The 72,089-nt window shown below is 33.9% G+C and overlaps 2 protein-coding genes and 1 long non-coding RNA gene across 4 annotated transcripts in view; all 3 read right to left on the bottom strand.

Moving 5' to 3' along the window:
* LOC134273828 (proton channel OtopLc-like) overlaps window positions 1–10,056 on the bottom strand; it is a 14,721-nt gene extending 4,665 nt beyond the window's left edge. The window contains exons 1-6 of the mRNA XM_062756038.1: window positions 9,914–10,056; window positions 9,714–9,780; window positions 3,257–3,400; window positions 2,611–2,815; window positions 1,887–2,050; window positions 190–367 (exon numbers count right to left, since the gene is read on the bottom strand). Of these exons, the coding sequence (XP_062612022.1) occupies window positions 190–367; window positions 1,887–2,050; window positions 2,611–2,815; window positions 3,257–3,400; window positions 9,714–9,780; window positions 9,914–10,056 (901 nt within the window). The remainder of the gene's footprint in view (window positions 1–189; window positions 368–1,886; window positions 2,051–2,610; window positions 2,816–3,256; window positions 3,401–9,713; window positions 9,781–9,913) is intronic.
* A 35,873-nt stretch (window positions 10,057–45,929) lies between these two features.
* On the bottom strand, window positions 45,930–52,070 carry LOC134273822 (probable G-protein coupled receptor 139). The gene is made up of 2 exons (XM_062756030.1): window positions 51,799–52,070; window positions 45,930–47,185 (listed from the first exon to the last, which is right to left on the bottom strand). Exon 2 carries the CDS (start codon window positions 47,172–47,174, stop codon window positions 46,041–46,043), a length of 1,134 nt encoding a protein of 377 aa, XP_062612014.1. The 5' UTR covers window positions 47,175–47,185; window positions 51,799–52,070; the 3' UTR covers window positions 45,930–46,040.
* Window positions 52,071–58,853: 6,783 nt separating this feature from the next.
* LOC134273821 (uncharacterized) lies at window positions 58,854–61,181 on the bottom strand. 2 transcript variants are annotated; one of them, XR_009993494.1, is made up of 5 exons: window positions 60,908–61,181; window positions 59,822–60,125; window positions 59,477–59,567; window positions 59,049–59,201; window positions 58,854–58,934 (listed from the first exon to the last, which is right to left on the bottom strand). It is a non-coding gene; the product is annotated as an uncharacterized LOC134273821 (long non-coding RNA). The 2 variants fall into 2 exon arrangements; XR_009993493.1 differs by having other exon boundaries at window positions 59,822–60,024.
* Window positions 61,182–72,089: the final 10,908 nt, after the last annotated feature.

Here is a 72,089-nt window from a genome sequence, read left to right as displayed (position 1 = left end):
AATTGTTTAGAAGATATGACCAAGATTAAGGTTTGGTAAAATTTTGCAAAACTGGTCATACTCGAAGGTCAGGGTCAAAAGGTCAAAATTGATGGTACCCAAAGAAAGGTCTTGTCACAATGAATATACATGTGAAATTTTCGATTACGGGGGCATGAAAACTCTCAACTGAATACCAATAAAACAAACCACTGTCCTCCGTTGTGGTATTTTTAGCGGTCTGTTGGTTAACTTGATGTTCTGCCACATCTTTGCTCAGGGTTTCTAATGTCTCCACCACAACCGTTCTGTACCACTCACAGATGTTAGTAGCTGTCATGTGCATCAAGCCAAACTTAGCAAGATTTTGATGTGTCAGCATCTTCATCTATTGTATTAAGTCAATTATTTCAATCAATAAATATGAAAAGAAAACGTTTAATCAGACTCTTAATAATCATATCTTTTTGAACAATGTCTGATTCAAATTAATTCAGCCTTTTTTAGACTCTAATATGTTATCTTACTCTTAAAATTTGGAACTCGTATACATAAGAATCAGGATCTTTTAATTCTGGCTAATCAACAGAGAACATAATTCCATTATTAATGTTCTCGAGGGAATCCTTCAGTAAAATATTATGTATTTTTTTAATTTAATTTTCCCAATGTTTCTTAAAATTCAATATATGTAGATGTTTATTGCATGCTCTCTTCTAATAGCTTCTCTCAAACAAATTGAGGAATCTTTATATTCCCAGATCTTCCAAGCCAGAACTACATGCAATGCTGAATCATTGACGACTTATTTGTTGATTTAGAGGGAGATACAGTCGGATTACCAGAATCACAGAAATAGAATTTCCTTCAGGAACAAACTTCTATGCCTAACAAGAATGATAAAGATAAGACCTTTATAAAGAACACATTAATATTATAGTTTCCCCATTGATTTATTTCCCTCAAATGATGAATAGATGTCGTTTTACACACATTAACACTGTTTAGTTTAATTTAATGCTTATAGTGATTTCAGTAATATGACATGGGTCTAAATCCTCTTCCCAAAGTTCCCCTTCTTGAATTACTGTTTTTGAAATCATTATTTATTTATTTTGTTTAGAATAGCCAGAGTCCACAACAATGTTATACTTTATAAAACTTTTTTTTTTTAAAAGTACTACATGTAGTATGTTAAAGAATTCATCAATAATTGTTGTTTGCTTTAAACTATACCTACGACTGTTTTTGACAAAACTAATTTGTGGATAGCGGAGGAAAAATTAAAAATGTAAAGAACTTCGCCTATCACTTAGATATTACCTCGGGTGTATTAAACACGAGCATTTATTTCTTATCTAACAGAATAATCAAATAACTGGCGCTCCGGAAAATGCATCGGAGCGAGAGGTATCGTTTCCCTACATGCATATTCTATTCGTTCGGCTTCAGAGAAAACTAATGCACTTTTTTTTAATCTTCCCCACAAATTGATAACTCACACCAATTCACGCGAGTATTTTTGTAAAAACGGAAAATTGATGGTCAATTTCAATAAATCATAAACGTCTCGAAAGTTTATGGAAATGGCAAATTGAATTTAAGGCAGAGTAAATGTGCTCTGCCAAACAGACGAAAAACGTTTTCTGCTTTTCTAGGTTTGTAAATAAGAATTAATCTGCGTTTTTCCTGAATCCGTGATTTTTGAGGAGACTGCTTTATTTGTAGAATGCTGTCATGTAAAATACATGAGGGCCTTTAGGAACTGATTGTTTTCTTTCGGTATTGCGTCGTAATCATCTAAATGAAGTTTCACATTAAGGATCCATCACCCCCCAGATTATTGCCAAGAATCATTCAATCTTTTTGGTGTCTCTGAAATAAAAGAAATGATAGCGAAATCTTACTTCTGCGTTGTTAAACACAAAATAAAGCTGGGAGAAAGCGAACACCATCTTTATGATGTATGTTACTACGGTGACACCTTGGTGACATGATTCTGGTTTACCATAATCTTCAAACTCCTCGGCAATGTAAAGTCCATCTAGAATCATACCACCAATACCAAAACCTTCAAATAACGAAGAGTACTTTAATCTATGTTAAAATTCTTTTTAAATGACATCTTTTTATATAAAAAATGATTTATTTTTTGTGCTTCAAAACATTTTTTAACATTCACCTTTACAATCAAATAGTTTTTAAATTACTGTAGTTTATATTTTTGAAAATAAAAAAAATGTATTATACCACAAATATAGTGTCAACGTTCTTTGTATGGATTTAATATAGATAAAAAATACCCAATACATGCTTTGACTTTAAATTGCTATTTAACATGGGACTAGGGTTAAGACGAGTTAATAACGGTTGAATCATCAAAGATTTTTAATCAATAAAAATGAAATCTGCATGTAATGAAAATATGAAAATGACGGATGACTAGTGTTTTTCTGCTTACAATATTTTTCTTTAAATTCTTTCATTTTAAAAAATCCCATCATCTACTCAGTCAAGAATGAAACTGTAAATGTCATGTTTCAGTTTAAGGTCTTTGATGCTAATCAAGGCTTAAGCTGATGAATAGATGAAAAAATCAAATTGAAATTAGTAAGTTTGCTACAATTCTACCTATTGCTCCAAGACGAAGATAGAATCCTCCGGTATGGTTCATGTTGGAATAGGAAACCATACGCCGAAACGCAGGCCTGTTCTCATGGAAACTCAGTTTGCGCACTGTATATTTGAATTTTTTTCCAGATTCTTTTCGAAGAAGGAATACATAAATAAATAGCAGGAAACAAATGCCTCCGGAATAAATGAATATGTAAAAGAGCTGCAATAAAATGACATTTACTGACAATAATTATACAATCATATACGGTATATATTTAAAGAGTAAAATCAATTTTACACTGTGTCTTTCTTCTTTATTTTTAAATTAACAGTCTAAAGGCAGCGATTGCAGTTATTTTTGGGAGTAGTTTTCCCTACATTAATTCATATATAGATACAGGTACATACATGTACCAATTTGAAATAAAAGTGAATGAATTCGATAATAAAATGCATCAATAATAGGGTGAGCATGCTGCTACATGTTTTGATTTTTGCTTTAATTTTACTTTAGTTCTTCCTGCATTTCAACATAATTTTTGTAATTGAGCAATGTTGTAGCATATTCCCTATATTTGCTATGTATTTCAATAAGACTTTTGCCAATTATTGAATTTTTGAATCACACTGTAAGGTTTAACACCATTTCCATATGAAATACCTCAAAAGATAATGGTCTTTGTGTTTCCAGGAAAGACTCTGTCATCGAGAGCACAGAACCAATTACAACAATAATGGTGGCATACAAAGCGCTCAGTATGGTGGTGAGGCTGTTTCTGAAAGATTCAGCAATACTTTGACATTTCTAACTGAAAATACAAGCACCTTTATTTAAATGGATCCACAAATGTGACACAACAGCCTATTCTGAAAAGCGTACACACACAAATTCTGTAGCAAGTTGAATAATATATCGGTGAAATTTTAAATAGTTATATATAGGTTAATCTGTTCTAAAACGAGCATTTAGATATTAATAGCTAAAACATTGTTTAGCAGAAGTTTCCTATTGCTTTGAAATTGTTCGAAGAATGTATCTATATAATATACCAGTATGTGAAATTTCCACAGATGACTTAAGTGAAAGTCCTTTTTTTCCAATTTAATGGCATAAAAGCAGTTCTACTGGCCGTCAATACCGGAAGACGACAGTATAACGACTCTCATATCCCCATGTGAGGTAACCGATATTTGACCTTTATCGATACTACATGTACTAAGGATAACATCAGAAAACCATAAAGAGGTTGGTAACTAAATTGAAAGTTACCAATAGAAAAACCGAAGTATTTAAAGAACATCACCAGTTTTGATCCCAAGAATTTGCTAGTTTTATTCAAAATGGCCGAAAGGCTCGCTTTGCTTCAGATTGCCTAGACTATATGTAGTATGTAGACGACATGGACTCGAATCCCACCGCAAGACATGGAGACTGGTCCTTCGAATGAAACGAGATCCTATTAACTAAGATGACATGTCACAGGTAGTATTCAATGACCATAAATGCGGAGTTAATGTTTAAAGGACAAGTCTGACCCCTTATTTGATTTAAAAATCAGAACACTGGGAAAATTGTGAAAGTTTGTAGTTAAAAACTTAAAATGATGCCTGCTTTAAAAACCAGCACTAATTCGAATTTCCTCAATTCTGGTAGAATTTCATCATATTTGAAATACTTATCTATTCGGAAAACATAGAGCACAAGCTTGCCTATCTGAAATTTTTACACATACACTGCTTTCGATACTAGTTGATAAAATATATAAATTTGGTAGATAAGCAAGCCTGTACTCTTGTATTCCGAAACGAAAGATGCTGTAAAATCGATGAAAATGTGCATAAAAATTCGAAAATTTTCTGACATATCTAGATCTGTATTTCAAAACTACTAACCATTACTCATTTTGTGGCATGGGTGACAACAGATTTTAATGGTTAAATTGTTGCATCAATCTGAAAGACACCCAAAATCAGAGGCCAAAACGGGCCTTACTCTATCTAAATAAAATGGTCCAAATTTAACCCAATGGTAACAAAAAAATGTTTTCTTAATATTCAAATATGCATTGAAGACGTTAATTATATTTTTGAAATAGCACTTGAAGAACTCACGTAAACTTGTCACGTTATACAATATGCTACATGTCTACTTCTACATTCGAACATGGGTATATATCCTAATACGATTTTTCTCAACTTCTGCCGGAAATATAACATCCTTTAAACGTGTTACAAATCATAAAATATTTTTTCATTAAACCACCAATCCAACATTTACTTTAATTTTAATTGAAGACGACAGTTGTGTTTTTGGAGAACATTGTACAATGTAAATGTCAGGAATACTTTTAAAAATTGGTCAATTTCCGTTGCTGTCTGACAGATGATTAAGAAACGAAGGGCTGAAAGGACGATGAGCTTACATGACCGTCCAACATGTGCACTTTATATACCTTTATATGCCAATAAAAGCACCGGGAGATCAGGGCAGATGGCTCGATCATTTCAAGAAATTTTGTTTGAAATTCAAAGATTATTTGCAATTGTAATTATAAATTAAATAAAACTCTTTCGTATTCCGGTCCCTATAATCAACGCATATAATATAATACCTATTACTGCATCAGGCATTCATATCACATGTTAATTAATAAAGTAATAAGGATCCATATCATTAGTTACAAGGTGTGAAAAATTACCATTTCAACAAAATAGCGGAGTTTCTTTAGAATTATCTCTGATTGTATCTTTCAGCAGTACTCATTTCATATAGACTAAGGCTTCAATATTGTATGCATAGAAGCTAAAACAAAACGTTTCCAGTTTTGAAGTCAACAATCAATTTCTTTTTTTAACACCCTTCTTTAATTATTCACGCATTTTAACGTTTCATATACTTTTCCTATTTCTAACGCAAAATCACGATATACCGTTTCCCCGCAATCAAAATAGCATTTTCACGCACTTTAAAAAGTTCATTTAATCTTAAATTTAATGGCAATTTTCTTCTATTTTACACTTGCAAAAATCTTAAGAAATAAGAAAAGTTATTTTTGTATAAAAATATTACGTCATACTATTATTTGCGCTTTACTTTTATTAGAAAAACGTGTACCACGCTAAAAAGTGCTTGCGGGGAAATGGTAAATTTCTATTTCTATGACGTGAACATTAAGTGTATGTGGCATAACAGTTCGGTAAGTTGTAAAGAGTTAAACAAAAGATATCCTTAATTATTGGCCCATTCTTGATCGTTTCAATGACTTTCCTTTCTTTTAGGGAAATTTGAAGATAATCCCTTAATGAACAAATTTAAAATAGAAGTTTGCACTTTATTGTTATCAAAATATATAATTAATGTTCAAAATATTATGAAGGCGATATCATATTACAGCAAGATATCAAAACAAACACTGGTAAAATATCCGTTAAAGTTTGCTTGCTCCCTATTAAGTAAACAGAAACAAGAAAAATCAATTCCCACCAATCTATTGAAGATCCTTTGAAAGAGATACATGAGACAGATGTAAAATGTCTTAAAGTAGGCTCATCTCAGTAGTATATGCCTCTGCCAACACTTTCATAAGTGTTCTTAAAACAAGAAGGACTTTATACACTTAATACATTTCCTTTCAATGACCGAGTTCATCCATCTGCATCTTTCTTTGTGAACGTTCTTCAGTAAATTGTAAATGGTACAAAAGTCATTCAACCTTTAATTTCTATTACCAGGAATAACAAGATATTTGTGTGAAACACTGATGCCCCTGTATAACAGCTTATGGCCAAGGGTAATGTATTTCAAATAATGGCCAAACTATGAAAAAACATAGTTGATACCCACTGAATTAGCCCACGTTTTGTAGAAACTAAGGTTTATGGGAGAGTTTCGCCTTCTGTGCAACAATCCTGATACTCCCAGTACGATCATTATTTTAACTCCGACAGGCTGTATAAGTTTACGTGACAGGGATTTTTAAAATCTTCAAGTCAACATAGAAGGAAGACGATAGTATCACGACTTTCATATTTCCATGTGAGATAACCGATATTTGACCTTTATCGATACTACATGTACCAAGGATAACAGCAGAAAATCAGGTTGTTAACTAAATTGAAAATTACCAATACAAATCCGACGTATCGCCAGTTTTGATCCCAAGAATTTGTTAGTTTTATTCAAAATGGCCGAAAGGCTCGCACTGCTTCAGATTGTCTAGACTATATGTAGTTTGTAGACGTCATGGTCTCGAATCCCACCGCAAGACATGAAGACTGGTCCTTCGAATAAAACGAGACCCTCTTAACTGAGATGACATGTCACAGGGTAGTATTCAATGACCATAAATACGGAGTTAATGTTTAAAGGACAAGGTAGGGTAACGGCCAAATCTGGCCCCTTATTTGACTTAAAAATCAGAACACTGGGAAAATTGTGAAAGTTTGTAGTTAAAAACTTAAATGATGCTTCCTTTAAAAACCAGCACTAATTCGGATTCAAAGCTTACATGGAAGCCACTAGAGGGTGCAGAAGTAGGACATTTTATCGAATTTCCTCAATTCTGGTAGACTTTCATCATATTTAAAATACTCATCTATTCGGAAAACATAGAGCACAAGCTTGCCTATCTGAGATTTTCACACATAAACTGCATCTGATACTAGTTGATAAAATATATAAATCTGGTAGATAGGCAAGCTTGTACTCTATGCATTCCGAAACGAAAGATGCTGTAAAATCGATGAAAATTTACATAAAAATTCGAAAAATTTCTGACCTCTCTAGATCTGTATTTCAAAACTAGTAACCAATACTCATTTTGTGGCATGGGTGACAACAGTTTAATGGATAAATTGTTGCATCAATCTGAAAGACACCCAAAATCAGGGATCAAAAACCGGTTTTACCCCCATCTAAATAAAACGGCCCAAATTTAACCCAATGGTAACGAAAAATGTTTTCAATATGCATTGAAGACTTTAATTATATTTTTGAAATAGCACTTGAAGAACTCACGTAAACTTGTCACGTTATCCAACATGCTACATGTGTAATTCTACATTCGAATAAGGGTATATATCCTAATACGATTTTTCTCAACTTCTGTCGGAAATATAACATCCTTTAAACGTGTTACAAATCATAAAATATTTTTTCTTTAAACCACCAATCCAACATTTATTTTAATTTTAATTGAAGACGACAGTTGTGTTTTTGGAAAACATTGTACAATGTAAATGTCAGGAATACTTTTAAAAATTGGTTAATTTGCGTTGCTGTCTGACAAATGAATAAGATACGAAGGGCTGAAAGGACGATGAGTTTACATGACCGTCCAACACTTTATATACCTTTATATGCCAATAAAAGCACCGGGAGATCAGGGCAGATGGCTCGATCATTTCAAGAAATTTGGTTTGAAATTCAAAGATTATTTGCAATTGTAATTATAAATAAAACTCCTTCGTATTCCGGTCTTTATAATCAACGCTTATAATATAACACTTTATTAGGTTTTCTTCATATGTTCATTAATAAAGAAACAAGGTTTGGTATCATTAGTTACAAGGTGTGAAAAATTACCATTTCAAGAAAACAGTGGAGTTTCTTTAGAATTAGAATTATCTTTGATTGTATCATTCAGCAGTACTCATTTCATATAGATTTAGGCTTCAATATTGTATGCATAGCAGCTAAAACAAAATGTTTTTGGTTTTGAAGTCAACTATCAATTTCGTTTTTTAACAAACGAAATTTTAATTATTGGCCCATTCTTGATCGCTTCGATGATATTCCTTTCTTTTGGAGAAATTTGAAGATAATCCCTTAATGAACAAATTAAAACTTCAAAAGAAAATTTAGACTTTATTGCTATCAAAATATAATTAATATTCAAAATATAATTATGTAGGCGATATCATATAATAGCCTGGTATCATGATTGATTGATTGTATATTGTTTAACGTTTCATTCGAGAATTTTTCACTCATACAGAGACGTCACCGAATACCGGTGAAGGGCTTCAAATTTAGACCTATACTCGGCACTCAGGACCATTGAGCAGCGAGGGTTCTTTATCGTGCCAACGCCTACCGTGACACGGGACCTACGTTTTTAAGGTCATATCCGAAAGACCCGTGACTTTCACTTCTAGTGCCGAGCGCTTGGCCAAGGAACTGTCACTACCTATGTTTACGTCTTAGGTTTGAGGCGGCGCCGCGAACGAGAATCGAACCCGGGCCTCCCGATCACGAAGCGAACGCTATACTACTAGGCTACCGTGACCGGTTTAGCCCGGTATCAAAACAAACACTGGTAAAATATCCATTAAAGTTTGCTTGATCCCTATTAAGTAAACAGAAACAAGAAAAATCAATTCCCACCAATTTATTAAAGATCCTTTGAAAGAGATACATGAGACGGATGTAAAATGTCTTAAAGTAGGCTCATCTCAGTAGTAGATGCCTCTGCCAACACTTTCATTAGTGTTCTTAAAAACAAGAAGGACTTTATACACTTAATACATTCCCTTTTAATGACCGAGTTCAGCCAAGGCATCTGCATGTTTCTTGGTGAACGTTCTTTAGTAAATTGTGAATCGTACAAAAGTCATTCAACCTTTAATCTCTATTACCAGGAATAACAAGATATTTGTGTGAAACACTGATCATGCCCCTGTATAGCAGCTTATGGCCAAGGGTAATGTATTTCAAATAAAAGCCAAACTATGAAAAAAAATAATTGATACCCACTGAATGAGCCTACGTTTTGTAGAAACTAAGGTTTATGGGAGAGTTTCGCCTTCTGTCCAACAATCCCGATACTCTCAGTACGATCATTATTTTAACTCCGACAGGCTGTATAACTTGACGTGACAGGGATTTCAAAAATCTTGTTTAAAGTCAACATAGTTTAAATTTTATGATCGTTTTATTTGACATTTGACCTTATAAGCAAATAAAACTAATCACCAGGTCGTATTTTGGTTGACTTGTATCATATCAATTGTTAGACCTTTGCTTTTGTACGAAATTTGACTACGAAATGTTCCGTCTACTTGTCATAATCAATAACAGGTCTCTTGGCGGGTGTAATAGGTCAATAGGGGATGCTAACTCCCACTAGCCTCCTGATCCCACCTCTTAAATTTCTGGTGGTTCGAGTTTGTGCCTTGTTTACAGAACTGGATCATTAGTAGTTTTCATGAGATAGATCGATCATGTTCGTAATCTTCACCTTTTTTATCCACATGCTATACCGTAGCCCATCTGATTATTACCATCTCTAATAGTCATGAATAACAGCTTTCGACTTACTTCAACTCGGCATGTAGTCTTTCTGGCACAGCTTTCGACGTGACGTCTGGATCATTATTTTTAGTAGGAACTATGGGTGTGAGCTCGGATATCTGAACCGTGTTTTCATCTTGCCAGCAATTTTCATTGTCCACTAAATTCATTTTCCCTGCATTTACGTTAAATAAGTAATAGAAAATAATCAAATAGCTTGTTAATGTTTAAAATTAGAAATTTGAATTAAAACTTAATATTAAGGGGGCCTACTATAGTTTTATTGTGTGAAAACTACAATAGCAAAACTCTTCATTTTTATACCATATATAACTTACATTAACTTCAGTGTACATGCAAAGTTTGGGGAAAATCTACCGTCCAGGTATTTTTGAGGGACCGTCTCAAAATACACGTACATTTACTATAGGATTATATAAGAAATTGCCAATTTTTAGCACTTGAAAGCAAATTATACAAATACTACAATAGACATTTTGTTCAAACTATAATATTTTATGAGTAATACTGTATGATACAATATATGTAAGAAACACAAAATTCTACCGTCTTGTTAAGAGAGGGGGCATCTCAAAATGCAAAAAATAAGCAAATTTTTATTATTTTTATAGAGTACTACAAAATATGACGTAAACAATGGATTCACAAGAAAACATAGTAAAAATATTGGAGATATTCTAAAATTTCTATGTTTTAAATTTCAAGAGCGTATGTTTATTACTTTTTCTGTAATAATATTTTTATTACCCATTTCTTTAGGAGCTTCAGATTACCATAACGTCAAAAAGACATTGAAGCGACGTCAACCTACCTATCAATTACAAAATCGGTTAAATAATAAGTTATATCAAATTGAAATTGCATTTTTATACCTATAATTTCTTAATTTTGTTTAATTTTAATGATTAAGCGAGAAAAGTTGCATTAAAATAATAAATACCCTTCATTTCACTATGATGCGCGAAATATTGCGCAATGGAAACTATAGTTTGCCCCCTTAAAAACCCTGAAAGGATGGTTGACTCCATTTTCTAGAATTAAATCATGTGTTAGGCAATTGTCTTTTTAGATTTGATATTCACTTTGTCAGTTAAAGATTGTAAGTATTAATATCCCCCTTCACAAATTTACTGACTCTGAGACATAATTGACACAAATATTCTAGTACTATACGACCTACGTTGAGGCGACATCATGTTGGTTTCCCTATCACACAAACTATCTTTACTCCCAAATCCATTGATCTGAGTTATTCCGCTGAATTGAGGACCGGTCGGGGTGTATGACGACATTGACCTGATGTGAGGACCTGTCGGGGTGTATGATGACATTGACCTCATGGATCCCTTGGTTGTCTGTACGTTCCTGTCAGAAGAAATTTTCAAGGGGTGGCCATTCAAGTCTGTCTTCAGAATTGAAATCGCTGTGTCCTCAAAAACTATGAAACAAAAAGAACACACAAATATTGATGCGAAGAAAATTAAACTTATTATTTAAAAAAAGTGTTATTTGACAACATATTGGTAATTTTTTTCCCTATTGCGACGAAGAATGATAGTATTTTTCAAGAGATGGATACCAAATCGTTAGATTTCCCACTCGTTTGTTTCTTATTGTTATAGAATAAAGATTTTAGTAAAGTGTAATCTATAGTATCGTTAAAAATGATAATAAGTGGTGCTTTTCTCTTTATACAAGACGATATCACGTTTGCATACCATAGATATTACCTATTGCTTTGTTTGGTCTTGAAACAAAGCCACTAAGTTCTATCGTAATACTGTTATAAAACTAAATTTTAAAAAACTGGGAAAAATTGGGAGAATCTGTATTACGGGTTTCACTAAAAACTCTCTGACATTTCGATTTATTTTTCCCTCCTGAGGTTTGAACAAGGGAGCAGCTTTGATCATTATATTAACTTAATCCTAAATATTTATTTTGCCATTCAATTTTTATTAGAAACCCTGGAATTTATCAGAAAGTAAATACTTATCCATTGAGATTAGCAAATATAATTCCGTAACTTACAGAAAGCAATAAAGAACATTTAATTTCACGGCTTCGTTCATTCTAGAAAAAAAGTTCCAATCTCATAATAGCTTTTTAATGGAAAAATGATGATAGGTTTTTCTTCATAAATGATTGACTGATTAATTATTGTTTAATGCCGTGTCGACAGTATTTCTGACATATATCAGCGATCTATCAGAAATTAAGTTTATCAGAAATGTTACTTACAAAATAAGGAATATATTTTCCCCTTCAGAAGTAAAACAAGTGTTTCTCATTTAAATAATGTATGAAAACAAACAAAATATTTATGAACGTCAAAATAGAATACCACTTGTCCAGGTATGAACACTACATTTGTCCGAACATTTGCGTTTCAATTTTCATTAAAAATATGTACATTGTAGCACACTTAATTTTAAAATGTTCTTATAAACCATGTTTTTGCAAAAAAGAAGTAATCTAAAAGTACATTTATCAGCTACCTTAAATGTTAAAGACTATGAACATGAATTTCAATATATAACCAAAATACAAATGTACGTGATTTTAGGGGTGTGGGGCACTGAGATCCTGCAATGTCTGAGATTGACCACATCGCAGTAAAAAATCAAAGATGCTTGAATTCCTCATTGACAATATCATATTCTATAGTTTTTTAATGTGCCAGTCCCGATGGGTAATAATTAGTTGTGCTCATTTTTTGCTTAACTTTTTGTTATAGGATATTCCTAGTTTTTTCTATGTATAGCATCCGCGGACGGATTGAGTTTAAGGTTATGAAATTTAAAAAAAAAAAGCAGAACAGAAATTAAAATTAACAAATCCAACCTTCGAAACGCTACTTAATTAGTGTTCTGGGATTGGCAGGAATGTGTGGAGATAACGAACAGCATTCGAGCTCAAAAGTCCATTAAAGATTACATTATAGCGTCTCTTTTTTAAAATTAATGTACCTATTTCGTTTCAGTTAACTAGTTTACTGAAGTAACAATCGAGAAGAATTCTCAATACCTAGAATTGTTTCCCTTTTGAAGTGATTTTGTTCGGATTAGGAAGATCCGTTTTCAAATTTGAGATGGACGCTATATGAAGACCAGAAGTCTCTGATGAGACTGTAGCTCTACTGGTATGTTATGTATAACAAAGGAAAAGTAGCACTTGGATTTGAAACTTTGCAACAAGTAGCAATAAATAGAATTATGTATCTTAGTGTAGACTACTTGTGTGCCAAGTTATATTGAAATCAGACCAAAATTGTAGGAGGAGTAGCGTTTTAAAGGAATTTCGCAGAAGTTTCTATTTTTAGTAACCACGGCAACACCGTTTATCAGAATCAAAAACCGATGGACTAAATCATGTATCTAAGTGTAGTCTACTTGTGTGCCAAGTTATATTGAAATCAGACAAAAACCGTAGGAGGAATAGCGTTTTAAAGGAATTTTACGGAAATTTCTATTTTTAGTAACCATGGCAACACCTTTCATCGAAATAAAAAATCGATCCATTAATTTATGTTTCTTAGTGTAGTCTACTTGTGTGCCAAGTTATATTGAAATCAGACCAAAGCTGTAGAAAAAGTAGCATTTTAAAGAAATTTCACAGAAATTTTTATTTTTAGTAACCATTGCAACACCGTTCATCGAAATAAAAAACGATGCACTAAATTAGGTATCCTAGTGTAGTCTACTTGTGTGCCAAGTTATAACGGTATTGATGTAGGAGGAGTAGCGTTTTAAAGAAATTTTAATATGAAACTCATGTGGAATCATCCTCTGGTAGTGTAGATTTAAACTTGCTTAAAATCATGACCCCCGGGGGTAGGGTGGGGCCACAATTGCCGATCAAAGTTTTACATAGGAATACATAGGGAAAATCTTTAAAAAAAAATCTTCTTCTCAAGATCCACAGGGACAGGAAAGATGAAACTCATGTTGAATCATCCTCAGGTAGTGTAGATTCAAGTTTGTTCAAATCATGACCCCCGGGGGTAGGGTGGGGCCACAGTGGCCGATCAAAGTTTTACATAGAAATACATAGGAAAATCTTTAAAAATCTTCTTCTCAAGTACCGCAAAGCCATGATTAGTGATATTTATATGGAAGCATCCCCATGTAGTGTAGAATTTAATTTGTTCAAATCATAACCCCAAAGGGTAGGGTGAGGTCTCAGTGGTGGATTAAAGTTTTACATAGGAAAATAAAGGGAATCCTAAGAACGGAAAAGCTATTAGTCATATTGACATGTAAGCCTCCTCATGTATTGAAGATTTAAATTTGTTCAAATCATGACTCTTTGGGGTAGGGAGGGAAACAACGCGGAATCAAATTCAAATCATTACGAAGTAATATATACAAACAAAATGTTAATAAAATCTTTAAAAATCTTTTTCTAATGAACAGCGAAGTTATATGCTGTATTGAAATGGAGGCATTCTTAAGTAGTATTAAAATTCATTCTCAAGTGTTATTAAAATTCAAGCACACCCCCCCCCCCGTAAACTTTTCACTTCTGATCTGATTTGTGCTTTTTCCTAACCGATGTGCTCAGGTGAGGGATGTTGCCCCTGGGCCTCTTGTTTGTTCCCTTTTGGTTTTTATGTATGTGTACCATTACTGAACAATGCGAGCTTCAAAATGCGACAAATATTGGCTTGAGATTGTATGTCTGCTGAAAATAGAATAAGAAAAGATTTAGTTAGACTTGGCCATTTTAAAAAAGAATGTCCTTGAAGACTTAGACTGGCATTTCCTGTCTATATCGTACGAAACATGCATATCGCGCATATCAGACAGGCAGGCCAGTCTACTTGAAGGCTTTGATGAGGTTATATCAATGCTAACAAGAATAACTTTGGCTGTGTTTGCTAGAAAAGTTTTATCCTGCCATTTGAAAAGTTAATGCTCGAGACAAACCCATTGGATCCGGAAATGACAATACATCATGAAAAAGTTCCTATAGAGCCTTAGAGAATAAAAGGCCTAGAATCTCTCCTTTTGCCATTAATGGTAAAAATACGATCCATGTAATCTGTTAAAGGCTTTTATTAATGAAAAACATATAATAAAAGTCACTGTGAATATCTCTGTATGAAATTACCCAGTCGTCTTTGACAATGTATCAGGAGTAAAAAGCATAAACCATCGTTCCTTCTACAGAGAGTAGTTTAACCTTGTTATTTGTGAAAAACTGCAGGCTACTAGTAAGCGCGGAAAGGTTTAACTAGTCTAAAATGTATAAATGATCATATGAATAAGATCAACTATTTGATAATAATGGATCCTCGCTAAAATATTATCAGAAGTGAAGGGGAATTAAGTGTACCAGCTACACAACAATTACTTTAAAATTCCAAGGAACTTTCAGCAAATCTGAAATTTAACAAAAAACATTAACATTTAAACGTGCTACTTTACAACACTTAATACAACCATTCCTCACATTTTTGACCTTTTGACAGCTAGATTTTTCAAGAAATGGAACTCGTAAATTTACTTAACCTTGTCATTGGTCATTTGCAAATTTATTTTGTTAAAAACAATCTGATGTTAAATACTGAAACTCTGATTGATTGATTGTTTAACGCCGAGTCAACAATAATTCAATCATATTCTGCAATGAAGTTTATTTGACCTGTTCTGAACGTTTTTGGCGGCCCCCAGCGAGCATACTCTTTTTCGAAATCCAAAGAAACGATCTTTTGAACTCTGAAATTGACAGTTAAAGATGTCTGAGATTCTGGTTGACAATTATATGTATTATATATGTGTGGTTTTTGGAGACCAGATCTTCCAATCTGTCGAATTTCACATGAATTTAGATTGTGCACCGTTATAAACAAATCTTTTTTGTATTCATTTGAAGCGGAAATTTTTCAGAATCTCACAAGAAACCACTCACAGTGGCAGCTTCAATTCGAAATTAATATACCTGGGGTGTATGGACCACGTATTACATGTATCAATTAACAGTTCACTCATATGTTGATTCGTTATATATTCCAGTGACATATACTATTAAGATAATACAGAGTCTGAGACATCTGTCTCATTTTTGGATATGTTTACTTCAAAAGACGTAAATGGTAACCTAACAACAAAACTTCATGCCTTAGGCGATACTTTCAACTTTTCAATTGCAATTTCCCTTACATTATATATGGCAATATACCGTTATCATCTGCATATGAGGTTTATGTCTCTCCGTTGACTTATGTAAGAATAATTTCTAAAACATGTAAAAAAGCTATCGACAAGCAAGATGATGAAACAAGAATGTCATCAATCTCGTTTAAAGTCATATATTTCGTAAGTTCTATGGTCGAAACAATGACCTTTTCAGCAAAATACAATTTATCATTATCTCGAATGCCAACTGACGTTTCATACTAACTGTAAGACCATTATGTAAACACAGAATTATCAACGGATTTTTCTGTTATCCCGATCATGGCAATGAGCACATCGCGGATGTGATCGATCGGCAGGGGAAGCTTACTTCTCCATGGTACCTAATCCCACCTCTGATGTGTTAGAGGTTCGTGTTTGCTTTGCTCCTGGTTTGTATTGTTTGAATGGACGTGTGAACATGAATACCGTTCGATATCTCCTATATTCATCCATCATTTGTGTATTGTAAATCTTAAAGAGTATGAATCAAAGTTTCATGAGGAAAAAGAAAATAATATGAGACTTCCAATTTCTACATACATTTGTATATATAATTTGAAAAGTCCATGCTTAAGGTACTCCGATCCTCAGCCAGGAAGGATAACTCTTTAATGTATAATTAAAATAAAAAATTCTCAAAATGAAGCTTGAAAAATAAATTCTTTTATGGTGTTTGCAATGATAGGAACACCTTTAATCACCATGCATTGTAAAAAGTAAATAAAAGAAACTAAAGTACCTTATATGTAGAAAAATTATGCAGTTTCTTCAATGGCCTAGATACCTATGATTTTTCTTTCTTAAATGTGTTAGTTGACCATTTGAATTGGAAAATGCATAGTAGGTGTTCTTATTCGAATTACCTGAAAATTTTGATTTACTTCCTGTATTTTCCCTATATAATATGATTAACTTTTACGATAAAGTTTGAAGAGATATCGTTGGTAAAAACAAATTAATATGAGAATTCAGAGACATTTTTGTGAGCATTTTCAATTAGTCAATGCCTGATTCTCAGGACCTGATGATCGGAGTACCTTAATACTTACTTGCTTTATTGAGATCCCCCAAACTCCTACAACGCCTACGACCTCCCCAGCTGCTAAGTGTCTCTTGTTCATTCATACCTGCTCACTCACTGTATGCAACCTTTGTGATCAGATCTTAAGAAATGATGGCCAAAAAGAAATTCTTTTTTTTCCTTGGGCGACATAACATGAAACGAGGTTATGTGATTGATTTATGAACCATTCACCAAAACGTAGAAAATGGCCTCTTTCCTAGAAATTAACTTAAAATATGCAGCATGTGTATAAAACTTCAAAATTCAGCTCGTCATTTCTATGCTTACGTGGATATTTAAAGTGTTAATTTGTGGAAAAATGAAATTCAGTTTTGCTTCTTGAAGATTTCATGAAATTTGAACCTCTACTGTGAAGTATATACAATTAAAATAGAATTAAATCGTTTCATGGATATTCTACTTGTCAGAGAGTCATATTGCCATTTAAAATTGAAATTTAATTTAAAATTAATTAGAACTAGAGATGTAGTTGCTTATTAGATCAAAATTGTTAATTTTCACGTAATTATTTAAACTTTTGATATTTAGCAAAAGTATTTCCAAAGTTTCTTTTAATTCACATTAATTAAAGCCATTACGACAAAAAATGTGTCTGAATGTTCAATTGATGAGATATTAATAAATTAAAGTATGAAGTTTCATATTCCATCAGTTCTAAGCTTCAGGAAACTAATCAGACTCATAACTGATCAAGAGAAGAACACAAAGTTTTGAAATTTGAGAAGCTTTTTATACCCATTAAAAATTCATATATATCCCTGGTAGCTATATTTTTAAGTATTGGGATATCACGGAAGTAATTTAAAAAGGAAAGTGTTTTCAATGATGCTTTTCAAAAATAATCAATTTTATATATAAACAGACAAAAGAAAAATCAGCAATTCTAGTTTCAAAAGAATATTTCTCGAAGGATAAAAAAATTAATAATTCTTTATCCAAGACAGTGATAGGATTATGTTCTTTTATTGCTTTGAAGAATGATAAAGTAGCAATTCTATAAATTTATTCACACTCTCAACTAGCAAATTTATAAACATAACAGGAATACTGTTCCCTAAAGCGCGTTAAGGTACTGTCCTCCAAAGAAAATAAAGTTAAATTCCTAGTCCTAGGTAACCTTCATAAACATTTTGGCTTATCAATACTTGCAATCTTATAGTGAACTGAGAAAGGGCACTTCAGAAAGTATTTGATAGAATATACAATGTAGAGACAAATATATTTACGTAAACAGATTTTTTTTAAAGCCTGTAATTTTGACAAGCAAGAATACCACTCTCCGCAATAATATGGTAGGGTTCAATACCTTAAGACAACAAAAAGTGAGGGAAAGGTGTCTTTGAACTAAAATATCAATAAAAATTAACAGTAAAGGTCTCTTTACAAAAGAGAAAGCCGGACACTTCCTTCAATATTGTTATTCATATTTGTAAAATTTTGATTTACAAGCAATATGCATGCCAGTATGGTTCATTAGTGAGAGCAAGTTTTTTGTACACAGACGGACAAAACAAATTTAATGCTGGCGATCTTCCGGGGCGTAATAAAAATATATAGCTTCTTGACACTCAAATAGCAATGCAACTTCAAATAAAATTCCCTAAGGTCTTTTCTAATAGTGATAAATAACAGGTCATTCGGCGTTTGGAAATAGTTCAAATGTTTACACGCAAACATTATCATGTAAGTGTGCTTTCCGTAATAAAAACTGATATCGTCGTTGAAATATATTGTATCGTCTGAATATATAATTTAATTTGATAGTTATTTTAAGATTTTCACGTTTTTACCGTGACACTATGATATCGGTAACTACGAGTATATGAAACTTAGGATATCAGGCAAACAATTGTTGTCATCAGTTATCTTAGAAGGTTTCAAATAAATGTGCTGTAGAGAAGAAAAGAATAATTCACAGCGAAATTGCTAGTTTATGGCCCTAAGAAATCGGTTTACGAAGAAAATATTGAATTATTTTAATAAAATGGACATCAACACATATTATTAAGTATCGAGTCTGCGAAGAGACGATAAATTAGAACAAAGAAAAATTTAATGACCTTTATGCAGCATATTTTTTATTTGAAAAACAAATCCATTCATTTTGAAGGCTTGATTCTTCTAAGAATGATTAAAATTTTCTTGTTTCCTATGCATCAACATGATGAAAAAGAGCAATATCACAGTAGAGATATATACCATTTGAACATGATGAAGGCGTTTGCTTTTAAAGCCTACAGGGCCTTTTGTTTGTAAATTAGCATGGAGACTCCATCTGCCCATCGTAAGACGTTCACACACAAGAAACACTGACCAGAAGACGGCAAACATAAATAAGCAGGATTAGTTTATCGATTTGAAAATCGAGCAACTTCAGGCTAAAACAATACCTTAGGGCCCTTTCACAATTGGCGCACGAGCAGAAGCGACAAAATATTCGTGCGACCGAAAAACTTTGATTTGGGTCGTAAACTGTTGCTGAAATAATCGCATTTGAAAAAGGATTCGTACGAAATTCGCACGATCTAAAGTGACCGTTGTGCATTTAATCTTACGATATATCTTGCGTCTATATGCGACTGTTGTACAATGAAAGCGAGTGTTGTAAGATAATGCGAAAGGATCGCGCGAGTGATCAGGTGATCGGACGATTGAACGTGCACCAGTGCAATTGGACGTAAGACGCTCGTGCAATCATGCGTTTTATGGTACGAATGATCGCGCGAGTGAGAAGGGGAATATATATATATATACTACCCGTTTAAGCAGCATCCATTGTCAATTGTGGTCTGAAACAGAGATGCTTATACAGGGTTTACATATACTAGTGGCAAAGCATGGGAAATTGAAGCTGATAAATCGTGCATAGTAAAACGTTGTAAGATTACACGAGACACGTTGAGCAACAGTCTCATGGTCGCACAACACACGCATATACAGTTGCGATTCATCTTACGACCTTTAAAAATCGTGCATCACTCTTGAGAGTACACAAAACGTTGTAAGACGCTCGTACTAATATTCGTGCGTTGAATTGCGATAAACGTGAACCGCATTTGGTCGCGTCTGAATAGTGTGCATGTCGACTATTTTGAGGAGACTTGATGCGACCACTAAAACGCATGCAACGAATGCGAAACATCGTGCAACGTATGCGAGAGCTCATGCGAAGCTAAAATTTTCCGATCGCCAAGTGTTTTAAAGTGCTCGTGCGCCAATTGTGAAAGGGCCTTTATATATAGCGTTATCTAAATATCTAATATTAAAGGAACGGGCGATTCCTTAACAGTATTACACGTAAGTTAGAGAACTGGGAACAAATTAATATACTAGATTAGCTTGCTCAGTTACTAAATTGTTTAAAATGATTTGATTTGGGGATAAATGCAACACAAGTGATTGAGGAATAAAGCTAAAAAAATGTGCTTGATATGAAATATATGGAGATAACGAGCAATATTCAAGCTTTAACTACATTAAACGATACAAATTTTGGAGGAGATCAAACACGAACCCCTTAAACATCAGAGATGGGATCAGGTGCCATGGAGGAGTGAGCGCCCCCTGCCAACCGGTCACACCCGTCGTGTGCTCATTGTCATGATTGGGAAAGAACAGGAAAATCGGTCGACAACTCAATGTTAAATAATGGCTTAACATTTAGTACATAAAAAGTCAGTCAGTACTTGACAATGATAGATTGTATTGCTGACAGGGTCATTTTATCGATAAAGAACTTATGGAATGCTGACTTTTACGAGACTCTTAATATTAATGTTTTATCATCTTGTTTGTCAATAATGTACCTCGTTACAGAAATTGTTCATACGTAGAGCACGATCTTGCGTATCGAATCAACCGAGATATAAACCCCATATGCAGGTAATGAAGATATACATATATTGCTGCATACATGTAAGTAAGGGAAGTTGACAATTGAAAAGTTTAAGTCATCGCCTTTATCGTGAAGTTTTGTTTCTGAAATTACCATTAACATCTTTTTCTAATGAAATATCCAAATATGAAACATATGTGTCAGATTGTTGTATCTTTTATTTCAAGCTCACGTGGATATATCGTATCGACCTAAGAATGGAAATAACCATAATTAATTGACAATACGTCGTCGATATATCTAAAGCCGAGTTGAAGGCCACAGTGGTATCACTGAACAGGACAATATTGGAATATAAAAATAAAATAAAAGTTGATTTTTGTTATAAACCAATCAAAAAAGAAAAACAAAAACCAGCACACAACAGACATAATTTTGTTAACATCGATGTCTGGTTTTTTTTTTCATTGAAAGTTTCAAAGTTAACGAAGTGGCAGAGTCGCGAGGAAAGGTCTCGATAGAAAACATTTTATAGACGATGCATAAATATTTTACTTTGTTTAACTGATAGATATGCAAATGAGACACAAAAACAACATTTGATACTGTTCTCAAGCGTGCACTCATTTGAAAAGATGAAAATATGCATTTTAACATTAAATAACTCTGAAAGTTGCAAATTAGAATATATATAGACATTGTACTTACACAAGGAAACTTCGAGACATCAATAGATAACTTTAAAAATGCCTTTTGAATCGTCAAGTCCTGCAAATATTATCAATTCGCCCTCAGACTGTGAGAAATCAACACAAAAAGTGTGCGAAACGTGAGGCATTAAAATACATGTATAATGACATCGACATTCATTCATAAGTCTTACTTTTGTCATGGTTTTTCTGGTTCATATTTCAGTGCAGAAGGCATCGAAAGTAATATAATACAAAATATCATGCTGAACTGTTCAAACCAAGCAAAATAAATAAATAAATAAAAATAAAAAAGGACAAAACTACTTCCCGGAATTTCTTGTCTTATTATTTTGCATTTATGAATAGCATTCTCTAACCAGAGTTGTCTTCCGCTGCGCTCACAACACCTCTGTCAACGCTCGTTGTACAAGATTCTTGTACAAATTTTAAACGGTGAAATTTTGAAGTTAAAATAGTAATTAATTATTGTAATTATTGATAAAAATGATAATTCATCATTTAGTTCAAACCTATATTCCCTTAAAACGACTTATTTTCAAAGTTTTAAGGGAACTATTTTGCGCAGTAAAAATTGAAATCTTAATTAAAAAATCCTTTTAAGGTGTAACAAATTAAAATAAATATTGTTTTCCGATAAGAAATATAATTATAAACGACTATTAATACAATTTTTAATCATTTACAATTTTTACAAGAATCTTGTAAAACAAGCGTTGACAGAGGTGTATGTGGGAGCGTAGCGGGAACGACAACTCTGGATAGAGAATGTTATGAATAGTTACATTCTTAGTTTCACTTTCCATGTAACAAAATAGATTAAACTTACGATTTTGTAAATGTTTATGCATGATCTCCAACACTCATCCTGAAATCCTCTAAGTTCTGTAAAGGAAACAACGCTTTAAAGATTTCATTGTTGTCTTTAAGTTCATGTTTTTAACCGAAGAATTTAACAAATTAAAAATTTATGCTGATTGTAAAACCAAAACCAAAAATCAAAAACAAAACTATAAAACAAAAACAAAAACAAAAAAACCCCGAGTGTTTGAAAATGCTGTTAATGTTTATGTTGATAAGTACGGAAGCCCGTTGGTGCCACGTAAGAAAAATATTTTATCTGGCGGCCGCCAAATAAAATAATTTTCCTACGTCATGTACGTGCCACCAACGAGCTTCCGTAGTTAAGTACGTGAAAATGATATAAATGTATACCAGTTTCGGAATTATTATGTGTACAAGATGATACTTTTATTCGCAAGACTACCATAAAATTCTGTATAATTGGTAGAACATCAACCTAAGATATCATGAAGCGTCAAAAGATGTAAAGATGCTCTATAATCTCCAATCCTATGTTATTTGTATTACACACTGCATTGTAATAAAATCCATGTATTATTTTTACAATGGCGTAAAAAGTCTAGACCAATGCGTGCACGTGTCACGTTTTTTTTACACAGTGCCATCATATTCACTGTTAAGGAAATCGAGTAAGGTAATATACCTCTGTATACTCTACTATATATTATACCTGATATAGCTAGGGAATGGCTATCACAGAAAAACTCAAAGACTTTACCAATATTATGTAATAATTTAATGAAACAACCATACGAACAACTAAGTGGGCAGATCATATATACTAGAGAGGTACAATAATACATGTGTATATATAATAATGTATAATAATTTAACCATAAATGGAACTGAATTAGTGACTTTCTCATTTTTGGTGATGAAATGTAAGTGTTTATTGCAAGATGTCAAGTTTTTCCGCCGATTAATAGGTGCAAACGAATGTCTATTTTTACAAAATGTAAATCTTTTAACATTTTAAGTAGAGTTACGACCGCCTTTTTAATCTAAAAACAGCCATTCTTGCACCCGTGTGACCTACTTATTATTAAAATAAACGTATCATTAATTGACAACTGACAATCACGCTAAATTCTACCCATATAACTATGACGGAGGCTTAAAGAAATAAAAATAAAATAGTCTTGCATGTTCTGATTTTTAAAAACTAAAGAAATGATATATTTTGAGTTTTTGCAGGACCTTATGAATATTAATGAGAAATAAATCACGGAGCAACCTCATGAATAAACTTGCACATCATTTCTCTATATGTGGTCTCATCCGAAGGACCGGTCTCCACGTCCCACAGTGGCATTCGAATACGCGACGTAAGGACCAATGCCTTACTTCGCGACTCTAGCCACTGTGCCACGCGGGCGACTACTTTCATTAGATGTTCGTGGATATATATTTTTAGCATTACCTAATGTGTTTGATTAAATGAAGAATAGCTCAGTTTGACTTTCAAAAAGCGTGTTGTGTCAGTTTCTGTCTGTCTGTCTGTAAACAATTTTTCAAAACGCTACTACTCCTACAGTTTTGGTTTGATTTTCATATAACTTGGCACACAAGTAGACTACACTAAGATACATAAAATAGTGCTTCAGATTTTGATTTCAATGAACGATGTTGCCATGATTACTAAAAATAGAAATGTCTGTGAAACTCCTTTAAAACGCTACTCCTCCTACAGTTTTGATCTGATTTCAATATAACTTGGCACACAAGTAGACTACACTAAGATACATAGAAAAGTGCATCGGTTTTTGATTTCGGTGAACATTTGCCATGGTTACTAAAAATAGAATTTTCTGTGAAATTCCTTTAAAACGCTACTCCTACAGTTTTGGTTAGATTTCAATATAACTTGGCACACAAGTAGACTACACTAAGTTACATAAAAAAAGTGCATCGGTTTTTGATTTCGAAGAACGATGTTGCCATGGTTACTAAAAATAGAAATGTCTGTGAAATTCCTTTAAAATGCTACTCCTTCTACAGTTTTGGTCTGATTTCAATATTACTTGGCACACAAATAGACTACACTAAGATACATAAAATAGTGCATCGGATTTTGATTTCGATGAACAGTGTTGCCATTGTTACTAAAAATAGAAATGTCTGTGAAATTCCTTTAAAACGCTACTCCTTCTATAGTTTTGGTCTGATGGCAATGACTTCTTTTCTAATCCTTTGTTATAAGTACAAACCAGTAGAGCTACAGTCTCGACAGAGACTTCTGGTTCTTTAATAGCATTACCTAATGAGTTTGATTAATTAAAAACTATTAGGCACCACATCCCTACTGAAAAAAAAGGACTTACAATTTTTTATGTCTTATGATTGAACATCAACAGATTTAGTTTGTCAAAATAACACTGATTCTATTCACAAACACGCTTAAGTTGATATTACAGGGATGCCGGGGTCTTTGCTGACAACATTAATATAGTATATGATTCTATGAAGAATAGCTCAGTTTGACTTTCAAAAAGCGCTTATTGTGTCAGAATTTCTTCTCTCTGCACGGAAAGAAAAAAACGCGTTTGTCCTCAACTTTACATTCAGACATTACGACTTTACAAGGTTTTATCAATATAAACAGTTGGTTACTTCCATTAATACATGTGCATCGACTCGTCAAGGTACTAAATCGATACAGCGCTCGCTCTGTATTCGGCAGGTTGTGCGGTCGAACCCCGGCCAGGGATTCCCAAGTAGATAATATGTAGGTTGCAATTGTTCCTTTGCTAAGCGTTCGGAACATTTGAGACACAATGTTACTGGAGGCGTTTGTACGATACAGAACCCTCTTGTTAAATGGTCCTGAGTTAAAAGTAAAAGTCATTTTGAAGCCCTTTATCGGTATATGGTGACCTCTCTATATGATTGAAAAACGTCTCGAAAGAGACGTAAAACAACGTATAATCAAACAATCGAAATACGATAGTGATGTCAAACTATACGATACCGCAGAGCCCCATTTATTCAATATTCAAGGATGTTTATTGACGTTATACTTATAAGGCCGAGTAACAACTAAATTGTAAGGCAAAAGAGCTTTTCTTTCGTAACTCTCCTTATTTATAAGTAATAATCTGTTATCATCTGCATGCATATTAAGTTATAGTGTCTATACGATATTCAACAAAATGCTTAATTTTATCAATTTTTAAACTCGACAGACTACTGACAGATAAATTGATGTTTCAGGGATCTCAACAACCTTCTTAAAGGTCAGCATTTCGTAAAAACCATGATTGTTATAGCATATTTATATTTGTCTATATCCAATTAATTTCTAGTTAATAGATTTAATATTTTGTCTCTGACGTTATTTTAACCGTCCTAAGTCATATTTTATGATTGTTTTATTCTTGTATCTGATAAAAAGCTTATTATCTAAGACCATTTATTTTGACAAAAACAATTGACACGAAATTAATAAACTACCCTCGTATAGATGTCTTTTTGGGTTTTTTAATTTTCCATAACGGTAATAAGCTTGGAATTCACTTGAATCTCGGCAAACATTTAACATAAAACATTAATGAAGTTCGATGAACATACGGGTTACTAATGAAAATACGTTTAGCACAATGTAATTCTATCAGAGTTTGGTTTCCTTAAGATTGAATATTAAACAATGGACAGAAATATAATCTAATCCTTTTTGCAACGTTCCCACTCAGTTTTTTTTATTTGTGTTTTTGATCTGCAGTTGATTATATCTTTGGTTTAACATTCAAATCTTAACATTAATAATTCTAATGAATTCATTACAGGATGTGAAAATATTGAAGAAAACAAACAGTGATTCTAATAAAATCTTTGAACAATTCAAATCTTTGCAAAGGGCATAACTCATGGAACCCTGGGAACTCCTAAGGTTGGATCAGGTGCCTTGGGTGAGTAAGCATCCTCTATTGATCGATCAGTCACAACCGCTGTGTGCCTTATGAGTTGATCAAAGGTACATTTCGTTGTCAAATAGTATAAAAAAATAAAGGTCTAGCATTAAGTACGAGACCAGTCAACCGAAAACACCCATCTTTTCATTAAGACGTTTTGGAATAAATTCTGCTTCATAAAAAAAATAAAAACAGCTTAGCTAAACTCCCGCATCAGAGTACTCACCCCCCTAAAACAGTAGGTTTATATGAGAAGATGTCCGTAAACTATGTTTCGATTTCACTAGCATAGTAATTTTCGTAAAAAAAAACGAAAAAGAGAGAGAGAGAGAGAGAGAGAGAGCTTCAGTTGTAACTAGTGTTAATTGTAACGGGGACTGTTACAGATGTTCCCCAAACGCTCCCCAAATCCCTTTTTGAGAGAGAGAGAGAGAGAGAGAGAGATATAATATAAAAGTTTTAATGATATCAACTATATATCATTTAACCTTTAACCTATCATATGCAAGATGATCATGACATGTTGGCTAAAGAATTCCTGAGAATCAAAAGAGAATAATACAGATATAAATGTTACTATTTTTCAAGTATTGTAGTCATTTTACGCATGCACACTTGCTGGCATGTCTATGCACTCAATTTTGATATTAGCATAGTGTAGGAATCTATTATATCTATTCATATTCTAATTTCCAGCCTGATTTATTGAGAATTAAGAAAGTTATAGGCATTTAAAGTTTAAGCCAATCAGATTGCAGGATGCATGCATGCTTTCATGATAATTGCTATATATCATGTTGTAGAACCTAATGTTTGACTATATTTAAAATTTCAAAGTATTTTGTCAGAAAACAAGAAAGATATTGATACTTTAGTTTCAGCCAATCAGAGCAAAGCACACGTGCATGCGCGTGATTTCATGATAATTTGACCCAGGGATGGGGTAATTGAATAAAGTAATTGTAATTGAGTGTAATTAATTACATTTTTCAGAGTTATTGGAAGTAATTTGTATTTGAGCAAGCCTTCAATTACAAGTAATTGAATGTATTTAAATACATTTCAAAAAAGGTCATGTATTTTCAATTACTTTTCAATTACATTTCAATTACTTTTTTCAAAATGAAAGTTTATATTTAAAAGGATGTCTTATACTGATACATAGTTTTATACTGGTGGGTTTATATGATTTATTTTTTATAAATCTCATTCTCCCTATTCCCACTTGCAAATAACAATCATTATGATTGTTTAGATAGTTTATTTGTTTTACAGCAATTAGACTAACTACATCCCCTTTTAGATTTACCTGTATTCTATTCATTTTAAGATAGAAAATAATGGAATTGTGATAGATATTATTTATTTCCTTCAAAAATATGGATTTAAAAAAGTAACAAAAAAGATCTTGCCATACACCATACTGGTGTAGCATGGGGTTGTGTTTGTACAATAATTAATTATCTCATAATGTTTAATTTGTTTATACAGTGTGTCACACTCATTATAAGGTAGAGGTCTAATTTTGACCAGGTGTGAACCCCTATCATACCCAAGAACAAAAACAATGAGTGAAAGTTCGAATTCGATAGCTGTAGAAAGAATTTTATTTAAAAAAACTTTATTTCTTTTTATAAAAATAAAACTCGAAGTAATTGATATGTATTTAATTACATTTGTCAAAGTAATTGAAAGTAATTAATTACATTTGAAAAAATCAATGTAATTGTAATTGCAAGTAATTGACAAAATTATCAATGTATTTGAAAGTAATTAATTACATTTCAAAGTAATTGACCCCAAGCCTGATTTGACCATGTCTTGTTGCCTATACTACTATTATATACTTATATTATTATTTTTAAAACATTCCATCAAAAAATAGAAAAGTTACGGCTACATCTATTATATTGGTCATTTCACGTGTTGCACGTGCGCGCTCTTGCGAGCACGTGCGCGCAAAATGTCTACCTACCCTAAAAAGGTTTTACTTACATGGGATGAACAATTTACAAGATCATTCGCGGGCAAATAAGTGCTCAGGAAGAAGAAAAATAATAAGAAGAAGAAACAGAGTAAAAACAATATGTTCCCCAACTTCGTTTGGGGAACATAAATAAGGGGTCGTTCAATAGATATAATGAACATTATATATGGTATTTATATTTGTCATGCCTTTTCATGGTAATCGCCCATAGTTTATCTTTTTAAAATTGGGTTGTGAAGCCATCTGAAATTCTAGAATGTTTCTTCAAAAGTAAGATCCGACATAAACAAAAATTCTTAGCTTATATTGTGTTTGCGTGTTATCAATTTCATTAAAAATGCCAATTAATTACATCTGCCAACCGGAACCGCCACCGTAACACCCCCTCCTCTTTCGAGGGAAAAAAGTATTAGATTTTGTTTTAACATAGATGAATCAAAACAAATCACACTGCATAAACCGAACTTTCATTACATATAGAGATATTTCACCTTGATTTTTCACCCTTTCAAAATTCAATTTCAAAGACAAAGACAATATATACGCTGTCTTCTTTGAATTTTATCCCTAGTTTAGCCGTTTTGCGACAATGGCAGCAAAGGGCAAAAATTTCCAATCAAAGTAAACGAAGTGATAAAAAAATGTACTCACCTGGGCCATGAAATATTTTTGTAGTCTTCGTTGAAGTTTGATAACTTTACACATTTTAACCTTTCTACATGAGCAGCGGAGGATTTCACCAAAATAAATCTAAGCATGACTCGTAAAAGATAATGAAGTTACCTTCGTTTGCCATGTGTCTCCTTGTATTTCTGCAGACTCTATAAAATTCTTAGCTTTGTTCACGATTCAATTTCACAGGGTTTGTATTTGGATAAGTTGAATGGAAATGTTCATGCATGTACATGTAGTAATATTCCGCTCTCTCTGCATATGGAGTTTGTCTCCCTTATTGTTAATTTGCTACTCAAGAGTATGTTCAGAGTTAATTTTAAAACCGAGCAGACTACGCTCACCTAAGTTGATGTTGCAGGGATTTTATCAACCCCGACAAAACGTCAAATGTAAGAATTTGGTAAAACCTGTACTATCGCTGATTACTTTGGTGTTTTCAGGGTCGCCCATGTGGCGCATTGGTTAGAACGTCTGCTCTCGAGTCGCGAGCAAGAAGCTGATTCTCATGCACGGATTCGAATCTTGCGGGACGTGGAAACCGGTCGAAAAAAAAATCCCTCGCCGCTTAACGGCCCTCAGTGCCATGTATAGGTATAAATTTGAATGCCTTTCAAACGATATATTGTGGCTAAATTTCTTCCTTGAATGGAAACAGAAGTCTCTGTTTCAGAGAGAAATGATCAGCGGAAATGATAAAAATAACGAAGAAGTAAACATTGGATTGACATTAATGTACTCATAAGTCTGTTTATAAGGAAAAAATCTTACTGCCTTGATTTGCATTTGATCTGAAAAAAAACAAAACAATATGTCATCATTACAGAATTTTTCCGAAACTTTATCATATCAGCAATAAAAAAAGGTCTAATAATAATTTCTTGATTATCAAATCAATTTGTGAAGTCTTAGTGTATGTGGCGCATTGGTTACTTGTGTGCCAAGTTATATTGAAATCAGACCAAAACTGTAGGAGGAGTAGCATTTTGAAACAATTTAACAGAAATTTCTACTTTAGAGTAAGCTCTACGGTTTGTACATAGCAAAGGAAGAGAAAACTGCTAGTACTTAAGCAGTTAAATCAAAAACAGCAATAAATAGATATACAGAATTATGTATCTTAGTGTAGTCTACTTGTGTGCCAAGTTATATTGAAATCAGACCAAAACTGTAGGAGGAGTAGCATTTTGAAACAATTTAACAGAAATTTCTACTTTTAGTAACCACGGCAACACCGTTCATCGAAATCAAAAACCGATACACAGAATTATGTATCTTAGTGTAGTCTACTTGTGTGCCAAGTTATATTGAAATCTGACCAAAACTGTAGGAGGAGTAGCATTTTGAAAGAATTTCTCAGAAATTTCGGCAACACCGTTCATCCAAATCAAAAACCGATATATAGAATTATGTATCTTAGTGCAGTCTACTTGTGTGCCAAATTATATTGCAATTAGACCAAAACTGTAGAAGGAGTAGCATTTCGAAAAATTCTTTACAGACAGACAGACGGACGGACGCCGGACGCATTACTATCGCATAAGCTCTTCTGGTCTCTGACCAGTAGAGCTAAAAATTCTGGAGGGACGTTAAAGAAGCCTATGAAAACGCCGATTTTTTTTAAAATATGAAACCAAATGATTAAATGATTCGAAAAACAAGTTGCTTGATGAAAAAAACGTTCCAAAAACTTTCATTTTTATAAGTAAGTCGTTGTAGTTGCAAAAGAATTAAGCGAGATCTGTCATTAAGAATTCATTTTATTATTGAATATTGATGAAGGATGTGCGTAAATAGTATATACATGACCGCGGGAAATCATAGACCACGAGGTACGTTGCATTTTGACAAAGATTATGAATGAAACGTTAATATATGTGATTAAAAGCAGATAATAAATACTGGTTGTTTAAAGAGATAAGCATCTTTAAGCGTACGACGATTGCCATCAATGTCAACCGTAATTAGTAACCCTAACGACCTACCTCGTATGCTTTACGCCATTTTGTTTATCATTCTAAAATTAGCGACGATGTCATGGGATGCTTAAATTTCAATAGAGCCACTATTCTCCTGGCAGGAAAATAATCATATTTTGTCATCTTTAAAACGCGTTTATTTTCAATTGTGTAATTTATTTACAGTATATTTTTAACTTTATTTGGTTAACCAAATTAATAATTCTCCATCTTTATTTTTAACTGACAAAAGTTAAAGCGTGTATACCCTTTAGCCACAAACAAATGAAGCCTTCTGTTGTTTTCCATGTTTGCAACAAATGTTGTAAATGCTGTTTTGCAGAAGTAATTGTATTTATGTATGTATCTAAGCCAATAAAATTTCGCCTGCATAAACAAAATAAAAAACAAAATATCTACAATACAAGAGGCCCATTGACCACATCGCTCATCTGAGTAACATTGGTGATGCAGTTCTTTACCCGATTTTCATCTAGTTATGCCTTTTGTGGCCCCCTAACCCAACCCCCCCCCCCATGTCATGATTTTAATACTTTAGAATCTACACTACCTCAGGAGAAGAGTTGAAAATGTCAAAAGTTTACAGAAGGACGGACAGACGGACGGAGATTGGGTGATCAGAAGAGTTTTATATATTTCTATGTAAAACTTGGATTTCCTATTGTGCTCCCGCCCTATTCCCGAGAGTCTTGATTTTAACAATTTAGAATCTACACTACCCCGGGATGCTTCCATATAAGTTCCAGCTTTTCTGGCTCAGTGGTTCTTGAGAAGAAGATTTTTAATGACCCCACCTATTTTTGTCTTTTCTTCATTATCTCCCTTTGTAAGGGGGACCTGGCCCTTCATTTTAACAATTTAAACTTCCCTTAACTCAAGGAAGCTTTGTACTAAGTTTGGTTAAAATTGGTGCAGTGGTTCTTGAGAAGAAGTTGAAAATGTCGAAAGTTTACAGAAGGACGGACAGACGGACGGAGATCGGGTGATCAGAAAAGCTGAGCTAAAACATATACATTACAACTTAAATATATTGCTCCACCCACCCCACCCCCTCCACATAAAAACAAACAAAAAATGTTCTAAAGGTTTTATTTAAACTTGAAATGCTTATCTTTTTATACAACCGAGGCGGGTTTCTTTTTATCAAGCCTTCATGTTTCCTGTTTGTATCAGAATGTTTTTCCCGCGTTAGTCATTATGACGACAGATGTAACGGACGTTCTAGACTTGTCTCGCGAGTTTCATTGACTGTTAGTTTGACGTTCACAGTTGGATGTAAATAATTTAATATTAGATCTCAGTATGAAATAATTTGTTGGACTAATCATCAACCAATTGTATTGAAGGAAATCAAAACTGACGTCCAAGTAGACTGATTTTTTTAAGGATTGGGCAGCGTATATTATACTCAAAGTTTAACTTTACTATCATGAATTTTTAAATAAAAAATACACACAATTTAATTCGAACTCATATATCGTATTATTCATACTATAAAGAAAATAAATAAAAAATTAAGATGAAAATAAGTTTTATTTTTCTTATCTACGTGAGTTTTTATTAATAATTTCGAAAAAAAAATTAGCTCAAAAAGGTATCCCCTTTAAACTTTTGATATCTCCTTTAACATGTTTATACCAGATGACCTGTTTTGATCCCAAAGATATCTTTCTTTGCGAAAATAAGTGAAATATATTGATATTATGTAGAAAAAAAATCCCTTTTAGAATGTGAAAAAAAACATCTCACTGTGTGCATAAAAGACCCATGTGTTCGAATGATATCTATTTACCTCTCATATAGCCTAAGATATGTCTTGTTAAAAAACACATTTTTTTCTTCGAGATATCTCTTAATTTTAGATATTTAAGAGAATACTTAGATGTCGCTTTGTTGAAAGATATCTCCTGGAGGAAATAGCTATCCAAAGCTTCTGGATTTTCAAATTGCATGCTAAAAGTCAATAAAAAGAATCGTAGAAGCCGACAGTATTATAAAATGCAAACTCCATTAGGCCAGAGTTTTTTTAATTTTCTGTTTAACGGTAATTTATAAGAAAGAGTTGGGTCGAGGGAACGAAATAAAAATAAAAGATCAAAATTTGTAGAGTCGGGACTATAATAAAAATAAAACCCCAAAATGGTACATTTTTTTATTTATATAAAATGTTGAAAAACGAAAGACAACACAATACAATCTTGTTTACCATGTATTTGGATTTCAAATACATTGTATAGATAAAAAGATACAACTCCTAACTATATGTATGAGTTATCGTACTGTGGTTATAGCACATTTAATCTAGTATGACAGCAAATTATTGTATACATGCAGCAGCAGCTTTTTACGAGCGTCTTGCTGATTACGATATCGTAACCAGTTTAAAGAACTAGTTTATTGCACTTCGCGGGTTCTATCAACAAGCAAGAATGTCATTTCAAGACATATATAGACGGTAATGACGGGATAGTGATTTTAAATCCAATTATGTTAAATACAAAAACGATCCTGAAATTGGAGTTAAAGCATCAACAACCTAAGTACACCAGATGCACATTCAACTGTGGAACGTGTGTCCAAATGGTTGGGGGTAAGTTTTGAGACGTTGATATAAACTTTCTCTTACAATTATTCAATGATTGACATTTTTATATGGTGTCTAACTATATCAGGGACATAAAATGATGAATAAAATATTTTAGATACGAGTCCATTCTACATGGTTGAATAAAATGAGACTAGAATTCCTACAGAATAACAAGAGGTGCCTCTGAGTCTGAGTTGGTATAGAATACTGACAAGTGAAGTGACAGCTATATTGGAGTAGCACACTTTATCCCGTGGAAAGGTAGGGATAGAAAGAAGTGGACAATTTAATGTTTTAGTGCAAAACGGACAAAGAATGAAATTATTATTTTTTATTATCTAAGAAAAAACTATTAAAATGTTTTGTATCATTCTTTTTAGAAAAGAAAATAATCTCATGTAAATACGTTATTTTTATCTCCTACTTTATATCATGTACTTGATTATCTAATGAAGTATCTCAAAGGAAAAATGCATTTTTTTTTTTTGCAGTTTGATTTTTTGGCAGAAACCCAACCATTTCCGAAGAGTTCAGAAGACTTCCAAGATGACTTTGCTGTTGTTCATCAACTAAGTTCAGCTGACAAATTTCCATTCTGAACCTCAAAAATGTGTTGATCCCTTTATACTAGGATAGCATTGTCAAGTTAGCTATCAACCCCATTGCTATTTCATCAAACTTCTGTTAAATCATAATATACATGTAGCTTGAAACATTTCTTATCATTTATACTTTAATCAATTTTATACAGTAGGACATGTCCACTTGAAGACATGTATAAAATTTTAAGCACTGTGGATTTTTCTGTCATCCGCGTGTATCCAACATTATTGCTGCTGCATGTATACAATAATTTGCTGTCATACTAGATTAAATGTGCTATAACCACAGTACGATAACTCATACATATAGTTAGGAGTTGTATCTTTTTATCTATACAATGTATTTGAAATCCAAATACATGGTAAACAAGATTGTATTGTGTTGTCTTTCGTTTTTCAACATTTTATATAAATAAAAAAATGTACCATTTTGGGGTTTTATTTTTATTATAGTCCCGACTCTACAAATTTTGATCTTTTATTTTTATTTCGTTCCCTCGACCCAACTCTTTCTTATAAATTACCGTTAAACAGAAAATTAAAAAAAACTCTGGCCTAATGGAGTTTGCATTTTATAATACTGTCGGCTTCTACGATTCTTTTTATTGACTTTTAGCATGCAATTTGAAAATCCAGAAGCTTTGGATAATTCATTTTCGGACGCCTTTTAAGATGACAGGGATTTTAAAATTAAGGAAAAAAACGAAGGAATGTCACTTTAAATCAATCAGATAAAATCTTGAAAAGCTTGATACATCTGCACCAAAGCTTTACATTTCAATACTTATTTTAAAGCCTTATTAATTCCGTGTAAATTGCACAAGGTAAAATAGCTTAAGATTGTATGAAAAATTCAAAACTGAAATTCTCAAATAAAAGGATTGCTTGATTGATAATATATTGTTTAACGCCCCTCTCGAGAATTTTTCACTAAAACATGTATGGAGACGCCAACGCTTGCCGATGGAGAGCTGCAAAGAATGGAGGCGTACAAGGTGAGGACAATCCCCCGCTCTGAGAAAAGGCATTTCTCAATTCTAAAAGTTGTATTTTTCACTATTATATTGTTTATATCATCTTTTACACATTTAATTCTGTATTTCATTGTTTTAATATTCTATTAATAATTTATTTTTCACTCATGGTTTTAAGATATGTGAAAACATAAAAGAAAAAGCTTCACGTATGATTCGAACTGTCTCCATAGCGCAATGTTTGGTCCAAGACCGACCGCTTTAACCACTACGCTACGAAGTATATGCATTATCGACGTCGGTCAGTGTGATTTAAATGAACAGACTTGTTGAAGCGTACATTTTTCAGAAAATTTCGATTTTCATATAGAGTGGGTTCAGATTCCATTTTTTGGACAAATGAAATGGATTTTACATTTACGTTTCCATCATTTAAGCGTTAACGAAAAATGGAGAATTGACCCATTCATGTTCAAAATTCATTTTTTATAGCTCTAATAAACCCATTTTCCACTAAATATGCTTATCTGTCAACTTTGAAATAAATATTATCAAATAATAAGTCGTTCAGTAAAATAAAATGATAAAATATTATGAAGATGACATTACTGAGAACATTATTTTAGAAAAATAAAACTTTTCGGTGAATTTTGAAAATTGAGAAACATTTTGTCTCAGTGCGGGGGATTGTCCACGCCTTATACGCCCTTTTTCTTTATCCTATAATGGGCACTTACTGCAAATTAATGAGCAATGAGGGATCTTTTTCTTTCCAGCACCTACTGTGACACGCAACATCGATTTATACGGTCTCATCCGAATCACCGTTCCCACAGTGGGATTCGATACCGTGAGGTAAGGTTCAACTCCTTATTTCGCGACTCGATAGCAGACGCTTTAACCACAGCGCCACGCGGCTGCCACAGGAATATTCATCGTGAAGGAGAAAAGCCAAGTCATTCAGTTTTACAATTTTTTTGATAAAAATTTTCATATAATTTATCTGATGACGGCATATTTTTCATTCTTGATCGGATTACACCAAGTTAATTCATAAAATTTGATTTTTACGAAACAGAAATTAAAAAAAGCTAAGTCATTCTTAAGAAAAAAAAAATCTCTGTAGGGAATAAAAAGCTTATGAGAAGCGAGGGAGGTTCTGAGCCGCTTACGCTTATCGACTCCAACACAAATTTAAGCTGAGCACAACTCGTAAATAGGCTTACACCATTTTCAATATAACACTATCTACAATATCAAGTGCGAACATCGGGGCATACTCTTCGAATTCATTACACCTCACTTCTTTATTGTCACGGATATCGACGTTGACTGGCGACCCGTGTTTGTGCTGGTTATCTTAAATTACATATGTGTACATTTAATTACAGTTACGCATATTAATGTTTTGTTTTTTATCTGTATGTTGTTTAACGTCCCTCTTGAGAATTTTTCACTCATATGGAGACGCCATCACTTGCCACTGGAGAGCTGCAAATTTTTGTTCTATACTCAGCACTCAGCGCCATTGAGCACGGAGGGATCTTTTTCATACCAGTACCTACTGCGACATGGAACCTAGGTTTACACGGTCTCATCCGAAGGACCTGAAGTCGACGTTAGGATCAACTTCTTACTTCGCTACTCTAAAGCAGACACGCTAACCACTGCGCCACGTGGGCTACTATTTGTATTGTATACTGCACCGAGCGGTGCAACTGTTTAAATATCTTTGGTATCTTATAGTACTTTTCGGCATACGTCCGTGTAAAACGGTGACAATTCATTACACTGGGCAGTTACTAAGTGATCGGCTCTATTTATAGACACCCGCAGATATAGCGCGAGATAGAAAAAATATGGCGGACAAATTTTAATCGTGTTCAGCTTTAAGCATTCATTTCGTTTTTCTTTTCTGTGGATTCCAGTTTTGTACGTTAACCTATCTTTATTCTCTTTACTTTCTATAAATATGAGGAACAGGAACTTGTCAGTCACTCAGACAAACCTTAAGGACGATGACCAAAAGCTAAATGAAAATAAGATCGCGTCACCATAAAAAGACCATAAATCGGAAAATTAAACAAAACTTCGTATTCCTTATAAAAATATGTGTTAGATAAGAACTGCATAGCTATTAAAATGAGACAAGCTTTAAATTTGCTTGACATATTTGTTTTGTAGATAACTCTTTCTTCCGTTGTTATAAAATGTGAATGATTTATAAACAATAAAATTTCTTTGGTTGTACGTGTAGCTGCAACGTTAATTCACGTTCTCACAAAGAAAGACATTTTATTGTTTATATTTACATCTGTATAATAACATTCAAAGTAAAATTCAATATATATTAAGATCAAGATCTAGTAAATAACTTGAGACTAATGTTTTGGTGCTAGATCCATTATGACGTCATAATCAATTTCAACTTTCTTTTTCCCGTACTTTATGGCTCTAGCAGAATTACGTAGAAAATAGGGTATTTTCATGTCATTCAATTTGAAATCATATGAAAAGCAAACCGGATACCTATATTAAATTTGATATTGATCTACAGGAGAGGCCATGAACATACTAATCACTGTTTTCTGAGAGACTGTAGGCAATCTGGATACATTTCCTTTGCCGAAAACGAAAAAAACTCCCATATTCATGACTGGTTTTCTTAATTTTTCATTGAAAATGACAGTTTAAAATACAATTTTTCATCTTGTTTACCTACAAATTATGCCCCAAAACACCTTATTTGACTAAGCTAAAGTTGTAAAGCATCAATAAAGGAATTTATTTCTCAAGTTTGATAAATCTGTAGGCACCTTTCACTTACTAGATCTTGACCTTAATAAATATTGTACTATAGGCGTATATGTCCTTGTATGCAATAAATACTGATGGAACAGCCATTGTTCTAGAAATCAATGCCGGTGGCTTGTTTAGTGTCGTTGATGGACTCAGTCTGATGAATTGTAATGGTCTTGAGATAAGAAATAAAGGAAATAATATTCAGTAGATGTAAATATAACACAAAGAATACACGATTTTTTGAGGAAATCCGATGAAAAGGGAACAAAGAGGGAAATATTTACATTCACTGAATATTATTCCCTTTATTTCTTATAAAAACATTGCCGGCCTTATAGTGGAGTGACAATACCATCAAAAATTTGAATTTAATGTACCACCCTACCCTACGGCTGATTTGTACTTTTTTGGTCAGATATATTATCGAGCAATAATTTTTGCCCGGTCGTAGAAAATTCTATGGTCAAAATTTAAAATAAAAGGAGATCAAAGATCAATGAATGAAATCTGACCATAATATTGTACATATAAAGAAAAGTTTAAGGAATTCGTGAAAATAATGTATATTTGTATAGGAATTTTATTAATTCGGTGAATATATTGATTTCATGGAAAAGGAACGAAAAAAATGAATGAGAATGCCCGTTTGTCTGTCTGTAAAATGAAGGGTTTGTCTTATAGTATTTTATTTAAACTTAAAAGGTTTTATGCTTATGTACGTTATTCTTTACGTACAATCACGTAATATTTAGTACACAAAGTAAAGAAAAATTTAAACAAGAAAAACAACACCCATCACCCCTAACCCCCCCCCTCTCCCAAACAAAAAAAAAACCACCAACCCCTAAAAAAACGAAATTTGACCATAAATTTTGCATTTTTTTTTTAAATGTAATATTTTTATTAAGCCTTTTTCATCTGATTCATTATTTTTTAAAGAAATTGTTCGACGCTTTTTTAGTAAAAATTCTTCTAGAGTTCACCCTTGCTCTCACCCTGAATTTCGGTACTCCGGTCTCATCCAAAGGACAGACAACGGAATATTTAAAATTTTAATATGATTCATTTCTCTGTCTAAAAAGGTCAATTTTTTATCAATGAATGTTGTCTCTGATTTGAAAATTTACGTTTAATTTTGTGAAATTTTGAATAAGCGTTTACTCATAAATGAAGCAGGTTATAAGTAATATTGTAGAGAATTGGGGGTTTTGAAAGATTTAGAACACTTATTGGTGTTGCAATTCTTTGAAAAGGGGTGAAGAGTTAAATTAATGACGAAATACATTTGCTAGAGCTGTAATTTCTATTCACTGGTTTTCATGTACACGTTCATGTATATCTTTATTGTTAACTTTTTAAGAATATGTTTCATTTGAAAACTATAAAAGTAAAAACTTTGTAAAAGAGCTACACTGTAAAAGTAACGATAGTCAATCCATACAAAGATACTTCAGGTGGGTAGATAATACCTGGTAAATGTTGATCACGTGGCAATATTCACACTAAATGCATGTCGTGCGTGGCTTTTTTCATCTACTGACTGGAAATATCTTTGAATTTTGAAAAAAGGCTGATTGCCTAAATGCTCAATAGTCTTTGTCATTTCATCAGAAGTCCTAAAAAGAATGTTGAAAACCCCATGTTGTTTCAGTGGTTGGTTAAAGATACCGTATATAGTTCTATGTCTTCTGTCTCCATTGCAATTAAAATTTGAAAATTAACATTAGACATTAGTTCTTAAAGCAAAACTGACAATTCTTTCTCAAAAGGAAATATATCGAAAAAGCTTTCTTATGACAGAACAAACCATGAGTTTTCCAAGCAAAAACTTTAGTGGATTGCTTTTACGGTTCCGTTTGCTTCATATCTTCCTTTCTGGTACGTTTTTTCAAACGAAAACTTAAGTACTGTAAGCAAAATATGATCCTAAAGAGTTCAATTTTTAGCGGTATGTACAGTACACGTAAATCAGGAAATGCGTAAACAAGATATGTATCCCTTAGTTTGAATAGTGACAAAGTCCATCTTTTTGCTATAGAAAACACTAAATATATTTCCGAAGGAAACATGAAATAGTTTCTGTAAGATGATGGACAGTCTTTAAGATGAAATACTAAAATCGTTTTTCTCTTTCTGTTTCATACTTGCGTTAATCTGTATTGCTTATGAAGTAGAAATGCAATATCCAATCATGCAAGATGCCTTGTTGAAACAATAATGCAAAGGAAAAGTGACATGTTTGTCATTTACGTATTTTTTTAAATTGAAAAAAAGGAAAATTACTTTCAAATGCTCATTAATCTAAATTCAAACTGAATATTAGCGTTATCTTATTAATAATAGAAGCCATTTTAATATAATTAACAATATTTTGATCGATGGAGTCACTGTCATAGACATAATGGGATTTTATAATCCGTTCCCAGTTACACAAAACATTTTAGATCAAGTAGAATATAAGACTTTGTGTGAGGATGCCTTAAAAAATGCCGTTTATTTGATCAGAAATCATTGTCTTATAAATCTTTCTAACGCTTAAGTAAACATTCGATATTAATATTGCATGAAAAAATAGTATTGAATATGTTTTGTTGAAATAAACGCAGTTTCTATAACAAAACATGTTTTTTTAAGGGGGGGGGGGGCAAATAATATCCCTGATTAATCTTGCATTGTAAATTTAGATACCTTTAGCTATCCTATCACACACAAATTAGTATTTTTATAATTAATAATTAATCTTTGAAAAACAGTATTATCAGCAAGTAAAATAAACGACCTAAATACCCCCCCCCCTCTTTTCACTTTCATCGCAAGTTTTAAAAAAAATTGACTTGAGAAAATTCTACGACCGGGCGAAAATGTATGAGGAGGGATGTCTCTTTTATAAAATATAACTTTCAGCCGTAGGGTATGCCGGTCCATTAAACTCGAAAACTAAGCATCTTTTTCTAGGATTGTCACTCCACTATTAAGGTTCATGAACCCTCTGCTCACTCATATAAAATGTTTCTTTAACTCTTATGATTTTCCAAAGGAAATGAATATGCTTAGTAAAATACGAACAATTATAGCATGGCTTCTGGGGCAAAATTGGACAACTAAGACATTTCAACTTGACAAATTTATAACGGAATAATAGAAATTTATGTCATTTAGAGTTATCTCTCTTATCAGAGTAACCATGTACCTTAATCAGTCAGTTAACTCTAAAGCAAAACACTTTCAGAGATTTCTAAAACAACGGCTGTTCCATCAATAATTTACTATGCATACAATGACGGACAAATCTATTATACAGTGTGAAACATATTAAGCAATAAAATGTCTTTAATTGTTTGTTTGTTAGTACAGGAATTAACCTCGTAGCTATTGCAGAAAAAAAATCACATAACCTGCGTTTTTTCTCTGCAACAGCTGCGACATTAATTTCCGTACTAACACCCAGAGATAACATTTTATTTTTTTAAATATAATCGCTTAAGTCGCCTGATTCTTGGAAAACTTGATTGTAAGCAATCAAACATTTGAATTCAACATTTGTGCTCTTTTACATTATATACCCGGTATCATTTCTAATATAAAATAGAAAAAAATGTCATAATAAAAGAAAAGTGTGTTATAATTTATATGAAACAAGAGATGTTTGTAAAATACTTATGCCTCCTCCCCCAAATTGGAACGTTTCCAAGTCCATGGGGCATATCTTTGTCAAAAATAGAGCGATCGTGCCCAGAACAGATATTGACCTAAATATTTATCTGATAAATATGTACTGTAAACCAACTTTTATTCGCGACGACTTTAATTCGCGATTTACCGAGGTTAAACTAGTTCGCGACGATTAATTTTCGCGATCAAGCCTTTTTTATCTGTTGTTAATAGAGAAAGAGACATTAAGGACTGGATCGCGGCGAGAAATATTCGCGATGAAGAGGCTGTCGCGAACTTCGCGAAAATTTCTCGCACGCGAATAAAAGTTGGTTTACAGTATACCAAATTTCATTTCAATATGTGCAACCTCTGCGAAAAAAAGAACGGAAACTGCATTTAATTGGAATTTTTCTAAGTCCAAGGGGCATAAGCTCTGTCAAAAATGGCGCAAATATACAAAACTTGACCTAGATATTCATCTGATAAATCTCTATACCATATTTCATTTCAGTATGTGCAACTGTTGTCAAGAAAATGAACGGAAACTAAGTTGACCGACAGACCGACCGACAGGCAGCAGCAAAGCAATATGCACTCCCTTCTTCAAAGGAGGGCGTAATTAATATACAACCTAAAATAAAGGCCAAGATCATGGCTATAAGACAAAAGTGAATTTCTTACCATTCACTTTTAATATTTTTCTCACTGGTCCCTTCAACCAAGGACCCGTGTCGCAATAATTTTACTGGCCTGAAAACAGTGCCGAGGACAGGTCTAAGCTTGTAGTACCAAGCCAGAAAGCAGTGGCGTTTCATTAAAATATGTGAAAATTTCAAGAATAAGAAGGCTAACAATGCTATGCTTCTGCATTTCTTATTTAAATTAGCAATTGCTACCTTCTATATACATTTGGATTCTTACTTAAATTGAAAAAGAAATATTGATCATGTTATATTGACATATTTTGTAGAATATTGCAGTATTACACCGAATGAGGAAAAATTGAATGCATGAATTTCTTTCATTTATGACCCAAAATAATACTAAATGCAAATCTTGATCATTCCGTCCTCATGATTGGATTAACATGCTTTTCTGAGATTTGCAACGTGTCGTTTGTGCAAGAACCATTTTAATTACCTCAAAATCAAAACGAAAAGAACAACGACCGGTCAAGGCAATTGAGAAAGAAAGACAAACATTTGGAGAAGACATTTAGAAGGCTTCAATCTAGGCCGATTGGATTCCACTCAACAATGCAGTCAATTCATATTAACTATAGGACAAGTCTAAGCAGCTTCTGGCAATAAATGAATTATGTAGAACATCAATAATATCTAATTCTACTCGTAGTGACAAGAATTTTCTCCTTCAACGTGCGCATACTTTAGGGTGTTATAACGAGAGGACATCTTGTCATCATCACCGGAAATTGTCACGTTTTGACCTCAGATAAACATAATCATTACAAGGGGAAATAAGGTAAAAGTTTCCGGCTACAATAAAAGGTTGATGAAATAGCACTTTACGAATTTGGTTGGGTTAGAACTAACACAATTATTATTATTATTATACCCCCGCTCCGAAGGAGAGGGGGGTATACTGTTTCACCCTTGTGTGTGTCTGTCTGTCTGTGTGTCCGTAACAAATTTCGTCGCAGTTTTCTCAACAACTACTCATCGTAGATGCTTGAAATTTTAATACAAACTTTTCTCAGGCATATTATATGGTGGGATACATTTTTGTTTAAATCCGATGCCAACTTCCTGTTTGTCTGTGTGTCCGTCCGTTTCATACATAACAAATTTTCGTCGCAGTTTTCTCAGCAACTTCTCATCGCAGATGCTTGAAATTTTAACAAAATCTTCTCTGAGGCATTCCATACATTGGGATACATTTTTGTTCAAATCCGATGTCAACTTCCTGTTTGTCTGTGCGTCTGTCCGTATCATACATAACAAATTTTCGTCGCAGTTTTCTCATTAACTATTCATAGCAGATGCTTGAAATTTTAGTACACTCTTTGTTGAGGCATGCCTTATGGTCGGATTAATTTTAATATGAATCTGTTGTCAATTTCAAATTTTTCTGTGCATCTGCCTGTTGAACATGATAGTGTTTATTTACATCAGAGCAGGGTGTTACTAGTGAGCATTGGCTCACACATTTCTTGTTACTCCTGAACAATCCAACTGCTAAACTAAAGATGTATTTAACAACGCAAGGTAGTAAAATGAATACTAGTGACGCGTGTTTCGGACAAAATTACTCGTATTTTTTATGTAGTTGTCAAGATTCACCAGAAACATCTAGTCAGTTCTTGTTATCTTCCATTTGAACTGATTTCACAGAACTCGTAATTTGGGTGTCCTTTCTCATTCAACATGCTTCAATGCATAACAGACAGATTGCTTTACGTAGATAACGAAGAAAACAATACATCAGAAGGAACAGAGATAGCTGATAAACTACTTATTTAGGAATTCTGTAAATTGTAATCTGCAAACATGGTCATCATTTTTTTTCATTTTCGTATTATTGTGGTTCCCAAAAGAATGTTCTACCGAAATGTTTTCAGACTCATTAATTAAAGTAGGCAAGAACCAACAAATATGAGTCGCCCAGAGATTTTTAAAAGAGAGCGTTTACTCGGAGAAAGAAGTCTATCCTTACGTCGTTGTTTCAAATACCCCTGCAAGGCGTAGCAAGTGGTGGCGTCTCCATATGAGAAATTTTCGAGAGGGACGTTAAACAAACGAAAAACAACTCCATATCTCACAGTCCTCCCCTGACTTCTTAAACTTCACAATGATGGTTTACAGCTCATTCATAATTACATGTGTATGTACAAACATGCAAATGGTTTCACTGATGTATGTCAATGAGTAAAAAAATTGAGAAACATTTCTTTATTTTTTATGCTTTTAAGGTTAATTCCGATTCAGTATGGCATAAATTCATTCCTTGCCCTATGTGCCCACGGGCATAACAAGGACTAGGTAGGTAGGGTAGATATAAATTCATTAGGCCTATAGCAAACATATTCTTGTCAAAAGAAGTGGACTTTCAGTTTTGATTTCGAGTGAATGACTACAGGATGAAATATGGAGATAAAAATGTCCTTACTCTGCGACTCATGAGCAGACGCCCTAACCACTTCATCAAGCAGACAGCTGTGGATTTAGGGTGGGGCCTTATTCATATTATGGACATGGAAACTTTTAAAACTTTCCTCCTACTAGATTTTAAGCAGACATACATGTACTAATTCCATGATTGTGATTAGCAAGGGCGCCTATTCCAAAATTTTGAGATATATGGCTTAGTTCTAGATCTTGGGTTCTTGTTGTAGGGCAAAGCTCTATTGATTTCACACGTGTAGTGAAAATTATTCTTCGATCTCCTTACCAATAGTCTATCCCCTTGTCCTTCCGTCGAGTGTCTTCCTTTGTGCGACAGAAAGCAAACTTTAATGTATGAATACCGGTGGAAGAAGTATATGTACCATTATTGTCCGGAACGCCGAGTGCAACGTTGGGGAAAATGTTTCATTTTCTCTTGTTAATAACAAAATATCTTTTAGGTTTACAAAATAGGAAAGACAGTCAATTTTAATGATCCTTTTAAGTTGTTCATCGAAAAACATCAAATTTTATATCGATGCATAACACTGTTTCCTTTCCGCAGGTAGGGGTGGACTAGGGTTTTTTGCTTGGGGTTTTCATGCTATTTTTATTGCTTATTTACATGAAGCTTTCCTGTGAGTGTCATATACATACTTACGTTTTAACTTGATATGTTTTTGCATTAAGCATTGTTGTGTCCAGGAAAACAACCCCCCTGCTGCGATTTTGTGTGAAAAAAAGTTGAATGATTCTTGGTATGTTTCATTGAGTGGAGATCAAGATCATTCACTCGAAACAAAAATAGGTAAAATAAGTTGCATTGAAAGAAAAAACAAAACATTCATTAGAATTTTTATAATCCTTTTCAACATAAAACAGTAATAAATGTTCGAAAATCTTTTAATGTAAAGATAAATAAACTAGGCATTATAAAAATTAGACAAGACTCTGTTGCAGGTCACGATTTGGTGGACAAAGAGCATCATTCGTATTTGTTTGGGGGATGTCTCTCAAGCATCAATTTTGTGAGAACTGCCTGCAATTATATCATGTACATTGCACACAACTAACTTACTATGTATAAACAAAGAGAAAAACAGAAACGTTTATTCTGTTAATAAGGACTACATACAAAAAATAAGTAAAAAGGTTGTGCACAGTCTATAAGTTAAACCCATGACTGATTTGTATGCGAATGTGAGTTGTATCTTGTTAAAACACTGTGGGATCTGAGGAGTCCATCAGATTTCCTGCAGAACAGGGCTTTCAAACCCCGTCTGAAGTAAGCCCCTGTCAAACTGTACAAGAAAAAATTAATACAGTAATTTGCGTAAAAAATAGTACGTGTTATATATAGAATTCCTCGCCAATAGTCTACTTTGTAAGAAGATTCATTGATTTGGTTTGAAATGTGTTTGGAGTGGAAAAAATTCCGGATCCACATGATAAGGAATGGAATGTTGAATACTACGAAGCAAAATGATATCACAAACAGAATTGAAGTAAATTCCAAACGCACTAAGGCTTCTTCTGACAGAATTCTTGTCTTTTTCTGTTTCCGTTTTCTGGCAAAGAGTTTGTTGATGATGAGAAAATTCATCACAGAGATGATTGTGAAAGGTATAATTGTGATTAATAGACCGTACACACTGTCAAGGATGAAGGATTCAAGGTTGTACTTAGGATACGTGGTACAATATTTATTTCCATTTCCACTTATAAAAACTCCAGTCATAAATGGTTTATACAGAACAAGTGTTAGTGACGTAACAAATATGCAGATTACTATTCTACGGGCACTACTTACAGTGCATATATCAATCCGCCGAAGTGGATGACAAACACCAATGTACCTCTCCACCGTGAAAGCAACCACTAGCCAAACTGACGACATTCGTGACACGTACGAAGTGTACATTTGAAACTGACACAGATAATCCGTATCCACAAAGCTAACTTTCCACTCAGGCTGCAAGTAAACTAATCCTCTACGAAACCATTCAACCATGACATAACACAACAGAGTAACAAGATCTGTTGCAGACAAGGCAGCGAGATACACACTTGCAGATAGGTTTCGCATTCCTTTAGACATAAACACATTAAAGGACAGAGAATTTCCTATGAAGCCAACAATGAGAATCACCGGTGTGAAATAGGCGTAAAATGTCCTCCCTGTTTTGTAGATGCTTGGATACTCATCCTGCTCTTGTGGTGGCCAGCTCAAAGTGAAGTTAAAGGAAAAGTTGCTTTGTTGCATATGTTGTAGTACAGCATCGTATATGCTCTGAGTAGTTTTCATGGCAAATGAATCTGAAAAGAATTATTAGCCATTAAATTTAAAATCTGATCATACATGACATGTCTTACATACATTACGAACAGACAAATTGCAAATGAATACACTTTTTTACCTGATATTTCCAAATGAAAGACGTACGGTAAAGATTTTTAGAATAAACTTATAAATATGTAAATTGAAAATATAAGCAAAATCAGTATAAAATGTAAAAAAAAAAAAAAAAAAAAAAAAAAAAAACAAGGGATTTTCTTGATGTTGTTGCACAATTCACATAGGGATTTTAAATCGAACTTCTCCTAAACATGCAGGCTCAAGATTATGTATTTGTTATGTTCTTGAAGCAAGAAGGAAGAATTATGACTTTATTGACAAACTGTTTTAATATTTTATTAATAAAACCAGAAAATAAATCAAGAAATAAACACAACCCTCTATTGTGATAATGATTATGTTTAACCAGATGAATGTTACAGTCTGCAGGAAAACAAATATGTTCCTGTGAACAACAGGTTTGTCAGTCTCCTACTGCAAGCAACGATCCCCTAGGGATGAAGGGCTAGGTGCAAATTGTATTCACGAAAATAAATACGTGTTTAAAAGAACTGTTTTTAAACAAACTGTTGAAAAAAACCAAACAAGGTAGATCTAGATTCAGATGACCTTTTGTTGTTTTGATTGGAATGAAATATGAAGATAACGGACCGTAATGATGCTGAAATACATTACAGTACTAGTGTTGGTTAGCTATAGAATATATTAAGGAACAAATATATATATATATAATATTAATACAGGAAAACTACATTTAGGACATTGAAGAATTATTTTTTTTTTTACCTTAAATAAAATATTTATTGGGTGTCGTTACCAATCTTATGCAAACAATTCTAATTTAATAAAGCTTATGCCAGAAAGTAACGGTCTTGAAAATATGCCAATTATATTTAGTAAAAACAGGAAATTAAATAAAATTGGTAAGACGAAATCGAAAACCTAAATTGAGTAAAATATTACTAAAGATCATGATAGAGTTACAGTAATACATGTACCTGACTGCAAACCAGTTGTTATTGAAAACATCAAGAAATATAGCATATGGTATTGTAAATGACAACGCAAAATTGATTCAATTTAAATAAAAACAGCTGCTGTACAATTTATGCCAGTAATCAACATCTGATTGTTATTGAAGTCACCAGGAAGTACATTGCACTTGGAATAGTAATCTAAAGTTAGACTGCTATATGAGATAGCATCGAGCTATTTGATATTCTTTTTCCATTAATGTTATCAAAAGATTTTATTATTCTGTAAAATGATGATGATTGTTTAGTAACAAACACATTTATGAAACAGAATGGCGATTTTTTTTTAACCTGTCGAACGGAAAGAAATTCACATTCTCAATTCTTTTAATAGGTATTCTTTGTTATTCTCTGTAACCCTTTGAAAATATTAAGTACTTTTGAAAAAAATCATTAAATAACAATTAAATCAAAGTTAATGTTCAAAAGTATTGGCGATAATTTATGTTTATCATATACTTAGTAGTAAATACACCAATTCTGCACGGTGTGATACGGGTGACGTCACAATACCTCATATCACGGACCGGTCCGAAAAGCCATATCACGTATCGGACCAGCGGGCCGAAAATCCATATCAAACCGGAAGTGACGTTTGTATTAAGTTTACAAGTCAATTTTCTTGTTTTTATTTTAATATTCATAATAATATCTTTCTTTAATGACATTTATGATCTTAAATTTTCTCAGTTACCTAAAATAGGCTTTATTAGATTTAAAGAGAAATGTCACAAACAAGCACGAAATATTCATCAATGACCATATGTGAACTTGCATATTAGTGTTTTAAATATATGATAAATAGAATACTACATACTAAAATCCATATCATATGTCACATCAGCCCTCGGACCCCATATCAGCCCTCGGGCCTCCGGCCCTCGGGCTGATATGGGGCCACTCGGGCTGATATGACATATGATATGGATTTTAGTATGTAATATTCTCTATGTATAAAACTAACTGGGTAAGTCATTGGTGAAATACTACTATGTGAGGTGAAAATTGATCAGGTAGATAAAGCAATCCCTAGTTTGTTTATACATGTATGTAGTTTAACGTCTCTCTCGAGATTTTCCCACTCATTTGGAGACGCTTCAACTTGGCGGTGGAGAGCTACAAATTTTTGTCCTACACATGGAGTGAGGGAATTTTTTTCGTGCCAGCAACTACTGCGACACAGGGACTCAGTTTTCACGGTCTCAACGGATGGACCGGTCTCGACATTCCGTAGTGAGATTCGAAACCGGAAAGTAAGGATCAACACCTTACTTCACGACTATAGAGCAGATACTTTAACCACTGCGCCACGCGGGCGACCATTTCATTTTTTTCTGTAAAAAAGACTAATAACTGGTAAGGAACAAGTCAGCCAAAATACAACCAAATGACCGTATAGGTTATATATCCTAACAATGTAATTACAACAACATTATCATTTACGAAATTCTGACTTAAAGCGAGATTTGCTGAAATCCCTGAAAGAGCAACCTACTTGTCAGTAGCCTGCCTCAGTTTAAAAACTTATCGTTATCGGAGCATGCTATTGAGGATCGAGTTGTGAGATTAAACAACATTTGCAGGTAAAAAGAGGAATATTATAAATGCACATAAATAAAAAGTAATGACAATAGGAAAATTGAAGTCATCACGTAAGTCATACAATAGGGTTTAAAAGGGGCTTAATCGTTACAGATTTATATTGATTGAAGGTTTCTTTGAAATCGATCACTGCTTGTTATGTTCACCTTTTTCAATTTATAAATTTATCAACTAGTAATTGCGTCGTCAGACGCTGTAGTCACGCTACCTGTCATGAAAACTCGTTAATCAGCACAAGTAATTATGAACGGATATTTGTTCTGGGCTATCTTTTCATCGGTGTTACGTTAGTCCTGATATATTTACAAGGAATTATTACAATGATTATGTTCTGTTTGTGACCTGCACCGGGGGAAGTTATATTTACATTCACACTGTGAGGTGCAGTTCAGGTCCAGTCCATAAATTTCGGTTGGGGGTGTGAAAGCGTTTTCTGAGGCAGATGTCTGGTGTAATGCTTCCAGTAAATTGGTTCTAGAACGAGGCCCCCCTTGTAGTACCGTGGGAGTTATGTTACCCTTGAAACTCCCTTTAAAAGGGCAATTTTACCTTCATTAAAAACCTTCATAGGTGAAGTTACACCTCTTCCCTCAAACATACTTTAGCTATACAGAATTTCTAATCAGTGAATTTATTTGCTCCAGATTGAACTGTGATTTTAGTCAATCTACTTGTATTTTATTTGCAAGCGTCTTTCACTAAGTTATACACGAATTGTCTTTCACCACGCCCCCTTATTTTTCCTTCAATGTGTGTCATCTCACTTATTGATTCAATGGTTGTCTTCTCATTTTTTCCTACTAATCATTAGCACTCTATATACCGGTATGATTTTAAAAATATTAGTCGAAAACGCATGATTACTTGATCAAAATGAGTTTGCTGCAAAAATAATAGTTGCAGAAAATAATACACTCCTGTAGTATTTTAGAATCTTTAAATTTCATCAAAACTGAAACCTTCAATTTTTTCAAACATTTTAAGCATAATATTTGTCAGATATTTTCATTTTTTAAAGTACCATGTCTTGTAAATTATTCAAAAACATTCAAATGATTAAAACATTCGAAATGAATTAAATTCTAATATTCATGATTTAAATTAGCTGCACAACTAGGCCGAAAAAAAAAACCCACGACAGATCAGAGAGCTGAACATGCACGATGGGCTACTTATCGACCTGTGTTGTGGAAATAAATAAATAAAGAAATCACTTCTCCTTTGATACTTGCTTAAAACATACAATCATTGTAATGTTGTTTTTACAAAGGATATCATTCTCATTAATTATCTAGAACAACTTTCAACGTATTGTAATATGTCCATTTAAAAAATAAAAATCAAGACAGTATGTCCTTTGTTTATATACACATGGAACCTTTCTATTTGGAAAAGGGGAGGGTAGTAAATCCTTATTATAAAGTATACATTCAGCCTAAGAAGATCTTTCGAAAGAAATTTATCTCCATAGCTAATGTATAGTTTAATAATGGAAATTTTGATTACGATAGGTATTTATAAATGAATGTTGAACCTGGTGATATTTTTTGAAATTACTGAACAGTTAACTATCTTTTCGGTATATTGTGGTATAAAATATTGAAATAGAAGAGGAATTTCATCTATAAAGGAGAAAGCAGTAGGCAAATTAAGTAAAATAACATTAACATATCTAAACGTATTGGATATTTTTCTAGTGAGAATAATACCAAGTGTAGATATATAGCTCTACACACTCTCTCCCTCTGTTAAATTCTGATCATTTAAAAAAAATCCCACGTTAAACAAAAGTCTATAGACAGTTCCCCCAATTTTACGTGCCAGGTTTTCCTGACACGTAAAATATCAAAATCGTGAAAAAAAAGCATGGAAAACGTCATATATTTCGGACTAGAAAAACAGATGTTGATGAATAAAAAGAAAATTTGAAGGCTTACCTCTTCACTTTAAGAATTTACAAATCCAAATGCCAGCAATATTTTGCAACATGCCATAATAACTCAATAACTGACAGGTATGAAAGCGTCTGTGAGATGTAATGAAATAATTGGTCTTGCCGATAAATTGCCTTTTTTACTCCTTTACCACATGTTGTTGAAGCACATCTTGTATGAAATGAGTCTTTTTTCTCAAAAAATGTTATTTTCCATTATTTTTTTTAGTTTAGTAGTGTTGCTAAATTCTCATGATTTTGCCGCCATAAACAACTTTTCACTTTATACAGTAAAAAATATCATTGTACACGTTGTCCTTTCTCAAACCTAAACATACAATGGAAAAAGAAATAAATCGAATTTTTATATACGCTGTGCGGTTTGCCGCGCAGTCTTATCCAATAGAAATTTGTAATCGTTTTTTATATATAAAGATCTGTGAAATAAAACGTCAAAAATCTACACTGATATATAGCTTATCAATACTTATCAGTATTACATGTCATCCAGGCGTTGTGAAAGTTAGTTATGAAGATATATTAGAATACGTTAAAACACAGAGAGAAAATAAACGTCTCCATTACAATCAGTGATATCAAAGGCCTTCTCGTTTCCTTAGAAGTAGGCAAAAAACGGATATCCTTTATAATAATAGGTATCGATGGTTGAGTTCTGGAGGTGTTAGATTATGAAAAAATATTCATCATATCTCATTAATCATCCTTCCTTATGATTCGATATGGCAAGGCATAACGCAAAAAATAAAGGCGAGTGTTTATTCGGCTTCAAGTCATACCGAGTTTCTTTCACGAGCTTCAGTCTGTTTTGTTATGTATCAGATGGTCCATTCCTTATTTCCTTATTTCTTCCTGTTGTGGACATTTGTTTTTGTTCCTGAGACAGACTTAGCTGTCTGACAGAGGGAATGATGATGAGCTGGGAAGACAGCAATACAAATGAAACGTGCAGACCGCGTACGTCCATGTTCTTTTGAAAAACAAATCTAGTTTATTAAAGCATATTTCTCAAATATATGTTCGTTATCATCAAAAAGGCACTTTTGCCTAAATATATTTTCAATTGTATGTGGTCGCCCGCGTAGCGCAGTGGTAAAAGTGTCTCCTCTAGATTTGCTGGGTAAGGAGTTGATCCTTATGTAAGTTGAGACCGTATAAACCAATTTATCCTGCAACTAACCCTTGCATTGACCCAGTAAAAGAACCTAATAAACCAAACCTGAGCTTTATTCGGTCAATATCCTAATAAAGCCTCGTGCATGTATTCCGATGTTCAAAAAGAAATGCGAGGTCATGCATGCCATAGTGTCTTTAGTTTCAGCGGAAGAGATGTACCTAAATCAGTTAGAAAAAAAGCTCGTTATGGAGGTTAGATGTAAGAAAGATGCTGGATAATAAAAAACAAAATAGATTGATACTGTTTTGAAATGTAAGCGATGACTGGGCTCGGCTCGAAAACGTGACGGGAGGCTCGGCAAGCCTCGCCCTCATTTCATTTACACGTGCAACAAAATTATCGAGTTGTTTTTTTACAGAGTTCTCCAAAACATTGAAAATAATGCACGTTGTTCATTCATATTAACAGCTATCATTTCATAAGTTCTGTAGTCGATGCAATGACCTTGTCAGCTAATACAATCTATCAAAGAGAAAATATTGAGTTTTTCACATAGAGTTTAAAAAAAAAAGTAACGCACATTGTTCATTCGTACAAGTCTTCTATGGTCGATACGATGACCTTGTCAGCAAATATAATGCTGACTGATGTTTTTTTTCATAATTATTGTAAGGTTATTATTAAACACTGAAAAAATTGACAGATTATTCCGTTCATTCCCGATTATGACAAAGAGCTTACAACGGGTGTGACCATAAGCATGGGATGCTTACTCTTCCATGGGACCTGATCCCATCTCTGCTGTTTTTTAGATGATCTGCGTTTCCTCTAGTCCTGATTATGGTGGCATATTTTTGCCATACGCATAACATTTCGTTAACATGGCATCATGTCAAATAAAGATAAACATCTCGTCAAGTCATAACTTTCTTGTTTGTCGACAAACGCCGACTTTATATCTTGTCCAGTCAAGATAAAAAATCGTATTTTTGCGATATCAATCTGATTCATGAAGCCAGATAAGTTATCTCGTCATGTCAAGTTAGCGATTGCAACAAATTTGATATATTATCTTGACTGGACAAGATGTAAAGTCGATGTTTGTCAACAAACCAGAAAATATCTGACGAGATACTGTAGTTTTCTTGATTTGACAAAAACCTATGTGGATGGCATAAATATGCCACCATACCTGATATGTATGGATTCCATCTTCATTAATGTTTGTAATCTCCATTTAATTCATTTGTATATTAAGACATTTAATTTTAATTTCGTCCACATGCATGAAAAATGAGTTATAACTGTAATAAATCAATAACCAAAACCCCAAATCAGTGCCATTAATAGGTTCTGTCTATTGCTCTTTTGTTCTTGTTTGTCATTGAATTACATCAATTAAAATTGATTAATGGATGAAAAGTTTATACCTGAGGATTTTTTTCATTATATAAGAATTATCTGGAGAGATGGGGGTTCGTTATTCAGCTGGTATGCGGTGCATATAACTTTAAAAGGGAAAAAATCGAGTCTGGGGCACGGAAAGGAGCAAATTAAGTTGCAAGCCTTGCTTCTTTTTAGTATACAGTGGGATATGTCATTTTCAAAGCGTGCATAAAATCGAATTTCTGTGACATTCTAGTGGCAGAAAGATTTACAAAAAACTAAAAATTAACAGTGCGCACTGAAAAAAAATATTACGAGTATACTTCGAATTTCCTCGACAATACATTATATAAAGAATATACAGTATCCTTGACGCAAGCGGCTTTGGCCAGCACCTACTGCGACACCTCTGTTTATACTGTCTCATCCTAAGGTCCGGTCTCAGTGGAATTAGAATCCGCGACGTATGGATCAATTCCTTACCTCATGACTCTAGAGCAGACGCTCTAACCAATGTGCCACGTGGGCGACCACTTTGAAATGTAATTAATTACTTTCAAACACATTTGATAATTTTTTCAATAAATTGCAATTACAATTACATTATTTTTTTTTCAATGTAATTCATTATTTTTAATTACTTTGAAAAATGTAATTAAATTCATTTAAATTACTTAAGGAATGAGAACAATTACATGAAATTTAAGGAGATAATAAACAGTATTCAAGCTCGAAAATCAAATGAACAATAGAAAAATAATAAAGCAAAAAACAGACCTCCAAAACATCAGAGGTGGGACCAAGTGCCATAGAGTAGTGAGCATCCCCTTCCAACCGGTTAAACCCGCCATGTATACAAATTACAAAGCAGCAAGATACACAAGGACATTTTTTATTTACAGTTTCGAGTTCATTTTTAGCATCATCAGATTTTCCTGGTACAGCTAAATACCTATGGGCTTACTTTGACAGAGAAGGGAACTTCATACAATTTTTGACACCAGTATGCCAGTGGACTTTCAGATCTTCTATGTAGATACCAATCTCGGTGACAGGCCCAAATACATTTCTTTTCCGCTTCAAATAGTGCGGAAGGGGTATGGGGGTAAAAAACTAGGTACTGTGAGCAATGAGCTCACTAAATGATACCCCCGCCTCCCATATGAATATAATGGGAGTGTACATGTACATGTTTTGTTGTGGGAAACCCAAAATGTGTCAGATCAAAGAGTAAAATAGGAAGTGCACAATGACAATATGTAAAATAAATTCTGTGAAAGTTTCATCAAATTTCATTCAGTTGTATGAGAGGAGTTGCGGATAAGAGATGGGTACCCCAAAGCGTAACAAACAGACGGACGGACATATCGAGTACTAAATACCCTCCCGCTTTTCAAGCGAGAATATAAAAATTAACCTTTTTTACACCCTCACTTGAAAAATGGGAGGGTATATAGTGATCGGGATGTCCGTCCGTCCTTTACGCTTTGGGATACCCATCTCTTCTCAGCAACTCCTCCTATTCCACTGAATGAAATTTAATACTTTTACAGAACCTTTGTTACATAATGCTATTGTGCACAGCTTATTATCCCCTCGCGCAACTAGTTGCGGAGGGGATAAAGCATCGCGAATGTGCGTATGTATGTGTGTGTGTTAGTGTGTTCGTTACCGTGTGGGCAAGATTGACAGAGAACCTTTGCATTAACAACTCTCAGCGTTTACATACTTGTGTGGCAGTATGAAAGGACGAAGCCTATTAATTTTCAAGTCCACTGATGAATTATTTCTTCAGATATCGCGTTTTTACCACAGGTACTTGTGGACAGGACCCCCCCCCCCCCCCCCCCAATATACACCCCTGGTCAAAATATTTTTTTTTTCTTTTTTTCTCAAGAATTATGTTTCTAGTACTTATTTACAATGTATTCCATATGAAAAACCCAAAAAATAACATAGATTTAACGATTTACGAAAAAAGTCATACCAGGGTATTATAAAATAGAGAAGGTAAGTCACTTCGGGTTGTTAATTCGGACCCCTCTTGAATATCGGGCCTAAAATATCATATACCTATTACATGTCACCAAAATGTCTAGTCATGCCTTAATTCGGTAGAGGTTTTTGTCGTAAATCGTGCCATTTTATCAACCAAACATTATTCTGTTATCCCTTTATTAACCGTCAAACGCCAAAAATCCAGAAATGTCAAAGCAGAAATTACGGAAGTGACGAAAAAACGACACCTCGTAGTAATTTCCTACAGGAACGATAACTCCACTTCTGTACTCGGAGAGTTCCGAATGTAATAGAACCAACGGAAAGAGCCGAAATTTGCGAAAAAAAGTACGGGAAATATTTCGGCGGTTGTTTTAAAGCGCAAAAAATAAGGAAAGAGATGAAATTAAGCAAAGGTATTCAAAATGAGTGAAAAAAATATTTCTTCTTTATACATCTGGTTACTAGAAAATTTTGAAGCTTCCACAGGCACTGAATACGTTGATTTACAGGACATTATAACAAAATTCAAGGCTACAGTGACTGGTCTTGCAGTAGGAAATATAATAAAGAGGTTATTTGAAAATGTCACAATAATACAAGTTCGCTCAAAAGATGACTGGTCAAAATTGACAAAGAGATATTTGGGAATCTCGTGGAGAAAATCCCCACTGTCTGATGTTCCTTTCAGTGAAATAAGTTCAATTATCCCAGAAGATTTTTTTTTGCTTTCAAAGACTGCAGACTGTATTAAATTAGGTCATTTTACTGGTGACATAATAAACAATAACAAAGTAATGATTGAAATTTCTCTGAAAAGTGATAAAATTTGGCATATGAATATTCGTGGAAGAACTATTAAACCAGCAAGTCTTGGCATCAATGAACAAAATGAACATTACAGTTTCAGCACAATATTCCAAATTATAAGACACCTTTCTTTTTGCAAAGGGGCTGAGAAAATTGGGGAAAATAAAAAGAAAACTACCTTTTTTGAAGAGCACTTGTCCAAAGTTGGTGATGAAAATTTCAGCAGTATTTGCTTCCGCTCAAAAAACTGTATAAATGTTTTACCAATTCAAGCTGCGACAAATATGTCATTTATCTGTACCTTTTGTAAAAAACTCCAGAGATCAACTAAATATCAATCTGATAAAAATGAAGAACAGTCTGAATCAAATGTTGAAAAAAAATCATTCTTCAAAAATACAAATAATTGCAGATGCAATCCAAGTGAACTCTGTGTGGAAAGTGATGATTTGCATAATACAGTTACATTGTGTGAAGCAGACAATAAAGACATGTCTGAACTGTTGAGCAAAATTTTTCCTGATTGTACTAACAAAATGAAAACATTTTTAAAGTCACAAAAAATAGCACTTGATAGACATCCCAATGGGAGAAGGTGGAATAGGGATGTAGTTCGGTTATGTTTAAATTTGTGGTGTAGAAGCCCTCGTGGTTACACAGATTTAAGAAATAGCAAGTTTTTGGTTCTTCCCTCTCAAAAACTCCTACAAAGAGTTAAAAATGAAGTTCATCAAGAGGCAGGATTCTCTAAAGAAGTGCTTCATTGGATGAGGAATGAAGCCCAGCTGAAGAAAATTCCACCAGAGGGGTTAGAGGGCGGCCTAATATTTGACGAAATGTCTGTTCAATCAGATCTACAATTCAAGAAAAAAGATGGTGAAATTCAATTAATTGGATTCTCAGAATGCACTCCTGAGTCCATTGTTTTTAACCAGATCTCGTCAAGTAAAAGACAGTTACCTTTAGCAACACATGCCCTCCAACTCCTGTTTTTGGGGTTTACAGGGTTCAGATTCCCATTTGCCCATTTTCCCTCAACTACAGCCTCAGGACATGAACTTTACTTGTTGCTTTGGGAATCCGTGAATATGTTATCAAGTTTTGGTTTTAAAATACAGTATATAAGTACCGATGGGGCTCAGTCCAACAGAGACTTATTCAATCTTTTACTACCAGAATTTAGCACAATGAACCCAGTAACCTGCTCATTCAAAAACATATATTGTCTAGATAACCCCCAAATTTTTTTCATAATGGACATCTCCCATGTGATAAAAAAAATTCGCAATAACATATTGAAAAGTGGTACTGATGCTAGCTGCAAGAGACATTTAATGCTCGGTGATAAGTACATTGAGTGGAATCATTTTAGGAAAGCTTATATATGGGACATATCATCTTATGCATTTCCAGTACACCATAAATTATCCCAAGAACACTTGTTTATGACACCTGAGGCCAAAATGAGGAATCACTTAGCTGAGGATGTACTAGATGGGAATATGCTACATCTCATGGAACTTTATCAAGATAGTCTTGGTTCAGAAGGGTCACAACTGGATGTGACAGTTAAACTCCTAAAATGTACTAGTGTCCTCATTAAAAACTTCAGAGATACTAGACCTGTCACTGATGTAAGTGATGATCGTTTGAAAGAAAATCATGATGCAATGGATTGGTTCGTACAGTGGGAGAATAGCATAAAAAACAACAAAACAATAAAAAATAAAGAAAAGCATTTAATTTCACACCAGACTAGACAAGACATTATATCATCTGTGCTTGGTTTTGAGGAGCTCTGTCTTTACAAACTGAAAAAATCAAATGCCTCCATTATTCCATCAAGAACAAACAGTGATGTTATAGAAAATGTTTTTTGTCAACAGAGGACACTACATAATGGGGCTAATACCAATCCTACCTACCTAGGATACTGCAACACAATGAATTCTGTTATTCTAGGACACGCCTCTGTATCGAGGAAATCAAACACTGGGGGAGCCTCGGGAGGTGCTGAATTGCCAGAACAACATCCAAAAAGAAGCTCAGAAGGAAAGATATGGCATACTAAAAGGTTTCTGAAATAATATAAAGTACATTATTATACATGTATTTCACAATCAATCATAAAAAGTATTTATAGACAAATTTTAGGTACATCATAGAAACATATACAGTGTAAATAGAAACTTATCTAAGTAATGAATTTGCAGATATTTTTTAATTTTTGATATAGATAATGGCCAACCTATCAATGTAATACTGTCACAGAAGACTTGGCCTCTTTTGTGTATACAGTACTAGTATTTCTCACATGAATTATAACATGAGGTCCATGGGCTACAATCCTCACCTGACTCACTGGTCTTGCTATTAATTCTTAATCAGGATTTCTCTCCAGCTCCTATGTGCAACTTTGATCTGACACTTCTGTTGGTCCCACCCTATTTTGAGAAAACTTGAATATAAACTACCAGAGAGATGCTTCCACAACAAATACTAATCATGCATTTACTATTCTTGAGAAAATGTTAAATATTTTTTCCAATGGTTTTTCTCTGTAAAATTATGACATTACAAAAAACAGAATTTTCATATGGAAAATCCACTGAATTAACATTAAAATTAACATTAGAAACATTTAAATATTTTCTGCACCTAAATTTGGAGTTAATAAATTTCAGACCAGATGACATACCTAGTAAGATCTTCCTCTGTCATGTTCAAATCTCTGTCAGCAGATGTTTTTCTTTTCTTTCCTTTGCCCTTCCCTTTACCTTTTCCTTTGCTTGATGTTCTCTTACCTCTTTCTCTAGGTTGTGGTGAAAGGCCAGGTCCAGATGATACAGAGCCAGCGGGAGTCAGATCAGCATATGAAGGTTGAGAGTTACTAGGTCCTGCCTGTTCAGTGTCAAGTACAGATTGATTGGATGCATGAACATTTTCTAGAATTCCATCGACAAGCACTTTTATGATATCATCCTTCTTTTGCTTCATAGTAGCTTTCAAATTAAAATGCTGACATATTGAGATCAAATCCTTTTTGGTAAATGAATGTTCAGTAAAGAATTTTTCATTTTGTAAAAGTTCAGATTTTAACCTTAATAATGAAACTTCTTTATTGCTAGAGTCATCTTCTGAGAAAAATTTCATGTTGAAAGTTTTCACAACTGTTTTTGACCTTTTCATGACCTTTTTACGCAGTGCGACACTCTTCTCTTTTTTCAAAAATGTTAAGAAATCTCTTCGAAACTGACTTAAATTTACTTTGAGGAATAAAGAGACAACTGCTTGGAAAATCTCTGTGTAACTATCACAGGTCATGACCATTGAAGACAAAAGATCAGAAATATCTTCAGTTTGATTTTCATTCAATTGATTTCTCGACTTCGCAACACACTGAATCCATGTGTCAAAAATATAAGAACTATCGAGTATTTCTCCCTTAATAGAACTGAATAAATATTTTCTATCATCAACTAGCTTATCATGAGTAAGTTTTTCACGGCATAATAATTCAAGTTTTTGGAAAAAACTAAAGGTCAAATCAGACACATTAGTGAGACTCTCTCTGTCATTTTGTCTGTGTTTAACTTCAAGTAGGGTCTCCGGCTCTACTGCTGTAGCATTTAAATGATCAAATGAAGTACACAATGAATTGAGAATTTCCATTTGTGATTGAAATCTTGACAACTCTGTTTCTTTACCTTTGGTGAATAATATATTTCTGATTTTTTTTGACAAAGTATGTTTCAATTTGGCTAATATGTATCCACTTATGTACCTTAATTTCCCTTTTCCTGCAGAGTCCATTTCCAGGTCAGACTGAACAGTTAGCTTTTTTACAGGCTCAGGGGCAGATAACTGAAGATAGGAAGAAAGCTGAAGAAAAAATTCTTTCTCTATCTGAAACATAACTGCAGTTAAAAGCTGAAATGCTGGCCCTTCAGAATTTTGCTCATAATAATTAAGCAAGGTTTTTGCACTTTTTTCATAATCATCTGAGTTAAGATACTTGTTGAATCTAATAAAATAATCATTTCTATGCTTCTGAGAAAAAGACATTTCCCCTTCAGGAAAAGTATTCAGTCCTATGTCTTCCATTATTGAAAATTGCACATGAAACCAGTCATCAAAATATTTATAACTTTTGCAGATTGCATCCCTGAAACTGAAAATAATTGTTTCTACTGGTGTGTCAGAATATTTCTGCACTGCAGAGTCCAAAATGAGTTTTGATTGTGAAAACTGATCAGGAAGTGCATTTTGACCAGAATATTGTCTATGAATTCTAATTCTTCAATCTCTGAATCAGAAAATTCTAAATCCTCATTCAAAACTTTTGACTCGATAGCATCATCAGTGTCTTCAGATTTATGACCAGTATCTGCTGTCAGAGTACTAATGTCAACATTATCCCTGCAACAACTTAGATCACATTTCACAATGCCAATTGAAAAACTGTCGTAAAAATTGTATACATGACCTGGATGTTTTTTGCATAGATTTTTATGGAAGTTTATTACTTTCAAACCCTGAACAGATACTGCTCTGCCTATGGCAACTCCAAGTTGCCCAGGCTGGATACAATTTGTGCAATCAATAACTAAATTTTTCAAGGTCATTCCCTGGGATTTGTGTATTGTCATAGCAAATCCTACTTTTAAGGGCATTTGTACTCTTTTCGCCAAAACAATTTTATCCACAGGGTCAAATATTGTGAAAATTTCTCTTGAAATGGACACTGTAATTGGTGTACTATGATTTTCCATAAATTTCACATCTACAGAATCATTACATAAATTTGTCACAGTTCCACAAAGTCCATTCACTAATGTGTCACTTAAATTTTTAATCAGCATAACAGGACAACCAAGTTTTAATCCTAGATTCTTAGGGGCCAGAAATTTGTTGAGATAGTGTTGAGAGCCCTCATCCTCAGCTTTGTACACCTTTAACTCCCCTTGAAGTGCTTGCAATTTGTTGTAATTATACAAGTCTACATCTAAATTTCTAGCAAATAAGTGTACACATGATTTCTCATTTTGTATTGGTCTATCAAGAGAAAGAAGAAATGCAACACAATCTTCTGAGAGATTTCCAATTTCAAGTTCATTAATACATTGAATCAAGAGCTGATCTTCCTGTCTGTGGATAATATTTAAGTTAATTTTGTGTGGGAAATAATTTTCAAACCAAGGTAATCTATAGCAATGATTTCCAAGATCTCCAAAAAGTTCGTTTGAAATAGGTGGGAGTTGATAAAAGTCTCCCACAAGTATCACCTGGATATTGCCAAAGATGAGTTTTGAATTTCTGACATTTTTACAAAGTAACTGAACTTGATGTAGGATTTTTGCGCTAATCATGGAAATTTCATCAATAATTAGTATTTCGGCATTTTCAATATTTTTCTTAGCAACATTGAACCTTTCATCAGTCTTTACTAAGTGTATTATTTTTTCGTTCAAGTGTCTGCCATCCTCTATCCCGGCCCATTTATGCAATGTCTGTGCCCTTAATTCACCATAATGAGTCGCGGCGATACCGGTAGAACATACAATAGCAACATTTTTCTTCAGTTGTCTTAAATACCTTACAATTTGTTTGACAAGAAAAGTTTTTCCTGTCCCGGCTTGTCCAGTAATTATCAAGTTATGTCCAGAAGTTGCCAATTCAAATGCTCTTCGTTGATCGTCGTCCATTTTTATTTCCCGTACTTTTTTTTCGCAAATTTCGGCTCTTTCCGTTGGTTCTATTACATTCGGAACTCTCCGAGTACAGAAGTGGAGTTATCGTTCCTGTAGTAAATTACTACGAGGTGTCGTTTTTTCGTCACTTCCGTAATTTCTGCTTTGACATTTCTGGATTTTTGGCGTTTGACGGTTAATAAAGGGATAACAGAATAATGTTTGGTTGATAAAATGGCACGATTTACGACAAAAACCTCTACCGAATTAAGGCATGACTAGACATTTTGGTGACATGTAATAGGTATATGATATTTTAGGCCCGATATTCAAGAGGGGTCCGAATTAACAACCCGAAGTGACTTACCTTCTCTATTTTATAATACCCTGGTATGACTTTTTTCGTAAATCGTTAAATCTATGTTATTTTTTGGGTTTATCATATGGAATACATTGTAAATAAGTACTAGAAACATAATTCTTGAGAAAAAAAGAAAAAAAAATATTTTTACCAGGGGTGTATATTGGGGGGGGGGGGGGGGTCCTGTCCACAAGTACCTGTGGTTTTTACTGCATCGAAACCCTGACATTTTATGTACGAGTTGCCAATAATCATTTGTAGGCAAGATTGACAGAGAACATTTGCATTAACAACTCTCAGCGTTTACATACTTGCGTGGCAGTATAAAAAGAAGAAGCCTATTAATTTTCAAGTTAAGTGATGAAATATTTCTTCAGATATCGCATTTTCATTGTCTCGAAACCCTGACATTTTATGTACGAGTTGACAATAATCATTTCCGCTAGGGAACCAGTTAAAAAGCCGTGTCGAGTCTGTGGGAACCAGATTAAAAGAATTTGATGAACGTCGCGGTTCCATTACCACATTCCAGGTGTCTGAGAATTTGGGGTGCACGTTACATTGAAAGTGTGTGTGTGTGTGGGGGGGGGGGCTAAACCAACAAAAAAAGGTAATCCCCAATTTTCAATGCATAGAAATTGTCTATATTTGCAAAATAGTGGGAGGCTAACCCCCCCCCCCCCTCCCGGTTCCGACGCTTCTCACTCTCGATGTGCATTGTTATTTTTCATTACGAAAAAAGTGCACATTGCCTGGAAATGTGAAATATACTAAATAGGTAGGTAAATGATTAAAATAACTGAAACTTGTACATGTAGCATACGTGATATGTTTCTACTAGGTATAAGGGAAACTGCCCAATTACGTATGCATATTATGCCCCCACCCCCTCCTAACTTAGACGCTTTGCACTTTGCGTTTTGTAAAAAAAAATTGGATCAACGACAACACTTGTCAAAAGTAAGGGAGTTGATCCTAATGTTGCGGGTTTGAATCCCATTGTGAGACGTGGAGACTGGTCCTTCTAATGAGACCGTGCAAACCAAGGGCCAATGTCCCAATAGATGCTGCTACAAAAAGATCCCTCAATGCTCAATGGCCGTCAGTGCCTATTATTGGAAAAAATGTGCAGCTCTTCACGGGCAAGCCTTATATGAGCAAAATATTCATGAGAGGGACATTAACGAAGATACGTTGTACTATCAATCTGTAACATGTTAAACGTCCCTCTAGAGAATTTATCTCTCATGAGATATTGCCATTACTAGTGATGTTCCTGCCGCGAGGGGATGCTCCGCTTAGCGGTGCCCTTGTTTTCCTATTTGATGGGATACGCAATTCAGGTTTCTCATAGACAACATGGACACTGCCTTTCTTTCTATTATATTGAAAGGTACCCATCTCTTATCCGGAACTCCTGTACCAATGAATAAAATTTAATGATACTTTCACAGATTCTTTATTATATAATGCCATTGTGCACCTTCTATTTTACTTATTGATATGACACTTATTTTGGGTCATCCAGAGCAAAACATTAACATTGCCATTATAATCATATGGGAGACGGGGGTATCATTTAGGTGAGCTCAGTGCTCACAGTACCTCTAGTTTGTACGTGGGTCTAGTGGATATACTGAGTCTTCAGTATCTTGAGTATGCAAATTGCTTTTCTCTTTTAACAAGAGGCCCATGGGCCTTATAGGTCACCTGAGCATTATCCAACAACTTTCCAGTGATTTAATTTGATTCATGTTTTAAGCCAGATGCTATGGTGTTCACAATTTTGAAAGAGGCACCATTGATCATCATAACAATACACTTAGCAGTTGCTTAGTTTGTTTACTTAATACCCATAGGAAGGGTGGGGGAACAAAAAATGCATTTCAAGTAAACAGTAATATTCAGCAATAATCAGTAATGCCCCTATCACACATGAACCCCTGACCCTTAGGCCTAGATCCACACATTGCACCATTTTTGAAATGGCACCCTTGCTTTTCAAAAATATTTGATTAATACCAAGGAGCATATCTTAAACAATTCATCCAGTTTCAGTATATAAGTACAACCCCCCCCCCCCCCTTATGGTACCCCTGATCCTGGGGCCTTGAAATTCACAATTCTGGAAGATTAGGGTCCTTGCTCATCATAACTACATAGGTAGTTCATCTGCTTAATACCCAAGAGCAGAGAAGAAAATTTTCAAAGATTTAATGTATTTTCACTATATAATCAATAGAGCCCCACCAAATCACTAGAACCCCTGACCCTAGGGCCATAAAATCAAAACTTTGGAAGAGGTAATCTTGCTCATCATAACTATGTACTTAGTTTATTTAATTCCTAGGAGCAGAAAAGAAATTTTTCAAAGAATTCATGTATTTTCATTATATAATCAATAGAGCCCCGCCCTAACACCCGAACCCTGACCCTGGGGCCATAAAATTCACAATTTTGGTAGAGGCACTCTTGCACATCATAACGATGTACTTATTAAGTTTATTTGATACCCAGGAGCAGAGAAGAAGATTTTCAAAGAATTCATGTAATTTTACTATATAATCTATAGAGCCCCGCCCTTACACCAGAACCCCTGACCCTGGGGCCATAAAATTCACAACTTTGGTAGAGGTAATTTTACTCATCATAACTATGCACTTAGTTAGTTTATTTGATACCCAGGAGCAGAGAAGAAGATTTTCATGAAATTCATGTATTTTCACTATATAACCAATAGAGCCCCGCCCTTACACCAGAACCCCTGACCCTAGGGCCATAAAATTCACAATTTTGGTAGAGGCACTCTTGCTCATCATAACTATACACTTAGTTAGTTTATTTAATACCCAGGAGCGTGAAGAAGATTTTCAAAGAATTCATGAATTTTCACTATATAATCTATAGAGCCCCACCCTAACACCAGAACCCCTGACCCTGGGGCCATAAAATTCACAATTTTAGTAGAGGCACTCTTGCTCATCATAACTATGCACTTATTTAGTTTATTTAATACCCAGGAGCAGAGAAGAAGATTTTCAAAGAATTCATGAATTTTCACTATATAATCTATAGCGCCCTAACACCAGAACCCCTGACCCTGGGGCCATAAAATTCACAATTTTGGTAGAGGCACTCTTGCTCATCATAACTATGCACTTAGTTAGTTTATTTAATACCCAGGAGCAGAGAAGAAGGTTTTCAAAGAAATAATGCATTTTCACTATATACTTATTTAGCCCCGCCCTAGCACTAGAACCCCTGACCCCAGGGCCATGAATTTCACAATTTTGGTAGATGACTCATTGCTGATTACAATCATGCAAACAGTTTGACTGCTTGATGTCCAGGAGTAAAGAAGAAGATTTTTAAAGATTGCATTAATTTTAGTGGTATTTGCCTCAGGCCCCAGGGGGGCAGGGACCATGAAATTCACAATTTTTGTTCCCCTTCACCCATAGATGCTTTGTGCCAAATTTGGTTGAAATTGGTTCAGTGGTTGCAGAGAAGAAGCTGAAAATGTTCAAATGTTAACGGACGACGCACGACGCAAACCGCACGACGACGGACGAAAACAGATAGCAATAGGTCACCTGAGTTTACTCAGGTGACCTAAAAATGGGCAAGTTACATTCACTTTCCTTTACTTGCACCATCTCCTTTTAAATCAGGAATCTAATTGGGTAGGAAGAATAAATGTTTCGTTGTCTTCAAATTGAGAAGGCGTCTCCATATGAGTGAAAAATTCTTGAGAGGGACGTTAAACAATATACAATCAATCAAACTGAGAAAGTCTGGATTCCACAGAGTGAACAAGTGTCTGGATCATTTTGCTGCTATGTATTGCAGAAATCTGGTGCAGCTGATGCTCTACGCCAAGTGTGAGAGGGATGGTCCAGCTTGCACTAACATTTACCTCGTATTGAACAAACAATTCTCCTGAATTCGTTTGGTTCTGAATAAGATTTTTTCAATAGTGAATTTTTATTCAGTGTTTTTGTTCTTGGGTATGGGATCTAGAGGGGTTCACACCTGGACAAAATTAGACCTCTGTTAATTGCCCTGGGACACTTGGACAAAATTAGACCTCTGTTAATTGCCCTGGTAAGGCTGAAATACTGTATAAACACATTAAAACACAACCTCCTACCACACACTGTATCATTATATGACACCTTTTTTTGAATAAGCTTTCAGCTTGAAAAAAAGTAATTGAAATGTACTTGAAAAGTGAAAAGTAACTGAAAATACATCCTACTTTTTTCTTAAGTGTGTATTGTTCTTTTCAGCATGTACAAATTGACATCTCGTAAGAATCCCACAATATCTCCTTAAACAGCATTCCAGTCAGAACGTTCAAATTTCCTTAGGTAATCGCAACGGAAGTGCATAAAGAATGTTTCACTTATTAGGATAACGTCCGAGAGAGTTTTGGCCTGATGTAATAATCTCTCTCGGGTGTAATACATTTTCTATGCACTTCCGTTGCTTTTACTTAAAGGGAAATTTCAACGTTCTAACTGGAATGCTGTTTAAGGAGATATTGTGGGATTCTTACAAGATGCAGAGTCAATACGATAGCATGGACTAAGACAGAAATATATGTAAAGACAGTGTGAATCGACATTTTAGGTTGAAATAAAATAATTACATGTTTTTAAACCAAGAAAGACCAGTGGGACGTAAACAAACTGGAGTGGCATACCTTTCTCTCTTATAATGTATAGTGGGGTATTCTTGTGGAGCGATTATTTTGGGGTTTTGACGATTTCTACATATTGTACACATGCTGAATAAGTGTAATAAATATAATTTGTGAAAAAAAATGTCCAATAAGTACCTGTGCCCCCCCCCCTTCAATATGCTTTCAACGTGGTTTTCCGTTATTATATTATTGTTACTCTTATACAGGGGATCGTAGTCTTTATGGAATTATCGATTTCAATCTGACAACATTGGGCAACAATGGACTCTTTTACCGAAAGCCTTTACCTGGTCCCGAGATCCGATATGGTACTTAAGCACTATGAATAAACAAGCTCAAGTCGATGACGAAGGAAATGTGTGCGACCGGTGGTTTAACAGGCAACTTTACAAACTACTCTGGTAAGAGAACCTGCGCAACTCAGATGTATTTGTCCGGCATTGATGAGCAAGAAATAATGGCCCGTACGCGTCATCGTTCGGAGAAAGCTGTCAAAAAGTACAAGAGATCGTCTGAAACAGTTAGTTTGTACTGATTCCGCCCGCACCAAAGAATATCAAAGTTGAACCACCGACTTGTTCTTTAAATACCGCTCCAGCCGCAGAAGACGAACCAATGGAATTTGATGTGAAATCCAGGAAACAGAAGCGTTCTCTCGGAAATTACTGAAAAAGCTGTTTCAAAATTGTCAGTTTTCTTTCTTTTTTTTTGAATTGGAATAATTCCTGTATTAAATTTGTTTTATTGCAAAGTTCTTAATAATCAACGTTACATGCAAGTAAAGCGCTGTTTTATAGGTTTCAGTTGTTGAGTTGACGAGATTTTGAATCGATGGTATGATTTTGTCATACTTTGTTTAAATTTTATGTGCTTACTAAAGTTTTAATTTTATGTTTTTACAAAATAAAATTAATTCAACAAAAAATGGGTATTTTAAAATGTTATAATTGGGAAGTTATTGTACAGTACAGTGGACGTTCTATAACAGCTAAGGCCCGCCTCTTAGAAGTTTTAGTACAGTACAGTGGAAGTTATTGAACAGCTAAGCTCCGCCTCCCAGAAGTTATAGTATGCTAGAACTCAGCCAAAGGATTTCTATCTTACTTAAAGTATGGCTAACATCAAAGGAAAAAGTACCGCATCATGACACAAAGAAAGTTTATTCTGTGAAAATGGTGCAGTGTGCGGCATTAAACTGTACAATAAAGTCAGACCAGGGAATAAGTATGTATTTATTTCCAAGGGATCCAAGCTCACAAAACTTTGGACCCTCAGATGGAAGAGACGTCTTTCAACCATGCATCCGATTATAGCAACTTTGTGAGCGACATTTTGAGAGACCAATTCGCTTTAAATTCTGACATAGCGAATAATGTGAGGTTTCAGTTGAAGAACAAGACTTTGAAACCAGGCGCAGTACCATCAGTATTTGATTACACAGATCCGAAGGAAAATAGGGTTTCCATGAAGAGATTGAGTTGCCTTTCGTCTAACTAAGCCTTCATCAGGACAGGCAAGACATTACTTAAGTGGTTGTAAATCAACAGCCCTTGCAAAAATCACAAAAAGACGATAGGCCTATAACAAAAGAAATAAATATTTGAAATTTTATTTTTAAACATTTTAATAACTTGTAACCTAAAAATTTGGGCATTTTGGAAGACTTCAATATTGATGTAAAATATTTAGAAAGAAACACATGATTTTGACTCATTATGTAACTTTAAGTGGATTGGATATCGGAACCCGTTAAATTCACTTTTATTGGAATGTAAACGTGAAGTGTATAAAAGACTTAAATAAGACTTGTAGGAAAAAGTATTACCAGACGTCAAGTTCAAACCACTCCCCGCTACAATAAGTCATCATGAACGGTAATATATTAACCCAAGTCTTGATACCATTTGTCCAGTTGGGCTATAGCTGAAAGAAGGGAAAACACAAGAACCCTTCATAGGATTTTGCTTAATAACATTTTCAATATATAGGCATCTAGGCACTGTTAGGTTTGTTTTGGAAGAAAATTAATAATTAGGAGTATTTGAGAAAACAGCATATTTTTTCGTGGTAAATGTAAATTAGTTGGTTGATTCATATACTATGAAACAACGAAAATTAGATCTCTTTGAGATGGTGGCCATCTCTAAGGGCCTTGCTGTCAGCCAAAATATGAAAAATGTAAGGTAGCTGAAAGGGATTTATTTTGAAGAGGAACGTTTGTGTGCTATTACGGAATGTGTTTTTTGAGCTGAAAGGGAACAAAAGTAAGTACTCTCTGAAAAAAATTACACAATGAATAAAAACAATGAAAGTACTAGTATGATGAAATGAAATACAAAAAAAATGGCACTAAAATAACGAGTGTTCCACACTATCTGAAAAACGGCACAAAAATCACAATTGTTCCGTACCCTAAGTCAATTGGTCAAGTTTGAAGGTGACTGGACTTATTAAGGGAAAGAAATTATGCACCGAACACATATTTTAATCAGAGAGGCCGTTTTTGACCTTGAACTAAAAACTTCGTTCAAAGTAACTGCACATCCATTGACCAGTGGCACTCTGGGAGTGACGTATGAGCCATATTGGGTCAAGAGGAGAGAAGATAATGCTCCGGACAAGGATTTTTAAATTTATTTCAGGTATGACCTGAACCTTAGAAATATGGTTAAAGGCCACTGCACACCCTTTACCCAAAGGCACTCTTTGGGTGAAGTATGAGGCAGATTGGGCAAAAGGAGAGATAAAATATCCTCCGGAGAAGAATTGAAACAAAGAGGCTGTTTTTTACCTTGATACTTCGTTCAAGATCACTGCACATCCATTGACCAGTGGCACTCAGTGAGTTAAGTATGAGCCACATTGGACAAAAGGCAGAGATAAAAACCTCAGGGATGTTTAATGTAATTCTGCTGTGATTTGACATTAGACCTGAAAACATGATTCACGGATACTGCACACCCTTTACCCAAAGATACTCTGTGGGTGTTGTATGAGCCAGATTAGGCCAAGGAAAGAGAAGATACCCGGTATCTCGGACGGACAGACTGATAACTATAGGGCGCCCGCAGAGTGGGTCCTTAATTTTAGTGATTTTACCATATGTTAATAATGGAATTTTATGTACTGCGATCCAAATTTAGTATTTGTACAGAAAGGAAAAAGTAAAATATTTAGATATAAAAGAGAAAACATATGAAATGGGTAGACAAAAGTTATAACATACATGTGACAAATAAAAACCAAAACATGTTATATCAGAAAGGAAAAAGTAAAATATTTAGATATAAAAGAGAAAACATATGAAATGGGTAGACAAAAGTTATAACATACATGTGACAAATAAAAACCAAAACATGTTATATCATTTCGAAAACTGAAAACGCAAAAAAAAACAAATAAAAGCGAGCAAAACAAATACTCAGTGGCGTAAAGCTAAGGTTTACCCAATAGAATTCAGAATACCGGTAGTCAAATGCATTTATGTAATTATTGTAGCCTCGTGGTCAATCCAAAATATGCTTGTTTGTCTCGAGAAGAACTCATTACCATCAATACTTGTTACAGTACTATATTAATATTGCTGACAGTGTTATTTTTAAGATGCATGAGGTCATTGATCGCGTTCGCGGATTCTGGATTTTTTTCCAAAGTGAGTGGAGGGTACTTAAGACAAAACGTTTTTATTCCAAATTAAACATGACTGTTCCATCTTACAGATAATATCCTCTAAGCACAATAAATTCAAGACTTTTAAATTCATTCTCTTAAAGCCCATGTTGAAATGTTCTAAGCAATGCCACGGGTACTGAGTCAACACCTTCCCGTCCAGCGGCGTCTACATGTTGACTCGGGACCCCTGGCATTGCGAAAATTGGGTTCAACTTCATTTTGGCTACTTAATTTTTAGCTCTACTGATTATGCACCAGAAGAGATTATGCGAGGGTAACTGGAAAAATTTTTCACGTACTACGTACTTCAATAGTTTTGGTCTGATTTCAATTCAAGTTGGTACACAAGTAGAAATACACAAGATACATAATGTAATGCATCGGTTTTTGATTTTGTTGAACGGTGTTGCCATGGTTACTAAAATTAGAAATTTCTTTTAAAATGGTACTTCACCTACAGTTTTGCTCTGATTTCAAAATAACTTGGAACACACATAGAATACACTAAGATACAATAATTTATTGCATCGGTTTTAGG

Source organism: Saccostrea cucullata, unplaced genomic scaffold (assembly GCF_032062105.1).
Source record: "Saccostrea cucullata isolate Sc308-1 unplaced genomic scaffold, CSIRO_AGI_Scuc_v1 ctg1068, whole genome shotgun sequence".
NCBI classification, from domain to species: Eukaryota; Metazoa; Mollusca; class Bivalvia; order Ostreida; family Ostreidae; genus Saccostrea; species Saccostrea cuccullata.
Note: the sequence above shows the minus strand (reverse complement) of the source record. Positions and strands in the feature narration are given on the sequence as shown.

Excerpts from the sequence above, each read along its gene's own strand:
- LOC134273822 (XM_062756030.1), bottom strand. The coding sequence starts at position 47,174 with ATGAAAACTACTCAGAGCATATACGATGCTGTACTACAACATATGCAA.